This window comes from Cenococcum geophilum (genome assembly GCF_001692895.1).
Source record: "Cenococcum geophilum 1.58 unplaced genomic scaffold K441scaffold_30, whole genome shotgun sequence".
Taxonomy (NCBI): Eukaryota; Fungi; Ascomycota; class Dothideomycetes; order Gloniales; family Gloniaceae; genus Cenococcum; species Cenococcum geophilum.
In genome coordinates, this window is record NW_027137588.1 from 870,582 (window position 1) to 942,670 (window position 72,089).

The 72,089-nt window shown below is 36.5% G+C and overlaps 4 protein-coding genes across 4 annotated transcripts; 3 read left to right on the forward strand and 1 right to left on the reverse strand.

Moving 5' to 3' along the window:
• Nucleotides 1–10,794: 10,794 nt before the first annotated feature.
• K441DRAFT_678664 (uncharacterized protein) lies at nucleotides 10,795–14,127 on the forward strand (the record flags this gene model as incomplete). Its single annotated transcript, XM_067651177.1, has 5 exons — nucleotides 10,795–11,145; nucleotides 11,191–13,716; nucleotides 13,765–13,866; nucleotides 13,917–13,997; nucleotides 14,059–14,127. 5 exons carry the CDS (start codon nucleotides 10,795–10,797, stop codon nucleotides 14,125–14,127), a joined length of 3,129 nt encoding a protein of 1,042 aa, XP_067502338.1.
• Nucleotides 14,128–18,912: 4,785 nt separating this feature from the next.
• Nucleotides 18,913–20,583, reverse strand: K441DRAFT_662470 (uncharacterized protein). The gene is made up of 5 exons (XM_067649047.1): nucleotides 20,386–20,583; nucleotides 20,121–20,267; nucleotides 19,977–20,071; nucleotides 19,567–19,718; nucleotides 18,913–19,510 (listed from the first exon to the last, which is right to left on the reverse strand). Exons 2-5 carry the CDS (start codon nucleotides 20,224–20,226, stop codon nucleotides 19,243–19,245), a joined length of 621 nt encoding a protein of 206 aa, XP_067502339.1. The 5' UTR covers nucleotides 20,227–20,267; nucleotides 20,386–20,583; the 3' UTR covers nucleotides 18,913–19,242.
• Nucleotides 20,584–20,999: 416 nt separating this feature from the next.
• Nucleotides 21,000–22,167, forward strand: K441DRAFT_662472 (PX-domain-containing protein). Its single transcript, XM_067649048.1, has 5 exons — nucleotides 21,000–21,485; nucleotides 21,563–21,588; nucleotides 21,640–21,734; nucleotides 21,800–21,857; nucleotides 21,920–22,167. The coding sequence occupies exons 1-5, from the start codon at nucleotides 21,162–21,164 to the stop codon at nucleotides 21,981–21,983; spliced, it is 567 nt and encodes a 188-aa protein (XP_067502340.1). The 5' UTR covers nucleotides 21,000–21,161; the 3' UTR covers nucleotides 21,984–22,167.
• A 484-nt stretch (nucleotides 22,168–22,651) lies between these two features.
• K441DRAFT_639331 (uncharacterized protein) lies at nucleotides 22,652–24,666 on the forward strand. The gene is made up of 2 exons (XM_067646574.1): nucleotides 22,652–23,299; nucleotides 23,353–24,666. The coding sequence occupies exons 1-2, from the start codon at nucleotides 22,726–22,728 to the stop codon at nucleotides 24,324–24,326; spliced, it is 1,548 nt and encodes a 515-aa protein (XP_067502341.1). The 5' UTR covers nucleotides 22,652–22,725; the 3' UTR covers nucleotides 24,327–24,666.
• The last annotated feature ends 47,423 nt before the right edge of the window (nucleotides 24,667–72,089 follow it).

Here is a 72,089-nt window from a genome sequence, read left to right on the forward strand (position 1 = left end):
TATAGGAAATAAGGTTATTTTATAAGGGATTATAAAGATAGTTAGAATTACTATATAATAAAGAGAACTAGATTAATAATAGAGGATATATATATATAGAGGAATAATAGTATACTGCGAGGAATAAAAGAATGTTTAATTAGAAGTTTTACGTTTTATTATAATAATGCATACTAAATTTATAAAGACGCTAAGTATAGTATAAGCTATTAGCTATAGGAGCTAAAATCTTTAAAGTATAGGGGAACTAATAAACTAGTTTATAGATCGGATATTAAGAATAATAAATTTAATATAGGCGAAATATTTTATAACAATAAGGTAATAAAGGCAGCTTACTAAGAGTATATAGACCTTAAAGATATTATATAAGAGGTAGAGGATAATTCCATTATAAAATAGGGAATATTAGTAGGGATTAAGACCCTACTAGACACAATATCTATCGCTTTATAAGACGTAAGAGAAGTAAGATAGTAAATTACTTTAGTACTTAATAAAGGCAGGAAGCTAAAGGCTTAAGATTCTTAAAATAAGATAAAAGACGACTAAGATTCTTAAGACGAGATAAGGTATACCTAAGGACCTATAATAGATAGCAACTAATAGAGTAGGGTAATAGCTTAGTTTAAGAATATATAAATAAGCTTAGGATAGAGTTTCCTATAGGTATAAAACTCTTAAAACAAAATAAGTAAGATTTAAAACTCTTAAGATAAGATAAGAATACCTAAGCCTAGTTAGACTAAGGTAGGAGTAAAGCTTAAGTTAAATGTAAGCTTAGGATTAAAAATCCTATAAAACTAAGATTTTAAGATATAAATAAGGACTATTAATAAGATTAAGAAGTAAGAAGACTTTAAAGATCTACTTATAAGGCGAAAACTAAAAGAAACTATAGAAGAATTTAGAGTAAGAATTATTATAGAGTAAGAATAGAAACTAGATAAGAGATTTAGTATACTAGGACGTATTAAGGATAAAGCGCCTATATAAAGAATTACTAATAGGCTTAGGGTAGGCATACTAAGAGCTAAGTAGCTTATTAAACTAGAAAATAAAGAGGATTTAGAAGTTTTAACTAGATTTAAGGAACGATATATTAAAGGCTATTATAATATAGTAATAAAAGATACTTCCTTATAGACGAGCTATATACACTCTAATAGTTATACTAAAAGTGATATAGATAAAGGCATAATAACAAGTAGGAAGATTTCTATATATAGTTAGATAAGAAAGTTATCTAGAACCACCCTATTATGGAAAAGGCGATAAGTTATATTAAAGGAGCCTTAATTATAATATTAAAGAATCTAAAGGAATAATTAGAGGACTAGAGAAGTAAAAGGCGTATTTTAGTACCTATAAATAAAGTTATAACGTTTAGATTAATATAATAAAGGTTTAAACTTAAGGATAAAGACAAGTTAAGAGTTAACCTAAAGTATTAAATATATTATACGTTAGTATAGATTATATATATAGATAATACGTATAATATATATAGAGTATTAAAAGATAAGTACTAAAAATACCCTATAAGAATATATTGGATAGTAGAAAAATAGAAGTATTAGAATACTAAGTATATATATAGCTAGCATCTAATAGAAGCCTAGGAGTTAGGTAACTTAATACTTTAGCTAAAAAAAATTCCTTATAAAAGAATGCCTAAATAGATAATAGTAATAGGAATGCCTAGAGAATATATATCTATAGTATATTAAAAATAAAAAGCGAATTAAGTATTAGCTAAAAGTGGACCAAGTATAACTAGGATTAAGTAGTTAATAGTTAAGAAAAGTAGAGGCCTATAAAACTAAAGGGAACTAATAGTAGAGCCTTAAACCCTTAAAGGAATTTAAGGACGGTACCTAAATTTATAAGTAAAATAGTAAAATTAATAGTTTAAAGTATTAATAGATAGTAAAGTAATAAGGAACTATATTTTACTAATAGTAGTTAAAAGAATAGGATTACTATATAGGAAGAAGGAGTATTCTTACCTATTAGTAATAATTTTAGGAGATTCGATAGCCTACGGCGAAGGCATTATTAATCTTAAAATAGGACCTATTTAGTTAACTATTAAAGGGAAATAGATTAAGATGTCTTTTAATATACTACTATTAGGAAATAATAAGGTAGTAATAGGGATACCTTAGTTATAGGAATATAATCTAAAGATCGATTAGGTTATAGGTTAAGTTATTATTAAAGATACTTAATAACGTAAGATATAATAATAAGCTAAGTTAGTATAGTACTAAGTAGGAGCAACCTATAAAGAAATAGAGAAAGGACTAAGTTATATACTAAAGAAATACTATAAGTATAGTAAGAAATTATAGTCACCGAAGAGTAAAAAGCTATTAGAGTATATAGTATAGGACTATAAAATAGAGTTAGAACTAGAAATAAGTCTAAGGTTCTTTCTAATCTATAAGCTTACTAAAGAAGAAGGTAGAGTATTAAAAGAGTTTATCTAAGAAAACTTATAAAAGGGATATATTAGACTATTATAGTTATTAATAGGTTATCTAGTATTATTTATACTAAAGAAGAATAGTAAACTAAGACTATGTATTAACTATAAATAGTTAAATAGTATTACTAGAAAGGATAAGTATCCTTTACCCTTAATTAGTAAGATTTAAAATAGAATAGGTAACGCGTAAATCTTTATAAAGATAGATCTAAAATAGGCATACTATTAGATTAGGATTAAGGAAGGTAATAAATAAAAAGTAGCCTTTAGGTTAAAGGAGGGACTATATAAACTATTAGTTATATAATTTAGGCTTATAAATATACTAGTAATATTCTAAAAGCGTATTAATAATATATTAGGAGAGTACTTAGATAAATTTATTATAGTATACCTTAATAATATTATTATCTACTTAATAACTAAGGAAGAATATAGGGAATATATTAAATAGGTTTTAAAGAGACTATAAGAGGAATAAATGCTAGTAGTAATTAAAAAATGTAAATTCTTTACCAAGAAGACTAATTTTGTTAGATTTATTATTAAACTAGGCTAACTTAGTATAGATCTAAAGAAGATTAAGGCTATAGTAAATTAGTAAGAACTAGAGAATGTTATATAGTTAAGATTATTTTTAGGGTTTTATAATTACTGCAGAAGGTTTATAGCGTAGTAGTTAAAGGATATTAAACTATTTACGTAANTAATAAAGAAAGAAGAACTATAGGTATAGGGAAAGAAATAGTAAGAATTATTTAAAAAAGTTAAAGAGTTATTTACCTAAGAGCTAGTTTTTAAAATCTATTAACTAGGACTAAAGATAGTTATAGAAATAGATATATTAGACTATATACTAGGGGCGTGCTTTATATAAAAATATTAAAATAAATAATACCTAATAGTATACTATAGTTAGAAGATAACACTACTAAAGTTAAACTATAATATCTATAATAAAGAGTTATTAGGAATAGTTATAGTACTAAAGAAATAAAGAGTATTCTTATAAGGTATAGAAAAACTATTTATAGTTAAAACAAATTATAAAAACCTAATAGGATTTTTAATAATAAAGGAACTTAACTAAAGATAGGTTAGATAGGTAAAGATACTTATAGAATACTATTTTAAGATTTAGTATACTAAGGGTATAGATAATATATAAGCAGATACTTTAAGTTAAAAAAACTAAACTATAAAATAATAAAAAGCTATTAGGGGCTTTACTGTAAAAAGATATAGATGGATTAATTAGGTATAATTACCTAAAAATTATAGTAACCTAGGAGGATAATAAACTAAAAAGAGTTTATAAGATACTAGAGAGCTTTTAGGTATAAAGAATCCTTAAAGTATAGCTAAAAAAGCAGTTAGAACACTTAGAGGAGGAAATATTATATAAATATAAAAAGATAAAGTATATCCTAAGAAGTATAGTGGAGTATTTTATAGAAGATTTCTATAAGGGAATAACTTAAGGATATAATAGAGCTAAAGGCTTAGTATTAAAACTCTAAAAGAAGTATATTATTAATAGAATTTAGGGCTTAGCGCGGAAAGTTATAAAGGAATATCTAGACTACTAAAGAAATAAACTAATAAGGTATAAGCCGTATAAAAGGCTATAACCTATTAAAATACTAGAGAGACTATAGGAGGTTATATTATAGGACTTTATTATAAAGTTATTAAAGTTAAGAGATCTTATTACTAGATAAGATTATAACGCGATTTTAGTAATAGTAGACAAGCTTATAAAGTGGGGATACTTCTTAGCGTATATAAAAGAAATATTGATAAAAGATATTGCTAGAATCTATATTAAGGAAGTATTTATAAAATGTAGAGCACTAAGTAAGATTATATTGGATAGAGATTTAAGATTTATAGTAGTATTTTAGGAGGTATTTTTAGCGGAATAAGGAGTTAGAGCAGTAACTTTTACTATATATTATCCGCAGACAAATAGTTAAACAGAAAGATTAAATTAGACACTAGAGTAGTATTTAGGGTACTATATTAATTACATATAGAATAATTAAGTATTGTTATTACTAGTTATATAGTTTATATATAATATAATACTATAGGAAGGAATAGGTATATTACTATTTAAGGCAAATTATAGATATAAGCTAAGAATATTATTATTACTATAATAAGTAAAGAAAACTAGTAGTATAGCTAAAGAGAGAATAAAGATATTAATAAATCGTTATATAGACCTTATAGAATTAGTAAAGGGAGTATAAGAAAGAATAAAAAAGTACTATAATATTAAAAGATCTAAGGGACTAGATCTTAAGGAGGGAGATAAAGTATGGCTACTATATAAAAATTTTAAGAGTTAATAACTAAGTAAGAAGTTAGACTACGTTAGACTAGGACCTTTTAAAATTATATAAAGGATTTTACCAGTTATGTTTAAGTTAGACTTATTAGCTAAGATAAAGATCTACCCTATATAGTATATCGCGATGTTAAAACCAGTATATAGGAGTATTAAGCTACTAGCCTACAAAGCAGACATATATAAAGGATAAGAAGAAGATAAATAGTAAGTTTTAAAGATTATTAGTTATAAAGACATTAATAATAAAATATAGTATAAAGTAAAGTAGATAGGCTATAGTAAGATTACCTAGGAACTACTAGAGAACTTAAAAAACGCTATAAGAAAGGTAGAGGAGTATTAAAAGAAATTAGATTAGGTAATAATAGTAAAGAAAGATTACTAAAAAATAAGTCACCTAAGGGGGACCTAAAAAGAGTAGTTGCTAAACTACTTAGATCTATTTCTCTCTTAGCTAAAAAAGAGTCTGTTTTCTTATTACTAAGTTCCTATAGACCTTATTTTATAAGTTTCTACTCCTTAAAATAGACCTTTTTAAAATAGATTAACCGAGCGGACGCTATAAGATAAGACTTAAGGGCCTATTGCTAAGCATTAGCAGCCTCTTATTTAGCGTCTTAAGAACGGTATAACTCCGCCAAAGTAATAGACAGTTTATTATCTAGCTATATAGTAGCAGATTAAATATAAAACCCTAAAATAAATTAATTAGGGAACTAGACGACTATTTAGAATAATAGGTCGCGTATATTTAGTATTAGAGATAGAGCGAACGTTATAGGACAAACAAATATTTGCTTTAGTACACTCTAAGCAAAAAAACGGTTGTTAAGAAGATGGGTTTGCTAATATAACGTAAACTAACCTTTCTTTCGAGTAACGAGAACACGGAGATAGTATAATCTCACTAAGAGATAGTATTGTAGCAATAGTGCGAGTATAATAAGCAGTTAAAGATAAAGGAATTGCTTTAGGTATAATAAGTAATAATATTAACTAAATTAATTAAATAGATATTATACCTTTAGTAAATAACCTAAAGATGTTTAGGATCTTTAAGGATAAAGATAAAAAGAAGGGAGATAGTATTATAGACGCTTTAAGTATAATATTATAACTACTTAGAGAGGAGTTAGAAGAAGCTAGTTAGTTAATTTAAATATAGTTTAAAATAGAGCTAATAGAACTATATAACGAGGAATAGTAATTAAGGTTATATAATATAATATATATAATCTATAGGATCTGTAAAATCCGTAATAGAGTAAATAGAGTATACGTATACTATGTATAAAGAGGATTTTATAGGAGTACAGTTATATATTTAAGGACTTTTAGTCCCTACCTAGATAGTTCCTTCCTTATAGTGATTTTTAGAACACAATTAAAGTTAATTTATTAGGTAACCACTCTACCAATTAATATTACGTTATTAACTTTAATTTACATCACTTATATACCTAGCCTAATAATGAGCCTACCGTAGTACCTGCTATAAGGTTCCGTTATACACTATACTAAAGAAATAGAGGCCTGTCTTCCTAGCGGTCTTTAAAGCTATCTTCTAACTCCGCATCTAATATAACCTTGTTAATACTCTCCTCCTATAAAGTAAACCTTTAATAGGCCCTAGGGGAGAGTAAACGATCCCTTATAGGTGCTAGCGGATAGTGGTTAATCTAATAGTTGGAGGATCCGCAGCGTACACATTTACCTAAGATTCGCCACTCTTCTCTTCTAGTGGGGGAAGTTGATTAAGCTTGCCGAGAGGAGGAGGTTGTAAGGGTATAAATGTTAACTGCTAAGAGATCTATCTAATCCTTGTTTGAACTTTAATAGGGGGGTAGTTAGCTAGCTCCGTACGAGCCCTAGCGGCGAGAAAGTTACTAAACTATTAAGAGAAAAGCTGGGTAGGTAGTTGGTAGGTTAAGCTAATATAAGAGGGCTTTACAAAGGGCTGAAGATAGCCCTAATTAGAAGGTAATAATCTTATTTATATCTGCCCAACTTTAACCCTTTACCTTATATAGCAGGCGCTTAAACTTGGCTATATAGCCTAGGAGAGGTTAGTCTCCCTACTTAATTGTTTAAAGAGCGTCCTTTGCTTCTTGCATTATATTAGGGTTATCGTTAATCCTTTCTAGCTAATCTAGAATTGTCTAATAGTCCTAGCTCTTCTGCGTCTTTGCGTATAACAACTAAGGAAGAACCATTACTTGTACTAAGGATTTAAGATTGCCGTATACGTAGTAAAACTGTGCTATACTGTCCCTAATAGCTTCTCCGTCTACTTAAAGCTTTGCCTTAATTTCTAGTAACCAGACCTTAAACTTATATTGCTTATTATTAAACTTTATAGGATCTAGGAGCCGTGGCTTCTTATATAGGGTAAGAAGGGTAGAGGTAGAGTAAAGTTAAAGTAGCTCTGCGCGTAGTTGCTAGTTCTTAACCTATGGCTAATTAATATCGTTCTGCAGACGGTTAAATATTAGTTAAAGGTTGGCCTATACAGCGCTGAGGACCTACTGTAGTTGAGGGTCTATGGTAAAGGTAAAGAAAAAGAAAATTGATAAAAGGTTAGAGGAGGGCGGTTCTAATAAGGGGCCTACAAGGTAAGCTATAGGGTGTCGAATTGGAGAATTAATAAACTAATAAGTCTATAAGGGGTGCCTATACAGCTGTAGGGCTTTAATGAGGGTGCCTTAAGCGATGATTCGATAACAATAAATAATAACTATAAATTAATAAACTATAAGCCTAAGCCTTTATATAGAATGGGGAGCTTAATATAATGTTATGAACTTAGTTAATTAAGGTATGAGTATGGTATAACACGCATGCAACCTGTATAATTGGATTGTTTTATAATGAGGATATTAAGCTAAGGAGCAGAAGGTGGAGGAGAGGACGTCTATATATGTGCGCTAAGTCCTTAAGCAAGCCCTTAACTAGATCCGTTACGGGTGTTATAACACCAAAAGGGTTCTAGTTAGGTCCCTAATTAGACGTATTAGTATATTTCTCTAGCATTTCTAACTTAAGAGGAGATCTTAAAGTTACCTCTAGCGCTTAATTTTCTAATTAGCTTAGGTAGGGCTAGAGGGGTTCTAGTTACTTTTTAATAGTATTATAACTATTATAGAGGGTGTCCGCATTTTCTTTAGTAGTAATTATAGGTATATAAGAGTCTTTAAACTCCTAGCGTATCTAGGTATTAGGGCTCGTTTAGCTATCTTATCTAGATGTTTATATTATTATAATCTCTTACTATTAAAGGGACCTTTCTACCTTAATATAATGGCTTTCTATAAGGTATTTATGGAGTTTCTGTTTAGGTCGTTATGAGATTTTTAAGGGAGGATAATAGGTATAAATAAAAATGTAAATAAATAATCTGGTTCTTAAGCTAGCTACCCTTCTAAATAGAGTAGAAAAGATTTAAATATAAGGAGACTTTATAGACAGGGGGCTATAAGGCATAATTATAGGAATAGAATAGATTGGTAAGAGAGATAAATCCTTAAGGAGGTAAGGCCTTTAGGATTATAGAGACTATATACTATAGGTATATGCCTCTAGTATATAACCGGCGACTATCTAAGGGGCGTCTAGGGGTTATCCTAAGGGTAACCTAAGGTGTCCGCAATAATATCCCTTATACTTATATACATCCACCTATTTCTACTAACTTAGTAATTAAAAGCCGATTATAAAACCATAAGTTGCCGCAATTTATAGTAATCTAATGGTAATCTACCGTATTCTGCTATATTCTGCTAAGTTTTACTAAATCCTACTAAGTTCTACTAGAACTATTATTTAAATCCTATTTTACTCCATATATATATTAACTAAGCAACTAGGTAAATAATATATACCCTTTCTTCCTATTTTCTTTCCTCCTTTTCTTATATAACGTCTTAATTTTATTATACAGTTTATATATATAGCTTAATAATATCTACTTTGCTATATATTATCGCCGCTTATACTTACTCCGTAACACTAGGGAGCCTCCTAATAGGTTCTTAATAGAAAGCTAAGTATAAGTGTTTTTAAGCTCCTAGTGGCCCTAATAGGAGCTATTAAAAGCCTATTAGTACTATTAGGAGGTATAAACAATTTGCTAATATAGTATCTCTAATTAGCCAATGTTACGTTTGCTTAAAGGAGTTAAAATTATTATATATAGTATAGATACTATTAAAAGTGGACATTAATTAGAGGTAAGTCTTTAATAACATTAGCATTAATATATCTGCCGCTAATATTATAACCTTCTATAAAGTGTTTAGCTAATTTTATCTACTAGTAGTTAAGCGTCTTATATTTATTAATAAGCCCTAGTTTATAAATTAGTAATAGAATTTAACGCTTTACATCTATACCTTAAAGATAAAGACTAAAAAGCTAAGTAAAATAGTTAATAGAGCTTTAAGCGCGGCCTAATAAAAGATTAGATATAAGAAGAATAGCCCACCCTAAGTATATATTTCGTAATTTATTACTTCTTAATTATGCCAATAATCCTTCTATTAGTTAGTAGAGTAGAGGTATATATTAGCTAATTGCTTTATAGTCCTATAAGAGTTAAACGTCTTTAAACTCTAGATCTAACTTCTATAGGCTAAAAATAACCGTCTTCTGCTAAAGATTACAACGCTTTTTATAAAGGATATTTGCGACCGTATTAACTAGTTCTAAATAGATATCTATTATCTCTATAATCGTATTACGGATTTCTTTATTCTCTAAAAGGGTAGTAATAAGCTGCTTTACCTTCTTCTTTTTTACCTTCTTTTTTTACGCCTTATCCTTTATTAGCACTAAGCTATAGCTTTACTAAAGAAAGGTCACTAAAGGACTAATACTACTCCCTTAAATGCTCTAAAATAACTTTAACCTTCTCTTCCTTTATTACTAGGCACGATATCCGCTTAGCGGATACTCCAGTTTACTTTTAAATAGGCGTCCGCTAGTTAACTGGTATTATATTTATAGTAGAGGCGGGCAATTTAATTATTAATATATTACCGGTTTAGTGGCGCCCTCTACTTAATATCGCGGGGGCCAATAAAATAGATATATTTATTAATTATAGAGCTGCTTTTATAGATAAATTTAACGGTATGTTTAAGATAATAGCTGTTATAGAAGTAGAGATTAATTTCGTTAAAAAAGGCAACTGCTCTATATATAATATAAGTCGGACCGCCTAATAAACCCTACGAAAGTACCTTAGACCATAGAATCAACTTTTTGACAAAAAAGGTTAGCGATATCCGCTTGCGGATATACGTTCTATCGTCTGAGCCTGCTGAGGTAACCCGAAACACGGACCTTATGGAGTGAAAACCACTAATCCCGAAAAGGAAGGGTGATCTACTCTCGCGCGGTCCTCCGTACGTGAAAACATATACGTTATCACAAGCGCTTTCATCCAGATATTAAGACATACTACCCGAATAGTTCATACGTTACAACCAACCAGAGCGCGCAACGGTAACACGTGTGACGCTTCAAACCTCGGGCTTTGTAGTTCTGAAGATAGACGAATCGACGGTTTTCAAAGATTGAAAAGTACTCCAAGAAACAATAAATTATCCGCATGCAGCCGCACTTAGTTTAGCACGTTATGCTGTACGGAAACGAGGGAGTTGAATGGTTGACTTTACGATTCAGCCTTGCCACATTTAAATCCAGTCTCTTATCGCAATGTCAGCCTTGCAGCAAATTACACGAATGAGCGTCAAAATAAATTAGCCTTGGGGTGCTTGAAAGTCGTGAAGCTATCTGCAGGTGGGGTAGAAGGCCCTTGCAACACTTTCTCCATTCTGATCGTCCCCTCTCATATTTTGCTGTACACCTCTCTGCTGACGCTCTGGAGAGGTACAAGTCGGTAATTTTCTTGACCTAACAGATCTGGGGTTACCCAATACTGCCAGTCATGACATCCAGTCATCGCTCCACCTCAAATTCAGACACATTATCCGTCCGTAGTCATGGTAGCTCAAGTCGAGGCTCAACACGTCTGATCGTGGTTTTGCCTGATGCTGCTTTGACGGACTCCTATGAGATAGGCGTACCGGTCCCCGAGTCAATGACCATATCCGAACTTCAAAGGGAAGCTTTGCGGCGAGCTCGTGTTCTAGGTCTCACCATACACAGAGGCGATTTCAATCTCCGCCTCGACTCGCAGAACGGCCCCATCGCCTTCCCAGAAGATGTAGTTTTTGACGTCGTGGATACAGGGTTTGCAGCCAAAGTGTGGCTTGTTCCCACAGCGGCCGCTTCAAAGGTATTGCTCCACTTGAGCTTGGTAGTTCGCGAGCTGATTTGGTAGTCATTAAAACACCAGGCAAAGGAGGTTTATATCCGTTGGATCACCCCTGCTCGTGCTTTGGACTTTTCCACCCTATCGTCTATTCCTCCTGACCTCAGTCCGATTAGCCGTGAAACCGCAATCTCTGAGCTAAAAGGTATCGCTATCGATCGTATCTACGATGGTCCGTCGTCCAATGAAGCACCCCTACTATCCAAATACCAAGTGCAACTATTTCTCACGGAATGCCCGTTATGTATGACAAATGAGACAGATATCCGCATTGGTGATCTTCTATGTGATACAGAAGGAAGTCTACAGCATCCTTTGGATATCTATATCGTTCCTATCTCAGGCAAGCCGTCTGACGCGGACAGCCCTGAGACGCTGTGGGCCTTTGAGTCTACTAAACGCGGGACTGCGGCATTTTTGACTTGCCTGAAGCTTGCTATTAACCAAGCCAGAAAAGTCACTTCAGATGCACCAAAAAGACGCCTTTTGAAGACATATTTCAGGGTCACACATTTTACACCCGCGCTCACGGCTCTATACACACTTCTTGAGGAGAATAAGCTGGAACCCGATTCCGTTGCTATCCTCGCGACTTGCTTTCGTGAACTTGCTCTTAGGATGGTTCCCAGCGAGCTTTTCGGTCACAGTGTCAAGGCCGTACTCGAAGGTTCAAGACAGATTTTTGCCTGGCTAGATTCGGAGCTTCGTGAGACTCCTGGAGAGATTGACGACCCCGAGGCAGCGCTTGTCCGCTCGGTTGAGTTCAAAGAAATAACGGATGATCAAATCCTCAACGAATATCGAGTTGGTAAGCGGTGTGACATCGTAGAATTCAAGGCATCAGGCGATCCAATGCGTACGGGATCCTCTTCCGAACCACGCAAGATTAGACAGGTAAAAGTCTGGACTGCCGCAAATTGCAAGCAGAATGTACGGCTATTAGCATTGGCAATGTGGGGCCACTATGACCCTTGTGGAGACTTTTATGTGGATTTCCGAGATAATATAGAAAACCCTTTCGACAAAAGGCGAATTCCACTTACGTCACCAAAAGAATTCCCACGTCTATTAGCAGAAGCAAACTCCCATCCGCACCTTCGGATGGCAAGTCCAGAAGACCTGAAAGACCGCCCCACGGCAATCACACTCTCTACGGAAGGCTATGTCTCAGTTTTTGACAAAAACGAAGATTACTACCAAAAAGATGTTCGTCCTACTATCTGGAATGCCGTCTCAGGTACAAAAATGCTCGACTCGGGCTTTATCAAAACCCTAGAAACCGCGTTGGGGGCCATTATCAAACAACGCAAGGTAGAGGGCACATGGGCCTTGGACGACTGGCAGTACATGGCAAAATCTCAGCCAGTCTATGTGACCCCTCATGAGGCGATCGTGATATGCTTCGATTTGAGCTCTTCTATGGCTGAAAGTCTCGGCCATGAATGGGTAGGTGCGCCGAACAATCTCGACAAACTTTCAGAAACTAAACAGGTCTTTCAAAATGTCATTGCTAGAATGGTCGGTTACCATCTGCTCATCAACCACATTGGCGTTATTACATTTTCTAATAGAAACCTTGTTACCGTTACTACAGAACTAACTCAGCTATCTAACCTACCCCAGGATTTCAAGGACATGATGGGCGATAAGAAAGCTAGAGGCTGGACCGCGTTATGGGATGCTGTCGATAAGGCTAAAGACATGTTACTCGCATTTAAGCAAAAACACCCCATTTCAAAATTGCGCATCATAGTCTTAACGGACGGCGAAGACAACCAGTCTCAGAAGAATCCTGCTGACCTCTGCAGAGAGTTGTACGATGCGGAAATTGTGCTTGATTCTCTTGCAGTCGGCTCTGGAAAAACATCTGATCTATTCAAGATATCAAAGCATACAGGTGGATATGCCTTCAAACCAACATCCCGAATGCTCTTGTATCAAATTTTCCTGCTGGAACCATTCCTCGACATTTCTGTAAGGCCTGATATAGAGAGGGTACCTCTTGAAAATTACAACACTTCCTCCCCGAAGGAACCGGACATGAAGACCACATATGATTTCCCGCATTGTCGCCCGCATCCCTTGGAGAAGGGCAGCTTCATCTCTCTCAGCGACTGCGGGCGATTCTTTCCCTCCAGATCCATGTCACAGAATCAAACAAGGACATCTTCTCTCGCTCAACGGCTTGCCCCGAGAGCACGTCCTCCTGCTGATTGCCTGCCCAGGAAAACGGTTCATCCTCGTATTTTACCACAATCCGATACACTCTCCGTCACCTCGGACAGATCAACGGTGTCATCAGGAAGGGTTCTCATGAAAGAGATTGATTTCATTATTTTGAATCAAGAGTCCTACTTCGACGTCTATGTCAACGAGATTGATATGTCATTCTGGAAGGTGGTCATGGCCGGTCCAGTGGGATCACCATACGATAAGGGCAACTTTGTGCTCTCAGTACATCTAACAGAAACGTTTCCGCAAACACCGCCGTTGGTTCGGTTTTTGACTCCGGTTCTTCATCCGAATATTACAAAGGTTAGTTCTTGCCAGAATTTAATAATCGGTCATGCTAACACTGTATAGCACGGACGGGTCTGTCATGCAATCTTTACCAAGAATTGGGAAACATCATATCATGTTCACACTGTCTTACGGTACATGTACGAACTTTTGAAAGACCCCGAGGTAAGTACATTAACTGAAATTTTGATGAATTCGTATAGTAATCTCATTAGCCGGGTGATGCTATTGACGAGCTGGCAACTACAAAATTTTGGACCGATCAGGCAACCGCAGATGCGGAAATCCGTAAATATGTCAGTCCATTCATGTCACAGATTGCTAGATCCCTTACTAACTGCACATAATGTTCCACAGGTTGAGAAGTTTGCAATACAAACCCGAGACGCTCTGAAATCAGGCATACTTAAGCAGGCATCGCAGTAAGCCTTTCAAGTCTCCCAACAACCTCGGACTTGAATTAAATTGCTTGGCGCTTCAAAACCATCAAATTGAATTAACTCGAGCTAGTTCCGGAAGACTTAAAAAGCTTAAGCTGTTAAGATAATATATATAGTCCCTATAAAAAGTATTAGCGTAGTATAGCAACTAAAGGTCATCTAAATCGCCTAAATCTTGCCCGTAGAGCCTTCGCATAAACTTCTCTAATAGCACCACCGGCTATAAGAGGAAATCCATAATATATAATATTATTAGCGTAGTATTAAGGCTTTAGTAGTAGGGTTAAGTCGTTATCTACTATCTACTAGTCCCTTATTTACTACTTAAGCTATTCTATATCTACGTACTAACCTAAGCAGCTTATATTAATAACGGCGTTCTTATGCTATTACCTTAAATATTAAGTAGTACTATTTATATTAACTTTATACCTTACTCTATTTGGCCACATTATATTTCTAGTATTATTAAATACTTATTCTAGCTTATCACTTATTATTAGTATATTAAATTAATTAATTAATCGCGAAGTATAAGAAGCATAAATAATTAATATAAAGAGCTTACTAGTATAAAATTAGGTTTAAGACAATCCTTTTCCCTATATAGATTATTCTTTATCTAATCCTCGTACTTGTTAAAAGTCTTACCTTTATTAGAGTCGTCGCTAAAGCCGTCATTTAGAAAGGCTCTTAAGCCCTCCTCCTTATACTATTAGCGCTTAACTAGCTGAGTATTATAGAGTAAGTATAAGCGATAATAATATATAGCGAAGTAGATATTATTAAGCTATATATATAAACTGCATAATAAAGTCAAGACGTTATATAGGAAAGAAAGTAGGAAATAGAAGAAAGGAGTATATATTATTTACTTAGTTAATAGGTAAATAGGTATCGTACTTTTTATTTATTTATTTATATCCGCTGTATTATACTACGTACAATACTACGCTGCAGCCTCTAGGCTATAGCGCTATAGTTTTATGTATATATATCCTTTCTAGGCAGCTTAATATATACTAGTAGCTATATACTAGTAGTTTATAAACCTCTAAGCTAAGGGCTTACCGCTTCCTAGTAGAATACTAGGTTGTTAACAACTATTAAGTAGTAAGAAAACAATAGAAAGAACTATAAGAAACCCTAACGCCTATCTCTATCCTTTTGCTCTTTATTATCTATCTACTAGAAACCTAGTAGGAGTTACCTCCTTTTAAGGATCTTACTACTTTTAGCCACTTCCTAGTAGCAATTTCTGTCTTATCTAAAAATAGAAAAAACGCTTCTCTTCCTTTTTATATATAAAATAACTTCTTTAGAAAGAGAAAAGAGCCTAGTTTTCTTTGTATTTCTCTTCTTTCTCCCTAGTATAGATAACAGTCTAATAGTAGGTACTTAGGAGTTTATATAGCACTATATTCCTTAAAGCACCTACCTTTTTTTTTTCCCTCCCTATTATTTTAAGGAAGGGTTTAAAATGGCCTTTTCCTAGTTTTAGCTGGAAGAAAGCTGTTTGTAGCCTTTTAGGATATCTCTCCTTAGGGCTTTAAGAGAAAAGGAATTGCTTTCTTTATAGATTCTAAAATAGTATTTTCCTTTATTTTTATTCCATTGCTAGTTATTTCCCCACTATTCTAGTATCTTTTTTCTTGTTACTCTCCCTATATAGGATAAAGAAGTATATAAAGATTATATTTTTCTTTTAGAAAGGCCCTTTTTAGCTAATTTATCTATTATTTTATTTCTATGGATTTTTAGGTAGCTAGAAACCTAATAGAAGTTAATAAAGATATTCTTACTAGCTAAATAGGAACAGCTTTACATAATTTTAAAAACTAGTTCTTGTCCTCCTATAAGAGAATTAAGTTATAATCTTTTAATAGCTGCCTGGCTATCTATAAAGATATAAACCTATTTCTCTTCTAGTCTTTATTACTTTAGGTATTCTAATACTCTATAGACTGCATAAATCTCTATGTTTATAATTTTTACATAGGGTCCTAGATTCTAGCTTATTGCGTATTTAATCCTATTTCCCTCTCCTATTTTATATACGGCTACTATATTTAATTTATTGTCTTTAGAGCCATCTATATAGTATATATCTACTAGGTCTTACTTTAGGGATTCTTATAGATTTTTTATTAGTCTTAAATATTCTTATACGGCCTCTTCCTTACTACCTCTAGAGATAGAAGAAAATACAGAAATAGGAGAAGACTACGGTTTTTGCTAATTTAGAGAGATTCTCTCTATTTTCTAGTTTTAAATTAGCTGCTAAACCCTAGAGACTAGGGATTATAGCTATATCTCTAGCTGTAAGAGGTGTCTTATAGTAGAGTTTTTAGGGCTAGAATTAGAGCTAGAACTAGCTGCTAGTTCATCCCTATCTTTGTTATTTTCTTTTATATAGACCTTCTTAATTACGTGGTTTTCTTTAAACTTTAGGATTTTTAATACGTAGCTATTATAAAGCCTTTTAAATCTGATTCTAGTGGGAAGAATAGGGGCTTTAATTTATATAGCTTAAATAGGGAATCCTTTAAACGCTCCTAGAATTAGTTTTAGGGCCTTATTTATAAAGATTAGTATCTAGCTAGTAAGTAGTCTCTAGATTAATTTTTCTGCTAGCATTATATTCTAGAGTCTGCTATAGTAGTAACGCGAGCTATATAAAGCTGCTGTAGGGCTTATAGGGATAGACCTCTTTATATATTGCCTAGTCTTCTAATTAAATAGAAGGCTACTTTTGACTTAGAGATTTTTATATCTATATATTGTTTAAAAGTAAGCTTAGAGTCTAGAAATACCCCTAATTACCTAACTAGGGGTTTAGGGGATATTGCTACATCTACTAGCTTTAGCCCTTCTTCTATAGTAGTTTATTTACTATAAAAGTATATAAACTCCGTTTTATTAATATCGAAACTAATAACAGCCTCTTTAGCTTTAGATATTAGCTGTTATGCTATTCCCTCTAGCTTTTTACAATTAGATTTCGCTAAATTTAAGGTAATTGTAATTGCAAAGTCGTCTATATAGCTAAGGGAATAGGCTCTATCTATCTCTAGGCTGTAGATATTACGGATATATAGTAAAAACAAGTAGGAGATATGGGCGAGCCCTATAGTATCCCTGTTTCTATTCCTACTTTTTCTTATATTTGCCTATTAAAGGAAAGCTGTAGCTTTTTTTTTTAACTAAGGAAGGTAGCTACCCATTATATAAACGCTATAGGTAGTCCTGGTTCCTTACAGATAGATAAAAGCTCCTATGGAAGACAATCCAGACAGTCATCCATATCCCTCCGAGGAAGCGAACAATTATCCAACTCTACAGCTCACCCGAAGCAACGAAAAGTATGCTAATGAAGGCCGGCCGAGGTTCAAAAACGAGATCACAATCTGGAAGCGTAGCATGGCGGACCGAGCACTTGCTGGAAAAACGGGCCGTTCTGGAACAGCTCATGCTAGCTTTCTTCCAGTCACTCCTCGGGTCTAGACGGTAAGACGCGAAGCCGAACGCAGGAACGAGACGGAGATAAAAAGCAGAATGAGCATCTCGCTGTTCAATCTCCTCCCTGGCATCTTGATCGAAACAGGAGCCGATGCCGAATCATCTCGCCCGGACCTGACCCTCTGCCGCACGGGTTCGACATCTCAATTTAGGCTCAGTTCTGTAAAAGCTCTCTGAGGAGCTCGCACCCCTCCTTCGACGATGTAATAACATAACGGCAATTGCCCTTTCATATTCATTGAAAACGAGCTGAATGTGGATCCTGTGCGTTAAAGAAAAAGGGTGGGCTATTGATGCACAGTTTTCGCTACATTTTGTATCCTTTCAACTGCTTGCTTTGGCGGTGCTTGGGTCGTTTGCGAAGCAAAATGATTTGATGCCCGGAATTGAAGTACGGAGCAGCTCTATTACGCGGTTGTTAGCTTTTGTGAATATTCCACCCTTCTTGCCACTAGAAGAGCTAGAGCCCGATAGATGCCAATGCCGAAGAATATATCATCGCTTGTTGCTCTATTCGGATCTGCATCTGCTAATTATGATCGATGGGTCATATTTCGTGTGGCTGCTAATATACAATTACGAACATTGTGACGATGTGTCTTGCATTTTGCCGTGTTGGGTTGTAGGACTGATGCCTAAATCCGACTTCCAACAGCCATAATTGCAGTTGACCACACCCCAAAAGGCTATTATAGTGGCCAAATGCAGGAAAACGATGCGGTCGAGTGTCGCACATTCTCCCTAAGCCGCAAACAGTTACTACGGTATCAGGGTTATATTTTGTGGGTGGGTCGCAAGCAGCTAGGGGGCCCCACAATTAATTACACCAATTAACTACCCGGTCTCTATGTAATTAATATACGTTTATTTACACATCTTCGGCTAAATCTCTTTAATATTTACTAACAATCATTAATTACAAAGCCACTTTTGGCCCCTGCATGCACCTACACCACCCTGACGCATCCGGTTGAAAGCGCGTGTTGATCTTAGCGATAAAACGACAGAGTTTATACCTTTTGAAGTAATATGCACGGCCATTTTAACGTATTTTTAACTCTTTTTTAGGTATAAATATACGCATTTTGATTAGCGTGATCAACACACGCTTTCAACCGGATGCGCCAGGGTGGGGTATGTACCCGCCCCACCCACAAAATATGACCCTGATACCGTAGTACATATCGTACACAAGTCACACATAACTGGTCACAGCATCACGTTAAAGGCACAGACTCGTGAAAAAAAAAAAACTTTTAGGGTGTGAAACACCTCATGCAACCCCATTACTCCTATCATATTATTTTATATAACCTTAAATAATGCCGAGGTGGACCCCCACCACCTCTTCCTTGTCAAATTATCTGAGATTTGAATCACAAACATGCAGATCACGGCGGAACTGAAGTTAAGACGGGAGCGCTCGAGGGAAGATCACGACGCTATGCGCCGAAGAAAGAGAAGCCTGCCACGTGAGGGAAGAATGCAATGGTCGGCAGAAATAGACATTAAGGATCCAGCAGCGGGCATGGCGCCGTCAAGTTTACCGCTCGTTAAATGTGGAAGAAGTATGATCAGGCGCTTATAGAACCATGGCGAAACCGGCGAAAAGACCTGCGAAGACGACGGCTAGGCTGTAGCTCTGGCCGAGGTTCATAGCAGTGGTGGCAGCTCCCTTATTGCCACCAGCCGCTGTGGTTGTTGCAGCGGCTCCTCCGAAGCCAGTATAGGCAGCAGTGCCAGTGGCGCTGGCACTGTTGGCAGAGCCTGAGCCGGTAGGGCCCATGGTAGAGGTGATGGTAGAGCTGTTTTGGCGGGTGGGGCTTTGAGCTCCGCAAGGGTGGTTTGCTCTGCACGTATAGTCAGATATGAGAGCGTGACGCTAAAATGTGGGACAGATACTCACCGGCAGTCATTCGAGCAGGCATTGTCTTGCCCGCAGTCAGCGACACACTGATTGCCCCACTCCTGGCAGATAAAAAAAGGAAGAGTTTCAGAGTATTCAGTTTCGTTGGGTGAGCCACCGCTGGCACAGACGCAACTGTAGGTCAATGTTTTCTAAAGATATTCAAAGTCAGTTGAGTCTCCAGAGCTTGCCTAAGACTGGCTTTGCATAGCCAATTGAGGAAGGGGAAGGTTCGGGAATGGATGGCAGGGGTCTACGGAGACATCCTTGCTAGTCCCCTATTTTCAATTGGGTTGTTCGGTGGTGTTGAAATCCATCGTGAAGTCCAATCTCGAAAACGAAGCTATCGAGGAGCTTCATATTCCATCCAATCCATTCAATTGTGCATTAAAGAACTCAGGCTGGCTTACCGGGTCGCAAGTGTTCGACGATGTGGTGGCAGAGTTGCCAGGCATCTGAAGACAGAGCAGAGGACATTGCCTAGTTTGCGAACTACACCATGTCTCTGGAAACTGTTAGTGCCACGTCGGTAGATTGAGAGTGCAGGAACGTACGTCTCAAGGATAGAGATACTGAATTCGGGTCTATGCTGTACTGCTCCTGGGAGAAGGTCAAGCCGGCAAAGGCGAGAGTAAAGCTGAGTAGGAATGTAGAGTGCATTTTGGAATGATCTGGAAATATGAATAGAGTATTACAGAGTACTGGAAGTATAAGAAGGGATAGTTAGCTAGGCAACTTCTTAAGGAGAAGGTGGGAGAAGAAACGTTGGGGCCGATGCGAGTTGGTTGGCTGGGGAATCGGTGGGGATGTCAGGCTAACCTTTTGGCCGAAACGTATTGACGGAAGGTCTCGGCGAGAAGCGTAAAAGTGACGGGAGTATTACAATCGAATACAAGTACGGCTACTCAAACAAAAGTATCGTGCAGAAGAACAGGACGAGTTGTATGTGAATATACCAAGCGAGTGTGGGCGTGAGGGAGTAAAAGAGGCTGGGAACAGCAGCTTGTTTAAAGGGAGGCCAGCGGAAGGCATGCCCAAGCATAGCCAGATCTGTTGCGCTTCCCAACCTCAGCAGCGCCCCCCTTGCTTGACTCGATTTGCCCAGCCATGGCCTTTCTCCGCACTAGGATGCAGGCGATGTGGAAATAGACAACGCCACGGCTGCGAAGAGTGCTTGCTTTTACGATCGTTGGGGCCGTCCGGTGGTCATAGTAGTCTTATATGGCTCGGCTCGCCAGCACCCCCCAGCAATCAGCCTCAAGGAGCTCGCCATCCTTGACGACTTCGGCCGGCTCGAAACGAATTGGCGAATGATTCGTTTCGAACGCCGTCCATGCACCCGCGATATTTTCAAGGGTCCGCTGAGAAATTGCCTGATGGCGATAAGCGTGCCGCTGAAAATGCCCCGAAAGTGTGCGACCCCTCTGGAGCTTGTCCACCACCACTGCTGCATGCCACCGTCTGATCCACAGCAGTCCGACAAAACACTCTGCGCCAGCCGCTGCGCATCCCCTTCAAACCCCTCTATTTGATAGCCATATCAGTCCTCCCGCATTTTCACTGTGCCGTCCGGCTAGACGGGACACACTAAATGGATGGAGTCTGCGGACTCTGAGACACGCTGCAACGGGAGTTCCTTCGCTCATGGCAAACCCGCCACCTCCACCACCACCGAGGACTTGCCAGTCCCGCCCTACTGGCAGCGACACCAGAGGAACGACTCTAGCTTGAGCTACGCTTCCGTGGACAATATCAGGCATACGCCCATCACTCTTGAGGACCACACAGACGAAGGATCCGAGCAATGCAAAGCCTTATGGGCGAAACATGTCACTATTGATGATTACGTTATTGTCAGTGGGAATGCACCAGCCGTAGGAGCTTACGTCGTCTGGAACTGCACTGTCGAAACCCTAGACGTGAGTGATCTGGCTCTACGCAGACCTGTACTCTTTGCATATGAAACTTAAGCTCCCCACATACTAATAAATCCTAGGGAGGTCCCATGAAGATTATGAAAAGGTAGCAAGATGTTATCTACGGACCTGCCTTGACCATACTCATGTGTACTAGGTACTCAGAATTTGATGAGTTACGAAGGAAGCTTGAACGAACGTTTCCGCACGCGGGAGTGGCAATGCCGCCATTGCCCCCGAAAAGTGTCATCTGTACGAGAACACCCTCTGAAAAGCACCCCACGTTCCACTCCCGGACTTATCTGACTATTGAATAGCACGTTTTCGACCGAGGTTTCTGGAACGACGGAAAGCTGGCCTTGCCTACTTTTTGAAGTACGTGCGCCGTTGTCTTTTGCCATCACACTAACAATATTTATCCATCTGACTATTTATAGCTGCGTCTTGCTGAACCCAGAGTTTTCTGGATCTCCCGTTCTTAAGGAATTCTTGTTCTCATAAATGCTTCATCCCATCAGCACATATTTATCCAGTTAATCCATAATGTCTTATCCAATCCTAGGTGCCCTCTTTCTCAACTCATCATCAGATGTGAGCGTCTTCAAAGCCGATATGATGGGCCATTATCGTTGGTACCAGTTCCGCGTGAAACATTACGATACGGCCCCCGTCCTATTCTAGCCAGACTCTGATAACCGTGTACTCTCAAGGGTCTCTTCGGAGGATCTTGTCCCATATGCTTCTCCTCATACGATCTGAAAGTTGGTCTAGCAGCTTTATTCAACCATGCTAGCCCTGGCTGTCGGCCACTTTCCAGCATTTACGAAGAGGCCAATCATCCTCTAACTTTAGATTTAGGTGTTTTTATTTTGTTTTTGTGGCGGAGCAGGGGGAACTGGAGGGGACTCGGTACATTGAAGAACACTTCTGGGGCGCTACAATGACACCATGGTCATTGTGCACCTGTCCCGTACCACTTCGCCATTGACTTCCTAAAGGCCAAATAAACAGGCGGCAGGTTGAAAGCAGATAAATAGAAATTGTTCCATTGTGATGCAGTGCGAGGCCCTCCCAAGAGCTTCCCTTCACCTCTGTTCGCCTACAGAGACGCCCGAACCCAGACGGCAAGCCCCTAAGAAGCGTTCCCTCGCCCCAAAAGCCCTAGATGCCAAACCACACCCCCCAATTGCAGGATCCAAGCGCGAGTACCAAAGGAAGATGAGCTTTTTCACCCACACATATCATGGTCAACGTGTCCAGGTCGACGTTGCGATCGTCCAGTGGGCGCTTCGCTGCTGGCAGTCATCCTAAATCTCCCGCGACCGAAGAGCCCCAGAACAACGCCCTCACAAACAATAAGGTGCCAACGCGACGCTCCACACAAAACAAAACACTTCTAGCTCTTACAGACGAAAAAACCGTCAAAAACTCTGCGCCAAAGATCGCGCAGGTGCTGATTCCACCGCGTACCAATTCGAGGAAGAGGCCAGCCACCGCCCTCGACAGCAAGAAGCCTGGCGAGCGATCGAGACCTCCGACGAAAGTCACAGTAACACAACCCCATGGAGGATTGCTCCAAACCACCAACGGCGTCCAGACTATCCTTGGACTTCGCGACGACGACGTGCCCTCTGGCGTCTCGACGCCCAAAACCAATGGCGCGGACAACAATCTCACTGTGCCCTCCGTGGGGGCGCAAGGCAACCAGGACAAGAGGACACTGAGATCGCAAGACGGAGGATCACGTCTCAAGAGCGATCTCTCAATATATTTCCCTAACTACGATGACGTTATCGCGGATGCTCCAAAGCAGCCTGGTAAAGCGCTTGTCGCTTCCATTTTGTTTGAACAAGAACGCTGACAGCTGTAGAATTCCTCGATCTCGACACTCCTATCTACATCCTCGACGAGCCGCTAAAAGTACCGAAGTCTCAGGCTGTCCCTGCGTCCCCATCTTCTAGATTATCTGCCAGCCCGAATAGATCTCGCAAACCAAACACACTCTCATCTCCAAACGGCGTCAATAATTCCACAACACCCCAGAGATCGTCCTCCGCATTGTTTCAGGTCGTTGACTTCTCTTCAATAAATCGTCATACAACTCACAATGACAATTCACCCGATCCACTCTCGGATTCTGTGTACTTCGCCTCACATCGGCGCGCGGAGCGGAAGGAGAAGCAGCTCCGAAACATTGAGAAGGAACGCGCCATGCATGAAAAAGTGCAGCTCGAGCGACTCCTTGATGGCCTTCAGGGTCCGGATTGGTTGCGAGTGATGGGCATAACTGGCGTGACCGATGGCGAAAAGAAAGACTGGGAGCCTAAGAGAGATTACTTCGTCAGCGAAGTCCGGGCGCTTGTAGACAAATTCAGGATATGGAAGGAGGAGGAGAAACGATTGAAGATGGAGCGTGAGGCGGCATTGCTCGCCCGCGAAGAAGAGGAAGCCGAAGGAGACGAAGAGGATGAAGCTGATATGTCTCCTAGCGATATCGATGCATGGGCTGCTCGCCAACTACAGCAAGAGGTAAACTCCGCTTCCTCGTCTGCTCCCAAACCACGATCCCGACGTCGTCCGATTTCTGTCCTACCTCCACCGCTACCGGAGCCACTCAAACCTTTCACATCTTTTTACTCCAAACCTCATATGCGTGAAGCAGCACTTGGGAAGAACCGTCATGGAAGAAATGTCACTGCGTTTGGCCAGCCAATTCCAGAGTTCGAGGAGCGTGAGTTCACACTCCCTGGCGAGTATCTCACTCCCGATGCTCTTCGAGCACACGCCAGGAAGCGCAGAAGACTCAAAAGAGAGAGCGGGGTCGATAAAAACACAAAGAGTTAATAGGGTAGATTAATATCCATTGCTCACGGGTTCCCGGAGTTTTTTGGTCTTGAGAAGCGTTATTTTTTTTTTTAGGCCGAAAGCTCAAGCATTATGTGGACAAAACAAACGGCGTCTTGGAGTGTGTTGGCACTTTACCTGTGTCTTCAAGTGTTCCTCCAATTTTGAACACTTTTATCCGTTCTGCATGCTTCGCTTCTTTGTATTAGATTATGGATTCTACCTTTGAGCCACCGGCTCGTGAAATGTATAAATAGAGACGATCCCGAGCCCTCAGGCCGGATACTTTCGTTGTGACAGCAAATGTAAGACTATGAAGCCAGTTAAAAGGTACTCGGGCATTTCGAAGACGTCTTCAAGTCCTTGTACTGCTCTAACAGCCTTCTCGATTGTCTAGTTACAATTGTCGGTGTTTCTTTATAGCTTGTAAGCAACACTTCAGCTCCTCAATAGCGATCTCCTGCCTCTGCGCTAATATTGCTCTCTTCTATAAGCTCTCTTGTTCGCATGCAGACTTCAACTCGCAGGCATACTATATAGCCGCTTCCTCGCTGACCCTCTGGGCCTACACAACCCGCTTAATTTCCTTAATAACCTTAAGCTATAGGGAGTACCATTAGAGCTCGTTCTACCGGCTGGCCGCCATCTACTGCCCTATTTGGAATCCAGCGCTACCCTAGAAGGATTACCTCTAAGCCCTTTAGTCCACTCGCTCCAAAGGGCCCGTACGGATTTCACTGTATGGCCTATACAATATACGGGCGGCTGCTTAGATCCGGGCCCTTGCTGTGGCTGTGGCTATAGCTGCGGCGGCGGTAGTAAAGGAGAAGCTGTAGTGTTTGCCTAGACTAACGCGTACCGGCTTAATTCCGGGATAGATAGAGGCGCCGGTGGGCGTGCCGTTAGTAGGTATGCTGTTAGACGCGGATATACAGATGCCAAAGGGACCTTAAGCCGAAAGGTAAGGCTACTGAATGTAAGCAATTAAAGCTGCGAAGACTGCACCCACTAGGACTTGACGATATAGTTAAATAACGCCTATAGCTCGCGTGCTCTCTAGTTATTCTAGGCGTCTATAGTCTTTAGGCAGTCCGTAATAGCCGGTATAGCCTAGTAAAGTATTAATAGCTAGCTAGGGCCTTCTTCCTCCTACTATAGATAGGCTTTAACCTTCTATATAAAGGGTAAATAGGCCTTATACTAGAAAACAGGGTGGTTCTATATAGGGCTGTTTAGGAATACCTTACGGAGGACTATTAAGTCCTATAGAATAACCTCCTAGAGGTAGAACAGGAGGTTTATAGCGCCTATAGCCGCGAGGTTGTTAATCTAGCTAACCTAAGGGCTAAACCAACCCTTTTAGATATTTAGCTCTAACTAGATTATTAATAGTAGTATATTAAGGGGGGGTAACGCTTGCCCTATAAATCTTAAAGTAGCCTATCTATAGTAAATAGCTAGCTATTATCTGTATAAACTCCTATAGCAACGAGTTTAAATAGTAGCCAACTATCTATTTTTAGTTCTACCTATTAGAATATTTAATCTAGTCCCTACTAACCCCTTTTAGCTCTACTATCCTAGCGCTAGCGCTTTGCCTAATATAAGGGTTCAAAGAGGCCTTAGAGTAGATTTAAAGGAATAATATATATTCTATCTAAATCTAAAAGTATAGCTTTTATAAGAACAAGAGGTTATATAAAGAAGAGAAAGGAATAATAAGAGAATCTTATAATTAAATAGTTAAGGGTCTTAGTAGTTAATATATACGTATATACGCACGCGGTTTTTAATAAACTTTAGTAAAATTTAATTCATCTTAACAGAACTTAGTAGAAGTTAATTAAGCTAATAGAATTCGACAGAATTTAGTTAAAGCGTTAAAATTTATCCGTTAAGCGTTTTACTAAGACATTTCTACTATAACTAGGCTAGTCCTATTATAGCACCCCCCCCCCCCTTTAGCTAAAGGTCTAAAATAATTTAATTTTAGTCGAAGCTTCTTACTTATTATGTATTTGCCAGGCCTAGATAGGATTCTAAATAAGGCCTTAAAGACCTGTGGACTACTTATAGCACCCTAGCTTATAGATATAGCTAGAGCATGCTTTGCTATAGGCTACTACCCACGACTTGGAAGATCTATGACGACGGTTGTCTTATAAAAAGAAGGTAAAGCAGATTACTTAATCCCAGGAAGCTACCGCCCTATTGCCTTAGAAAACACCCTTAGCAAGATCTTAGAAAAGGTAATAGCGGACCACATAGCAGACACGGCTAAGGAACACGCCCTACTACTACAGAGCTAAATGGGGGCAAGAAAGAACCGCTTAACACTATCAGCACTTACGCTACTCGCTGCCACTATTAAATCTACATGGGCGATGCGAAGGGACTTCGTAGTATTAATGCTCAGCCTAGACATTAGTGGCGCCTACAACAACGTACCCTACGAGCGTCTCCTATATATCCTTAGGGTAAAAGGCTTCCTAGAATGGATTGTATAATTTATCTAAGGGTTTATAGGTTAGAAAGAAACATTATTAGTCTTTAGCAGATACTAGAGCCCCCCTATTATAGTTGCAATAGGAATACCACAAGGATTACCCCTCTCGCCTATACTCTTCCTTTTCTTTATAAGTAACCTGCTTAACTTCTTTAAAAAAGGGGCGACCTAGGGAATAGGCTTTGTTAATAACACAAACCTAATTATATACGGGCTATTAGCCGCAAAGATTTGTAGAATGCTAAAGAAAGCTTATAACACCTATATAGAATAGGTAAGACAATATAGAGTTTAATTCTTACCAGAGAAATACTAGCTAATCTATTTTATAAGAAAACGCAACTAATTTACAGATCTCTAGCATATAATCTATATCTAAGGCTTTAGGGGTTAACTAGTTTAGGGCCTAAGGGTATTAGGAGTATGGGTAGATAGTAAGCTTTAGTGGAGCGTATATGCGGCGTAAGCGGCCCATAAGGGCTAAGTATAGTACATCACATTATCTAGAATCGTTAATTCTATATAGGGCCTATGCTTCTAGAGGTCACGCTTACTATATATAGCAGTTATCCGGCTAACTATAACGTATAGGTCCAGTATTTAGGCCATTAGAGAATCTGAGAAAGGCCCCCCTAAGTCGCTCCTTAAACTACTCTAAAAGGTCTAAACAGCCTACCTTTAGAGTATAATAGGCGGATATAAGCAAACGGCTACAGCACTGCTTAAGAAGAAAGCCAATATTCCCCCCCTATAACTATATATTAAAGCCACTGTAATATAAAGGGCCTAAAATAAACGCAACTTTAATATTATAAAGTATATTAAGATACGCCTAAATAAACTATAGAGGGACCTTAGGGCGCCCTATAGGAGAATAAACTAATAACCCTAAAGTAGGGAAGATATATTAGAGAAATAGGTAAAAAAAGCAGAAGAAGAATAGTGCTGCTTTAGGGCCTAGGCCTATATAGAGGAAAAAGGGAGACGCGTAAGAGGCTAGTAAAGATAATAGTAAGAGAGAGAAAGGAGCTAAAGCAGGGCATAAAAAAACGCTAGGAAACTATCTACCGTAATATAATACTGGTTAGACCAATGCTGAAAAGGTATATAGGAGTTAAAGGTATAAAGGCTAACTAAGGTAAGAGGAACCTAAGCTATAGCATAGTTAACGCTATAGGGGGTAAATACTCTAGGGCTCTAAGAAGGCCTAACGAAGGCAGAAAATATAATAGCGATACTCTTAAGAATAGGAATAATAGGACTAAAAGACTGGCTCTACCGGGTGGGTGTCCTAGTAGGTAGCCTAAGATATAAATGTGGCTGGCTAAGATAGACACCAAAATATATAATACTGTTATGCCCCTTACGCACTAACTAAGAAGTAATGCTTTTAGTAGCTAGTATAAAGAACTATAATACACTGCTCTTAATATAAAAAGGCCTTAAGGCGGTTACCTAGTAGCTTATTAGCTAAAATATACTAAACTAGTTCCGGGTTATAAGGGAAATAGTAATAAAGGGTAGGGGGGTAAGTAACGGACGCCCCCTAATAACTCTATAGTAGTAAAGTAAAGTTTATAATACTAGCGCGTTTATAGGCTTATTACAGCAGCAGTGGTTCCTAAGGAGGTTAAAAAGTAAGGTAGTAGGAGCACCACAGGTAACTCGTAGGCGCCTCGTAGGCGCCTTATAGGCAAGTCCTAAAAGGCAGGGAGATGGATCACGGGGTTTTCTTAAATGGAGTTTTCTCCCTATATGTATATAAGGAGTAGTCCGCGTGGGCCCAATAGGGATCCGAATCGGACGTTAAGCAATGAATTATTATTATTATTATGTATTTGCGTTAGGTAGCAATATAAAGTTTTACCGGTTCTAATTATAGAATAAACTAATTAGATAACTTTAACTAGCAGCTAAAGTTCCTTAATATCTTATATATTATATAACTGTATTATAGGCGTTATAATATATTTTAAGTTCTTTTTAATTTTAAGCTTTTTGCTATTATTTTTCGTATATTTATATTAGGTAGCAATTATTTACCTTTATATTGCGTTTATTTAGCTAAAGTAGGCTATAAAGGATAGTCCTTATAGAATTCTTTTACTAGGGAAGGCGCGTTAGTCTTAATCTATTTATAGGTTTCCTAGGTTTATATTTTATATCCTATCTACTTAATAAGATGTTTAAATAATTTAGATCATGTTTCTATTATATATTATTAATTAAGTTAATAAAGTAAGAACCGTTACCATTATTAACAATTATAGGAGGTATTAGCGGCACTTTGCGCAGTATAGGTTTGTCTTTTAAAGGTTATAGTAGGCTTATATAAAACGCTAGGTATATTTTTATTTTAGTTCGTAGTTTAAATCTAAGTTAAGGGTTTTATCTATAGATCGCGTAGAATAGCATTACGCCTGTTAATTTGTTTATTATATTATTTGCAACAAACTTAGCTAAAGGCAGCTACTTTTTCTAGTTATCCTATAGGTAGAAGCAGTGTATTTATAGGTATTATTCTATAATCGCGTTTATAGTTTCAGTTTAGCTATCTATCTTTAGGTATAATATAGTTAAAAGTCATGTTTGTATATCTAATTATTTATATAGGGCTTACTGAAAGTCTAAAATAAACTAGCTTCCTTAGTTGGATATTATTAAATTAAAAGACTATATAGCTTAAAGACATACTTAATAAAATATTTAGCTACTAATATTATATTAATTAAATCCATAGGAATTATATATCGCATTTTTATAAGATAGTTAATAACTACTATAATATTTATAATCCTATTACTGCTAGGCAAGTTACCTATAAAGTTAATTAAGATATCTCGCTATTTCTATATTAGAATTAGCGATAGTTAAAGTACTTATTATTTCTTTATATAAGAATGTTACGGAGTAAGTATAAGCAATAATAATATATAGCAAAGTAGATATTATTAAGTTATATATATAAACTGTATAATAAGATTAAAACGTTATATAAGAAAAGAAGGTAGGAAAACAGGAAGAAAGGGTATATATCGTAGACTTAGTTACTTAGTTAATATATACTCGGAATAAAATAGGATTTAGATAGTAGTCCTAGTAGAACTTGGCAGGATTTAGTAAAACTTAGTAGAACTTAGTAGAATATAGCAGAATATGGCAGATTGCTATTAGATTGCCGTTAGATTGCCTTAGATTACTATTAGATTACCGTCTTATAGTCAGTCTTTGGTTACTAAGTTGGTAGAAATAGCAGTGTGTCTAAAAGTTAGTTACGCTGTTAGCTTCGCTGCCAAGAGGCTAATAATATAAGCAGTTAGCGAGCTTATAGAGTTATAACAGTCAGTTAGCTATAAAACTGCAGCTAGCTGGCAGCTCGCTGTCTTAGCGATAAGATTTAGTAGTAAGTTAAAGCTTTTATTAGAAGTTAAGGATATTTAGACCTTTAGCTAAGACCTAGTTAAGCTTACTAGGAAATATAAATACTAGGTTATTAATAAGCGGTTACTATTAGGTAAAGCTCCTATATTGCTAATATAAAAGTATAAAGTAATCCTTTTTTAATACGATCTTTTAGGTAAAAAGAGGCTCTAGCTTAAAGACTACGCGCTTTACTTATAATTAGTAGTAATAATTATATTAATAGCTATATAAAATTAAAGTATGTATAATTACAGCACCTATCGTACTAACCGCGTGCTTACGCGTTCGGTACGCCGAGTACGCGTTTACGCGTTTAGTGCACCAACCACCCACTTACGCGTCTGGTGCACTTCTAAAGCACTAACTAATTAGGGGGGAGGCGCATCAGTATATAGACTACGTAGTCTGCTTTATATAATCGATAGTCACTATTATCCAAAAGAGCATACGATACTATATGTATTTCGTGCCCCTGGATCTAACTTACTTATGCTATTAAATTAGTATAAACACTAATTAGTAAGCGCGCACAGATTAGCAATTACTCGACACCTCCCCCCAAGCGATACTTAACAGCAACCACCCGTTTAGACTCCTAGTACGACCTGCTAGAAGGTCGGAAGTCGGGGATTACGGACTATTACCAACTCTATATACTTATTTAAGTCTTAGTACGGTTTACTAGAAGTATAATAGACGTGAATACAGACCTGTATAGAACCCCTACCCTTAAACCTTAAACCCCTATTCCTACTATACCTCCCCCAACCTCTCTTAGACCCCTTACAGAGACCCCTTACCCTTTTACAAACCACTACGGACCTATTAATTACCTCTACGGACCGTTATAAGACCTTACGAAAACCCCCTACCCTTCTACAAACCGTTACGGACATTAACTGCCTTTACGGACCACTACAAGACCTCTTCCACCCACTACGTATTACACTACACTATATAGTATAGCAGACCTAAGGAAGCAAGTTAATAAAGGCTAGGAAAAGTAGAGGTAGGGAGCCGACCTCACGTCTATACCTAACGTTAATAACTATATTAAATTTAAAGTTCTTAAATATAAATATTTTAAGCTTATAAACGTCAATCTATAAGAGTAATACTAGGAAGACTTCGCGGACTTTATGGAAGCTATCTTTAAAGTATATAACCCTACTACTATTTATAACCTACGGACCCTCTTATATAACTAAGGTGTATAGGTTAAAAGGAATAAACGAGTTACTGTTATATAGTCCTTATATAATATAATATACAAGAAGAACTAAATAGAATAGACTAAAGAGGAAATCCTAGACCAGTTCCAAGAAACTAAGGAACTCTTTACTTCTTCTAAACTTAATATAATCGCTAGCCTTATATCTAACTTACTTAACCAAATTCGTTCTATAAACCTAAGCGATTTTAGAATTAATCTTACGGGCTAAAGTATACCTAGTACTCAAGCTATGGACCGCAATACCCCTATAACCCAAATTACGGACCGTAATACCCCCGCAAATTAAATTACGGACTAAACCCCTTCTGTTATTTAAGTTACAGATCTATAAGCTATATATCCGTAAACCATATATCCGTAAGCCACAGATCTATAAGTTATAGATCCGCAACCTACTTAAATAAAGACCTATGGTAAGGAGCTAGCTAACCTGGCTAAGCTTTATACCAACGAGTCTAAATACAGCGGTAAAAACGACAATTTTAACTTTAAACTAACTATCTTTACGGACCTCTACTAGAAGGCTAATATTCCTAAATAGGAGTTTAGCCAAGCCTACTCTACCATGCTGCGCGGCCTAGCACTTAACTATTACTACACTAACCTTAAAAGCAACCCCCTTAGTGTTCCCTTTAATAAACTATATAAAGCTATACGTAATTACTTTAAAGGGCCGGAATATAGGCGTAATATCCTTACCTAATGGAATGCGATTAAGCTACGGACTGTAATTAATAAGAATCCCAAAAAGTCAATCGCAGAGTGCCTGCAAATCCTCATTAAGGACCTCCGGCATCTACAGCATGGCCTTAATATTAAGCTTTAAATAGATGACTTTCTGCACAATAAACTTATTACGGCTTGCTAGGAAGTAGAGCCCTATAAATACGCCTATTATAAGCCTACAGACACCTTAGCTGGCCTTATTAATAACCTACGCTCCTCTATTATAACGTATAAAGTCTTAAACCCACTAGGCAGCACTTAAGCCTTTACTACGGATATTCAATATCCGTAAATAGACTTAGACGTCTACTTTACGGACCGCCGTTACCGCTAGCAGCACCCGTACCGACTAAGTCCCACTCGTAACCCCTATAGCAACTCCCGTACAAAAGCATACCCCTATAGATAAATAAGCCAGAAATGCTTCATATATAGCAAGGAAGGATGTTAGTCTATAAGGCATACCTAGGAAGAACATAATAGGTCTAAGAAGAGATTTAATAAACGGATTAGCTAGTTTATCTTAGAATATAAAGGAGAGGAAGAAGAGGAGCCCCCTAATAAGTCAATAGAAGCCCTTATAATTGACTTTAACCTAGACAACTAGGAATAGGAGACCTTAAAGACGTTCCTAACTACTTTCGGACCTTTTACGGACAGCTAAGCCTTTAATATTACAACCGTATTAGCCGACTGCTTATTTATACACTTAATTGCACCCGAAAACTAATCTATAAGTATACCCGCCAGACCCGTTACGGACGTTACGGACCATAAATAGGACCTATTTGCATATATCACCACAGAACGCTATACCTCTAAAGAATTCTACGGTATTATAATCGATATAAGTGCCTTAAAGAAGTCCACTATAGGCTATAGACAATACCTTATATATAGGACTACCACAAATAACAATACGGACATTAATATTACGCAAACTGGGGCCGTAAACGTCTAATTCGGCATCTGCCCAACCGCATTAATTAGATTAGTTAAAGTTAAGACTTTAATTGGCCTAATTAACTTCCACGTAGTAAAAGCGGACACCCCCTTCCTACTCTGTCTTGTAGACATAGATAGGTTATAGGTGTACTATAACAATATTATAGACACCTTAATTGGCCCCGCAACTACCCTAGGAAGTAAGTATATTACCCTACCAATTACATAACAATTTAGACACCCGTTCCTTATATAGGGAGAGACTTTACGGACCTATATTTAGGAATCTTTTAACTATAACCTATGCTACCTTACCAGTACAGAGATCCACCGTCTGCACCGCTGTTTCGGCCACCTATTAGCTAAAAAGCTATATAGAGTCCTTAAACGCTCTAGATATAACAACGTTAATAGGAAAGCAGTTAATTACCTAACTAAATACTGCTCCTTTTACCAGAAATACGGACGTTCCCCAGGCCGATTTAAGTTCACCCTTTATAAGGATCTTAACTTTAACCACTTAGTATACGTAGACATTATGTACATTAACGGCAGCCCAGTACTATATATAATTAATAAGGCAACCCGCTATTAAGCCGCCCATTAGTTGCAAAATATATCCACAAAATACACTTAGGATATTTTACGGACCTACTAAATCGACACATACGTCGGACCTCCGCAGTATATCACCTACAACGCTAGTAGGAACTTTATCAGCAAGGAATTCTAGCAGTATGCTATAACTATAGCTATATTAACAAAAGCTATTCTAGTTAAGGCGCACTAGTCCATTAGGCTTATTAAGCAAGCTTACCTAGCTCTATAGAGAGCTTACTAGATTATTACGGACGAGTATAAGGATATCTAAAAGGAACTAGCTTTATAGATAGCCGTAAAAGCTATTAATAATACCGCTGGCCCTAACAGACTAGTACCTACCCTCTTAGTTTACGGAGCCTACCTAAGGATAAGTAACCTAGGCCCTCTTACCCCGTCTATTACGGAACGAGCAGCTGCAATATAGAAGGCGATAGCCGAGATAGTCAAGCTATAGGCCAAATAAACTGTTAATAACGCCCTATACTACCGCAACGGACCTAATACAACCTTAGTATATAACCTCCCGCTTAACTCTAAAGTCCTTATATAGCGTGAAAGCGGTAGCTAGAATAGACCCTATTGTCTACTAGCCGTAGAAAACGAGATATGCTGCATACAGCTTCCTAGCGGGCTAACTAGCTTTAGAAGCACATCTGTAAAACCCTACTTTTAGCCCAAAAACACCCATAACGTTAAACCGGACGAACTAGAAGCACCTGTCAAACTAGACGAACCGGAAGCACCTGCTAAATTAGATGAACTAGAAGCACCCTTACCTACCCTAGAAGTCCCCTAGAAACCCACTAAACCTACTAAACCTACCGTAAAGCGTAGTTAAGGACGCCCCTAAAAGCACCCTATAACTAAGAATACCGTAATAGAAAATTACCTAACCTCTACAGGTATATCCGCAAGGCAATCTCTGCCTATAAATATATTAGTTCTAGTATAAGAAACCCCTTTTACGGACTTATAACGCAAAGAGATTAACGGACTACTTAAAAAGGGCGTCTTTGCGGTTATAATGGAGAAAGATGTTCCGCAAGGCGTCCGTATATTTAACTTACGCTTTATTAACGAAATTAAGCACCCTAGTACTAATAAAGCCTTTAAGAAATTAAGGCTTATTATACAAGCTTACAACAACTAGGGAAAGGGTTTAGTCCTTACGTAATCGCCTATAATTTAATAAGTTAGTTAACAGATTATACTTACACTTACGCCTAGATTATAGTAAATTAAACCTATAGCCCTTTACTTACGGGATATCTCGTAAGCCTATATGTAGTCTAACACCTACCTAAGTAGAGACATCTTTATATAACTACCCCGTAAGCTTAACCTATAACTAGGAACAATTTTACGGGTTATAAAACCTCTTTATAGAGTACCGGAAGCTAAAAACCACTAGTTTAAGATATACCACCAGCACTACGTTAGTAAACTTAAAATGGAACAGTTAACCTATAACCCCTACCTCCTATACAGCCTATTAAACGGCCTTAGTATTATTGGACTTTAAACAGATAATACCCTATTTCTAGTAGACCAGACCTTTACAAACGTTAAAGAAACTAAACTATAAAAGGCCAAGTTCTTGGCAAAGCTGTAAGAGCAGTTAACTAAGTAAAATCCAATTAAGTTTAATAGAGGCCTAATTATACAAAAGGGCAACCTAATTAAGCTAACCTAGGAACGCCAAGCTTAAAACTTAAAGCTTATTATAGTAAAGCCTACAGACCTTACTAGTTCCCGCAGAGAGACCCGTAAAACCATAAATATAAAGGACTAATACGCTGCAGAGCGTGCAAGAGGCGCCTATATTGCCACAGTCTGCTAACCCAAATCTGCCTATAACTTGTCCTTTGCGGCCCAGGTAGTAAATCCGCAAGAAGAAAATATTAAGCAGCTTAATAAGCGCATTTAGTAGCAAATTAACAATGCAGTAAGGGGACTTACTTTTGTACCACTAGACCTAAGTTTCCTTAGCTTACTAGCATTTACAGACGCCTCCTTTACTAATAATAAAGACCTATTATTACAAATCGGCTTTATAATTATACTTACGGACCGCAATTAGGACGCAAATATACTATACTAGTCTTTAATTAAGTGCAAACAAGTAACCTATAGTGTACTAGCTTCTAAACTATATGCACTAGCTTATAAATTTAATATAGCAGCCGCAATTAAATTAACGGTCTAGAAGATTCTATAACTAGAGTAGTTACCCCTAGTTTTATACACCGATTTAAAGTCCCTTTACAACTGCCTAGTTAAACTAGGTATAATATAAGAGAAGAGGCTCATAGTCGACCTAATGTGCTTACGTTAGGCCTATAAACAATGTAAGATTACGGAGGTTAAATAGATTAGCAGCGAAGATAACCTAGCAGACGCTATAACTAAGGCAAAGCCGTGTTAAGCTCTTAAAACCCTAATTAACACAAATAAGCTTAACCTAAAGGTTATAAAATGGGTAGAGCGAGACTAACAGAGCATTTATGGTTCAGCTACGGCCCGTCGGAAGACTGTATAGTGCATTCACGGCCCGTCAAAAGGCCGTATAGTTCATTTTACGGACCGTAAGCAGGACTTACGGCCAGCTTAGAGCACCATTTAGAAGGCAACCCAGAAGGCACCTTAGGAGGGATTTTCTATGTATTTTCTTATATGTTTTATGGTTCTATTAAGACAATTACGGAGGCTATATATAAGTGGTTTCATTTTCCAAGTACCGCCAGTATATAATTACAGCACCTATCGTACTAACCGCGTGCTTACGCGTTCGGTACGCCAAGTACGCGTTTACGCGTTTGGTGTACTAACCACCCGCTTACGCGTCTAGTGCACTTCTAAAGCACTGACTAATTAGGGGGGAGGCGTATTAGTATATAGACTACGTAGTCTACTTTATATAATCGACAGTTACTATCATCCAAAAGAGTATACGATACTATATATATTTCGTGCCCCTAGATCTAACTCACTCGTGCTATTAAATTAATACGAACAAAGTATAACCTTATTATTAACACTAAAAGTTATAGTAGTTATAAACGCTAGCCGTTTTAAACAGCTAGCTGTATATAGGTCTATATTAATTAAATAATTCTATAAGATATTACCTTCCGTTAAGCTATAAGTCCTTTTATACGCACTCTATTAATATTTAACCGTCTTTAGATCTAGGACTATATTATAAAGGCGCCTATATTACTAAGCAATTAGATTAAAACTATATTTAAATAACAATGTATTAATAATAAAGACCTCCTTCTTACTATACTTAATAAAATTAATATTATCTATAATATCTAGATATCTATAAATAGAATATTATTACTTAGTATTGTAGCTTATTTTATTAATAAATGTAAAAGGCTTTAATTAGTACTTTTAGGCCTTTTATAACTATAAGGATTATACTTTACTAAAAATATATTAATGGCCCTAGTACTAATAATTTAAAAGTATTAATTTAATTATAAGCTTAGCCTCTTAATAGCTAATAATACTAGTAATAATAATAAGCTCTATAACTACCTTTTATAAAGCCTCTTAGTAGCTAAAAAGGAGTAGCTTAAGTGCGTTAGCTATATTATTAACCTTAAGCTTAAAGAAAGTCCGTTAATATTAGCTATAATCTATTATAGGATGCGTTTACTAATAAAAATTAGTAGTAACTAGAGTAGCTTATTAAAATCTTAAAGCCTTTTATATGAGCTACTAAGCGTATAAAAGGCAACACTAATATTCCTAGTAGTAACGACTTATATAACGCTTCATGGAAGTTAATTACTAATATAAAGCCTTAAAAATAAGTATAACATCTTCTTTAAATTAGGCGTTAATATAGCTATTAATAAATATTAATAAATATTAATAAATATTTTAATAAAATAAAGGCTAAGAGCCCTTACTATTTTACTATAGTAATCCTTTATCTATTTTTTAAACGCGCCTACTTTTACTAAGTAAAAATAGTAACTCTAGTAATAGAAGTACGCCAGGCGGTATATAGAGACTTTATTTAATAGCTATATTAATAAGTAAGTAAATAAGGAAGATAAGGAACTAGTTAAGCAATAATGTAAAAAGGCTTCTTATAAATCTAATAATAATTTAAATAATAAATATACAGTTCTTAGTTATATATAGGAGTTTTACTTCCTTAAAGTATAATTAAAAGCGTATTAAGCTTACTAATAAGCTTAACCGCTACTATAATATAGGCTTTAAGTCTATTAAGATTAATTTTAATAATAATAATAAGCGGAATATTATTATTTCTAATCCTCTTAACTAATAGCTTAAAATTAGTTAAATTCTTTATCTAATACTTACTAAAATTACTCTTAATATATTCTCTATACTAGTAATAAACTCTCTATATATAACCGACCCTTTAATTAAGATAAAAAAATTATTATTAATAAGTATAGTAGATTATTAGCCAATATAATTAAAATAGATTAATATTAGAAGTAGCAGTTAATTAAAGGCCTTTTATTAAGTAGTTTGATTAACTATATTCACTCTAGTAGAGCTTTAACTATACCCTAGTTAATAAGTTTAAATATTAATCTTATTAGCTATAAGCTAACTATAAAGGTAAAAAGGCTAGCTTAGTAAAATATATTTAATAGAGCTTTATATTTAATTAAATTTAATATTAAAATAGAGCCTTTAGAGCCTTTACTACCAACAATTTTACCTATTTTTTTTAAGCTTTTATAGGTATATAGGATAAATTTAGCTATATTTAAATACTATATTAGGTAAATTAGGGTCAAATTTTAATTAAGTAATATTAATATTTATATATAGAGAGGTATTGCTAAAATCCGCAATAAAATCCTATAAAATCTATACTACTTTCCTAATTGGGACAGCTAGCTGGCAGCTTTACAGTCAGCGTACGTTATCCGACAGCGAGCGGACAGCGAGCGATCCAATTGACGCAGTCAGTCAGCTATTTTTCTCAAGATCGCAGCTAAGCTGACTGTTGGACACACTGAGAAATAGGTAGACGTGTATAAGGTATTACGAGGATGTCCTATAACAGTACCCCCCTTTAAACTTAAGCTTCTGCAAGGTAGGGCTATAGTAGTTCTAAGTAGTGTTTATAAAAGTCTTCTGCGGCTTATATAAGTCCTATAGAGTTAATAGGTTCCCATAAGGATTTAGTAAAGCGTCTCTATTTTATAAGGTATATATATTAGCGTTTCCTTTTATTATACTTAATGTCGTTAATTCTTTCAATAAAGTACTCGTTTTTACTATCCACTTTAACTAGTAGGGGAGGGTCCTATATCTATCTGGGTAGGGCGTCTAATATAGGGGCAGTAGGGTAAAGGACTAACGTATAGAATATGGGGTGGATTTTAACCGTATTAGGGAGACCTTTATAGTCTCTAAGACAGAATTATTTGCTATAAACTTGGTAAATACAAGCTAGTTAATCTAGTTATCTTATAAATATGACGTATATATCCGAATATACTATTCCATTATAGCATTTATATATTCTATTTAACTGTCCGTTTCTAAGTAATATATAGTAAATAATAGTGCTTTAATATAGAGTTGGGTAGTTAGTTCTTTTTAAAATATAGAGATAAACTGGCTACCTTTATTAGAGATAATCGTTTTAGGGAGTCTGTAGAGCTTATATATATTATCTAGGAATAGTTAAGCAACGGTAGGTGTTAATATATTAGGGCAGGCGATTAAGTATCTTATCTTAGATAGTTGGTCTATAACTACTATAATATTTATATAGCCTTTACTTACGGGGAGATTAATAATAAGGTTAATTAAGATGTCCTTCTATCTTCGGTCTAGGATAGGTAGCAGCTTTAAAAGGCCGTTATACGTCTTATGTAAAGCTTTAGCTTATTGGCAGATATAGTAGCTAGAGACGTACCTTTATATTATATTATATATATCCAACTAATAATACTCTCGTTAGATTAGATCTAAGGTTTTCCCTTAGCCTAGGTAGCTAGCTACTAGTAAATTGTATACGTGTTTAAAGAGCTTAAGCTTAAGTTTGTTATAGTTATATATAATTAGATGGTTTTAGTAGTATAAGCAGTCTTTATAAGCTTTGTATTTACTTAAAGAAATCCTCTTAAAGCATCTAATACTATCTTATATTAGCTTAAGTGTCTCTTAAATAAACTTATTATTTAGGTATTTATTAGTTATAATCTATTTAATTAATTAATTAGTTATTTTAATAACGTATACCGTAATATCTTTAGTAGGAGGGTTAAATAGTTTAGGGTAAAGTAGGGTCTAATTTCAGTAAATGCGCGCTTTTTTTTTTAGTACTAGTATATTTTACAAGCGTTAGGTTAAGGCATTAGGCTTTTAGCCTTAAACGCCTAGGCGGTATATAATTAAGAATTAGAAATAGAATAAGTATTCTAACTAGCGGGCCTAATAGTGGCTTAGCTGTTTTATAGTTATAAAGTATAATAGGTTCTTATAGTTGCTAAAAACCTCAATTAGAAATCTAGCGCCTTTTAGTTTAGGTTGCTATTATTTAAAATATCTAATAATAGCTAATAATTCCTTATCGTAGATCTTATAGTTATATTTAGCTAGGCTTAGTTATTTTAAGAAGTATGCTATAGGGTATAATACTCCATTCTCGTTATATTAAGATAAGATACCTCTAATAACATAGTTAGGTAAGTCGGCTTCTATAATACTTATCCGGTTTAGGTTAAAGTATTAAAGTATAGGCGCAGTAGTAAATATAACCTTTAGATAGGTAAAGGCCCTTTTATATTCCTTATTAAAGATAAAGGCTTTATTCTTTTAGGCTAAAGCTAAAAGGGGTAAAACTAAAGCGGAGAAGTTATTAATAAACTGTTAGTAGAAGCTGGTAAATTCTATAAAGGCTCTTACGTCCTTAACGTTCTTAGGTTCTTACTAGTTTATAATTACTTTAACCTTCTTTAGGTCTATTTATATACTATTTATAGAAATAAGAAGTCTAAGGTATAAAACTTCTATTTTATAGAACTTGTATTTATTTATATCTAATTATAGATTAGCTCTATATAGGGTTTATAGGGTAAAGTTAATATATTCCCAATATTTGGTTAGGTTATTACTATATATTAAGATATTGTTAATATAAGTAGTATAGAAGATATCTAGGTAGGGATATAGAGTATTATTTATATAATATTAAAACAAGCTTAGAGCGTTTATAAGGCTAAAGGGTGTTATTAAGTACTTAAATAATCTATACTAAGTATAAAAAGTAGTAAGCTATTTATCTCCTTTAGTAATATAAAGGCGGTTAAATATAGAAATAATATTAAGCTTTATATAATAGCGAGCCTTACTTAATTAGTTTAACGTCTCTTATATTAACCGGATTGAATATTAGTTCTTAATAGTAATAGTATTAAGAGTTTAGTAGTCTATATAAAAGCGTAGACCGCCACTAGGTTTTTTAATAAAGATTACTAGTATAGCTATAGGTAAGGGGCCTACTCTAATAAATCCTTTACTTAGGTTCTTGTCTAGATACTTTTATAGCACTTAGAGTTTATTTTAGGACATTTTATATAGGAGTCTAAACCTAGGCTGCTTTTATTCTTTAAGTATAATCTTATAGTTATACAATCGGTATTTTAGTAGCTTATTAGCTTTCTTTTATAAAAATACCTCTAGGCGTTTATAGTACTCTACTAGTACTTTTATAGCAGGGTTAGTATACTTCTTTAGTACTAAGGCTTTCTTAATATTAGCTATAGTAATAGCAAAGATTATATATTTAGGTTTCTTAGCGGGTTACGCTAGCGGGATAGCTCTAATTGTAACGGCGCTATCGCACGTTACCTGCCAAATTCTGCCATATTCTGCCGACCTGCGATTAGCCCGCCTAAAGCTAGCGCCTTAGCGGCTCACCCTATATATTTGTTTACATCGGTCCTAGCGACCCCTTTTCCTTCTCTTTAGCTTAGTATCTTAGTAATACAGCATTCGTTCAAGCTTTGGTTCAGAGGCATTTATTTAAGCCGTAACATTATACTAAGCTCTCCCTACCTTGCCTGGGAAGGCCTTAATAATATCCCACCCTAAAGAAACTTCGTCTGCAACGACGCATTGATATGCTATACTTAGACACTAAAACAACTCTACATTGCCTGGGAAGGCCTAGATAATATCCCACCTTATAAGCTAGAAAGGACTAGACCTATACCCCTAGAATTAAAACTAAAGCGTATAATACCAATAAACCTTAGGAAACTAATGATGGTACCTAAAGTAAGCTTATCTAAGAGAGCTGCCTCTACCTAAGAGGAACCTGAGATCTAATTAGGATCAGAAATTGAAGATAATAATAATGTCGTAGACATACGCGAGCAGATTCGCGCCCTCGCAGCCAGCTAGGAAGCTAATTGTCTTAAAGTAAGAAATATACAAGAGACCCTATAAGAGATCCTAGAAAGCCTTACGGCCCTATAAAATAGCCTAGCTTCCCCTTCTTAAAGCCCTAGTTAACCTGTTTACTCTACTAAATGTAATATACTAGGGAGTACGGATATAATGACGAAGCAATTAAAGTCCGTTAAGCTTCCTAACCCCCTACCACTATTTAACGGGATAGACCCTACCTTTAAGAATTAGAGGATTTAAGTACAAGGAAAGCTCCGTATTAACTATAACTATTTTCTTTCTAAAGAAGCTAAAATGCTCTACCTCTTTAGTTGAACTATTAGGGACGCTTAACGGCACCTTTAAGCTAAGTTTAAGGACGACTCCTCTATCCAATTTATATCTGTTAATAAGATAATACGGCACCTAGTAGCTATCTATATTAACCTAAATAAAGTATAGGATACCCGTTATAACTATAATTACCTAATAATAAAACCGAACTAACCCTTTGCCGAATTTTAGACTTAATTCCTATACCTTACAGGAGAAGGCTAGGTTCCCCTTAAGAACTACCGATTAGACCTATATAATAAGCTAACAATCCAGCTATAAGAAAAGATCGCTATAACCTTAGATAACCTACTAACCTATAAAAGACTCGCAGCTTATTGCCTATTATTAGACTTAGAACTAAAGCGGATTAATACCCGCCCTAATTAGCAGAAGCGACTCTATAATAATCGGAACTTACTAGCTATACCTATAGGAGCTAGAGTAGGAAGATAAGTTACGACTGCTCTTATACTAAAGGCGGTTATAGCTATATACTGACAAGCCTTACCCAACCAGCTACATACTACGCCATTAACTAGTATTTACTGTAATACTCTAATTAACCCTACCTTGGCTATGTGCTTTAACTATAATAAGCAAGGTTACTTTACCTTATCCTGCCCGGAGCTAAAGAATATAGGCGATATTAAGGAGATAGAGGAAGGAGAAACGTCCAATAAGTTGGGAAAAGAAGAACCCTAGGGAAAGACTCCCCCCTAGGGTACCCTATTGATCTCGAAGAGATTAATTTTAGTTAGTTAATAGGTAGAAAGTATTTTATAGTTCTATATATAGTATCTTAAAATGGATATAGAGTTAATATAACCGCCCTTATTAACACTAGAGTAAATAGCTTTACCTTTATAAATACTGCCTATATAAATAATGTTGCTAAGTTTCTAAATACAGAAGCTATCTAACTAGAGAAGCCTATTTAGGTAAAGGGCTATAACGGCTAAGCCGGTTAGCCTATTACCCACGTCTTAAAGTTGCATATTGCTCTTAACGGATGACGCTAATACGGCATCCCCTTTTGCATCCTAGACCTAGGGTCCCACGATATAATCCTTAGACGAAAATAGATATCCTATTTTAATATTTAGTTAAACGTGTAAAAAAGACGGTTTATTTAGCCGGAGGATAGACTAAGGTTACCCTCCTTTGTTAGGGAGATCTAAACTGACCGCAAGACACTAGCTGTAAGGGCTAACCCTACCTACTAGTAGAATATCTAGGCCTATGACCTAGCCTTTACCTAAGAGGACGCCCGCTATAAAGCTAGAAAGAACTCCGTACTAATAAAGATACTCTCCTAAAGCGCTACGTTTAAAGAGGACTCTACGTACGGAAGTAGGACAGATAATAACGTAGATAACGTCCAAATTATATAGATCTAACTGTTATGGAAAAGAACGTATTAATAGGATATAAGGGATAACCTTTAAAAGATACAACAGGAGCTAAAAGGAGTAATGATGATGCTAGTACCCTAGAAGTCCCTAAAGTTACATACGCCCCTATTATTAGTTAACCCCCCTACCGTAGATATTACCGTAATTAGTGCTATAGTATTCCACTTTAATATATACCGGAAGGATAATGAGGTCTTTATAATAAGCCTATATAAGATTAACCAAATTATTAATAATAGAGAGGAAAGGCTAGATAAGGAAACCAATAAGGAACTAGTTAAACGCCTCCTTTTTACTATTTATATAGGCTACAAGGATATATTCTTAAAGGCGGCCTTAAATAAGTTACCCCCCTACTAGATATATAATTATAAGATTTAATTAGAGGCCTATAACTTGCTAGGCTATAGCCCCCTCTACTATTAATTAATAGATAAGCTAAAAGTAATAAAGTAGTACTTAATTAATAACCTGGATAAAGGGTTTATTAAGCTAAGTTAAGCCCCTTTTACTTCCCCTATTCTATTTATAAAAAAGCCTAATAGAGGCCTTTATTTTTATATTAACTATTAAAAGCTAAACGCTATTACTTAAAAGGACCGGTATTTTATTCCTTTAATTAATAAGACCCTTATATATCTAAGCTAGGTAAAGATCTTTACTAAACTTAATATCCGCTAAGCTTTTTACTAAATTAGGATAGACCCTACATCTAAAGATTTAATAATATTCTGTACCCGCTATGGTTCCTATAAATATAAAGTTCTTCCTTTTAGACTAATAAATGGACTGGCTATATACTAAAGGTATATAAATAACGTTCTTTTTAATTACCTTAACGAATTCTATACGGCATACCTAGACGACATTCTTATATACTTAGACGATAAACTTAAGCATTAAGTTTATATTAAGAAGGTCCTAAAGAGACTATAGAACGCGGGCTTATAAGTTAATATTAAGAAATGCGAGTTTAGGGTAAAACGTATAAAATACCTTGGGTTTATCGTAACTATAGAAGGAATTAAGGTTAACCCTAAGAAGGTAGAGGCAATCTGTAACTAGAAGCCCCCTTATATAGTAAAAGGAATCTAGTCCTTCCTTAGTTTTTATAATTTCTACCGCCGGTTTATCTATAACTATGGAATTGTGGTAAAACCTTTTGTATAACTAACTAAGAAGGACACGCCTTTTATCTTTAATAATAGCTACATAGAGGCCTTTAAAGAGGTAAAGGATTGGCTTATCTCTTCCCTAATTCTTTATCACTATAACCTAAACCTTAAATTAATGCTAGAAATAAACGCCTCTAATAGGGTCGTAGCGGGAATTTTATTACAGTTATATCTAGACGGCAAATAGTACCCTATAGCTTTCTTCTTAAAGATAATAAACCCGGCTAAGTATAACTATAAAGTACATAATAAAAAAATGCTAGCTATTATTTAATTACTCTCCTAATAGCGCGTAGAGCTTAAAGGTACGAACTCCTAAATTAAGATATATACAGATTATAAAGCCCTAGAGTACTTTATAACTATAAAGCAGCTTATAGGGTAATAAGCCTAGTAGGCTAAAATACTCTCCTAATTCTTCTTTATAATTATATATTATTCTAGCAAGTAAAACTCTAAGGCTAATGCCTTAACCTAAAGAGAATAAGATATAGGACCCTAGGATAAGCTAAAGACCTAATATTGGACGCGTGCCCTCCTTTATTTAGAATAGCTTGACCCGTGGATCCTTAAGGAGCTAGACTCCTAATAAAACGAGCTAGCACTAATAGAGGAGTCCTTAGATAAGCTAATAGGGCTAATTAACTGCCTCCTAACTATAAACTGCACGGCTGACGCCTTAAGGGCCCTTTATAAATAAGCTATAAAAGGAAACCCCAATTTTAAGATGGAGGAAGGATTGCTCCTATACTAGGAGCGGCTTATAGTCCCTAACGTCAATAATCTACGGACTAAACTAATCCGCGAAGCTTATTGCTAAGTTTCTATAGCATACCCTAGCAAGAATAAGACCTATAAAATTATTAACTGCCGCTACTACTAGCTAAGAATAGTTACGGATATTAATTAATATATACGGAACTATAAAGACTGCTAGAGAGCTATAATCCCATGGGATAAGACCCCAGGACTACTTAAGCTATTCCTAATACTAGAGCGCCCTTAGTAGTATATCTCTATAGACTTCTATAAACTACCTAGGGACCGTAACGGATATGATATAGTTATAGTTATAGTTAACTGCTTTAGTAAACGCCCGTTCTTAATTCTATATTATAAAAACATTAATGCTAAAGAGGCAGCCTAGCTATATATTTATTACATCTACCAAATCTACGGACTACTAGATACTATTATGTCTAATTATAGGCTATAGTTTATATCAGCCTTTTAGAATAAATTTACCCGGATCCTAAGCATTAAGCTAAAGCTTTCTACGGCTTATTACCTCTAGATAGACGGTTAGATAGAGATTGTAAATTAGTACCTAGACTAAAGGCTTAGGCCCTTTGTTAACTATTTCTAGGACAACTAGTCTAAACTACTACCCTTAATAGATTACGCGCAAGCAACCCTACCCTATAACTCTATAGGGTTTGCCCTAATTTAGCTAGAAATGGGATACTTACCCCGCATAAGCTTTGACTAGAAAAGGCTAGAAGAACCCTAGACTATATAAGAGAAGCTATCCTATATTAAGGCCTAATAGTACGCCAAATGATTAGAGAAGGCTTAGATGGTAGCCCGCGAGAACCTAGAAAAAGCTTAGAGGTCAATAGAATAGCAGGCGAATAAACACCGTTAAGAGCCCGATTTTGCCCCTAGCGATATAGTCTAGGTTATAATAAGGAATTAGAGGACCGAACGACCTAGCTATAAGCTAGACTACTAGATAGTAGGACCGTATAAGGTTTTTAAGAAAATAGGCAACTTGTATAAGATAAAGCTCCTAGACTTAATTAGGGTTTACCCTATCTTCTCGCCAGATAAGTTATGGAAAGCTGTAAATAACCCATTGCCTAGATAAAAGAACAAGCCTCCCCTACTAGTTTAAGTAAACGGTGACAACGAATGGGAGGTTAATAAAATACTGGCCTGCAAGATAGTACGGGGAGCGCTAAAATACTATATCTAATGGAAGGGCTATAATCCTAACCCAACCTAGTACCCTATATGGAACTTTATAGGCTGCCCTTAGAAGCTTAAAGAATTCCATAATTAATACCCTAATACGCCTAGACCCCTAAAGTACCTAGACGAATGGATGGAATACTAGTATAATAAAGATGATAAGTTACCGGAAGAATATAGGGACAAAAACGCCCCAAAGCCCTAATACAGCTGTCTGCCAAATTCTGCTATATTCTGCCAAATTCTGCCAGTACCGTAAAATTTCAGATGTCTAGGAACTTTAACCGCCGGTTGAAGTTGTTTAATTAGTTAGATCCGTGCTAAGACTTTTAGCGGCTACTCTTTCTGGCCTAGTGCTTCCACTTAGCCGCCCCCTATACTTACTAATATTAATAAAATATATATAAAATATAAAATATATTATTTTTATTAATAATATTAAATTTATAAAAATTATACTTTTATATATGCTTAGTAATCTTATAGTTAGCACTTAGTAGCTAAATATTAAGACTTAATTATAAGTGCCGCATTTAGTACCTAAATACTAATACTTAATTATAAATGCCACATTTAGCTGCTAAATGCTAGGAAATACTAGAAAATGCTAAAATAGTAAAAAAGCAAAATTAAATACTGGTAAATTTTTTCCTAATATAATAGTTATTAGCAACCTAGTATTTTACTAAAAAGCTATAAATCCCTAATTTAGGGATTTATAAACTACTAGGATATAGCTACTAGTATATATTAAGCTGCCTAGAAAGGATTAATATATATAGAACTATAGCGCTATAGCCTAAAGGCTGCATGCGTAGTATTATACGTAGTATAATACAATAAAAAAACAAAAAAACCCTCTTCTTCTTCTTCTTGGCTTAGTATCTTTATAATACAGCATCTGTTTAAGCTTTATCTTAAAGGCAATTGTTTAAGCCGTTATATTTAACGGTGTTTAATAGTTTCTTATATCTAGGAAGAAGCCTAGTTAGCTACAAACTATAGGCTATATCCTAATAAGCTAAATAAAACACTAATATTCTCTTCCGGATATGCTATTAGCGTAAGCCTTTATCTACCTTAATACTACCTAAGACTTAATGTATTGATCTATAGCCGTAATAATTATATTCTTTCGTTTTAAGTCTTCTAACCCAATATCCTCTAGTCCTTTTAGTACGTTAAATCGATAGTACTGTCCCGTATTATCTAGCCTTAATTTATTACGGGAGAATCGCTCTACTGTCTTTTCCGTCTCTATGGCAATTGCTAGAAGACTCTAGCTAATACCAATTAAATTATCCTTAAACGGCGTAAGCGACGGAACGCCAGTCCTAATTAACATCTTATCTTTAAGCGAGCTAGACAGCTATATGTCTTAAGCCTTACGGAGGTCGCTAACATCTAAATTTACACCTTCCTAATTAGGAAAATTGACTTACCGCACTCTGACCGCCCTAAAATAGAACCGGCAGAATTTATCTATAGCTTTAACTCTTTTATTACACCAACACCAACGCTACTAAAATCGTATAATCGTATAAATGATAGTCTATAGCTCCTCTAAAGCTTTAATATTGTTAAACTAATATGGTTTTCTATTAGATCGCGACTAGGGCCTAAGCCCTAGCTATAAAGGCTATAAGAGCTACCTTAAATTAAATTAAAAATATTACTAAAATTAAATATCGAGCCCTTTAGTATTTGTTCCAAAAAGCCATTAATCGCGGCTGGAATCCTACTATAAATCCTCTTATAATTAACGGTTACGTTATTAAAACTTCTTATCCTAGCAGAAAAACCAAATATATACGCGAATTTAAGCAGCGAATCCTTAAGGTCACCTCTAATTAATATAGTAGAGAGAAGTCCTGCGCCTATATTACTACCAAATGCGGCTACTCTATTTAAACAGTCTGGCGAGTTCTTTAACGTTATAAATATCGTAAGACTAAGCCTATATAAAAGCCCGGCCATATACCAGCTATAAAGGAAGCTCGCTATTAGTTCGCTTTACGGTATCAAAATTAAATAATTAAGGATTAGAAGGCCGTTATATAGAGTAATAAAATAGGCGTTATTCTAGGCTATAAAAGAGGTAGATATAAGCTCTAGCGTTTAGCTAAAGAAAAAGTTAATAAATAGTCTATTCGACCTCGCTAGTAAAAAGCCTCTAAGTTTATATTCTAGGGCTGCTTCTTATATAATTAGAAGGGTCCTTACTATATCCAGAAGAAGGAGACTAAAGTAGAAAAGAAGGCAGTAAAGAAGGACCTTTAGAAAATTAATAACGCAATTAAGCCAGAGCTTCGTTAGGCGTGGGCGCTTACTACTAGCATAAGTTAACTAGGCCTTAAAAATAAGCTAGGAAGGAAGCCATCGTTCCGCCTTACTAAGGACATAGGTGCTTTTTAGCGTAATAGCAAGGAGGCATTAATTGGTACCGCTATCTTATAAATATCATTCTTCTAAAACTAATTCTATTCGCAATTAAGTGCTAAATTTATCGCCTAGATATAATTGTATAAGAGGATAAAGCTATACCTTATATGTTAAAGCACTAGCAGATCTACTTTAACGCGGTAAATATTTAGCAATTACTCTAGCTTAGTAATTTACCTAATTAAAATATAATTAAGCCCTGCTGGAATTATATAAAGCGAGTTACTATATAGAAGGGAGTACTATAAACTCGCGTAAAAGCTAAATAAGCATAGCGGAAGGCGTAGGAGGAGCTTAAGCAGTAGCGAATTTAAGCTTAAATAGAGCGAATTCCACGTTATATATAAGAGGTTATCCGCTATAAAGGAGGCAACGAATATTATAAGGGAGCAGCTAATTGTACCCGAGACTGGAAGGCGTTAAAAAGGTAGAATCGTTATTGTTGTTAAGTTATTACTTATATACGGCAGTAGGTGCTTATTAAGCTAAATAGGCTTAATTAGAATAAGCAGACGCTTTTAAATTCTTAGCCGCTAAAGCTTCCACCGCTTATATAGATGGGTCCTTATCTACTGCACAAACTTGTTAACTTAGAGCCTTTGCAAGACGATTAAGATTTAAAGATTTAGCGACGACGTCAACCTAAATGGGCACTACTTAAACCGCCTACTAGCTTAAAGACTTCCTCCCATAAGGCTCCTCTTAAGGCTCTGCCACCCGTTAATCCTCCTCCTCCTTTTACTCCTTAATTAATCTAAAATCGGCCGAATACAAAGGGAAGAAACTCGACGAAGCCGATGTTTAAAGTCAGCTTTATAGAGCCTTAAACTAAGTAGTAGTAGCAGCGGCAGTAGCAGCAGCAGCAGGCTTTAAATGGGTATAACGATTAACACTATAAGGCAGTGGATATTTAATGGGTTATAATTAACTAATCTATAAAGTGGGCAAAGAAGGATTAAGGTGGAAGCCCTATGGAAGGCTCTGCTAGAAGCTCTAGAGGCTCTATAGATAGCTCTGCGGAAGGCTCTATAGGTAGCTCTATAGTAGGCTCTGCTAGTAGCTCTGCCGGAAGCTCTACTAAAAGCTCTAAAGGCTCTATATAAGGCTCTGCTGGCAATCTACGCCAAATAGAGCCTCCTATAGAGCGTCCTTTAGAATGTATTTAATACTAAGACTCTATATAAAAGCTTGCCAAGAAGGCAGAATTAAGGCCTTAAATCGAGGGCACAGAGGACTCCGCTTAAGGCCATGTTTGATAACTTTTTTTAACCAGGTCGACTCTACCAGGTAAGCTCTCTAAAAAAGCCACCTAGGGCTACCTAGAGCCACCTAGCCGCGAACGGGCCACCGATATCGATATCTACCTAGTGGATACGGTCTGTTTGACGTCCTAGGTGGATTTTAGGCAGATTAGACGTCTTAGTAGCTGAAAAGGAGGTTTTACCTAGCTAGGTAGAGGCGTTCACGTTAGCCGCGATTACGCTCCCAAATCTAGTATAGTAGCGTGGTTAATTAGCAATATAAGCCACCTGGGCTGTCTACTTAGGCGAATTCTACCTAGACCTGCTATTTTAAAGGGGGGGTTCTAGTGGGACGCTGACACCTAACATAACCTAGTTAATCGATTTTACCATCCTTTGTAATATTTTTAACCTATTCTCCCCATTATGTAATATAATTTAATGTTAACTATAAAGCCTTATATATTAGCTATAGTATTAATAGGTATTCTAGCGATAATATCGCTGCTTTATATGCTTATTAAGTGTATAAAGAATCTTTTAGCATTAAATAGTAGGCGCTAGTAGCTTATTAATCCTCTTTGCGGTAAGGTAAGAATAATAGAGCTATTATACGGTCCTCTACAGGCGCTTAAAATGTTAACACGCCTTAATTAATAAATGTTTAAATTGCTCCTTAATTGGCTTGTTAATGGCTACAAATTATATATATAGGAAGGTATATTAACGGAGCAGAAGCTAATAATATTTATAGCTAGAAGTGGGGGTGGGTTAACTAGAAGGTTCGTAGCGTGGGAGTTTTAGCACTTAACGTCTACAGTAAGCCTATTAGTAGGTGATATTTAGTAATAAGACGCTATAACTAACCTCTATTAGCGCCTTCTATAAGGTTCTTAATGCTCTATATAAGCTGCATAAGGATATTATTAAGCTACTACCCAATTAAACTCCTAAATAGGTATAATCCGATATCAGTTCCTAAAGCTTAGCAACTAGTATAGCGTAATAGGAAAGGCTAAATCTTATAAAATGTATTTACGGCGTACGATTTTAATATAAACTTTGTGTTAATTATACCAGGATAGGAAGGCTCTGCATACAATAGTTGTGTATTCGCTTTTATAAAGGATAGTGGTTTTTATATACCTCTAGGTCGCTATTACCTAGCAAATACTAACTACGCTGCGGATAATCCTATAGTGCTTATTCTATATTAGAAGGTATAATACTATCTAAAGGAATAGGTAAAGGTAAATAAGAGGCTAAAGGATAAAAAGGAACTGTTTAACTTACGCCACGCTTCTTTAAGGAATATAATTAAATGAGTATTTAGTGTCTTAAAGGCCCGCTTCCCTATACTTAATAACGGCCGTAAGGGCTATAGTTTAAAGACTTAAATTAAGATTATATAGGCGTTAACGGCAATATATAACTTTATAAATATAAACGGCTAGGACCTAAATAAAAAGGACTCTAGCTATATAAGTAAGGAAGATATAAACACTAACGAATTCGTAATTCTATATAGAATAGATAAGCGCGGAATAAGTTAGTAGTAGGAGGATATAGCGGAGGTAATACGGAAGCAGTATTTAGAGATTCTAGATATAAGAGGCGTTAATATTTAGTAAGAAAGCAATATAAATAAAGGTGTAAGTTTTTAAAAGCAGTAAGCTATAGAAATAATTAATTTGTAGATAGAGCATCTAGAGTAGTAAAATAACGTGCAATACTACTTATAAAAAAGTTGTAATAAATAATTTTATTATAGCTTAATTATATTACTAGCTTTCTTATCTAATTAAGCCAATTTCCTAACTTAATTAAGCCTCTAATTCACTATTAACCTCTACTACTTTATTAACTAATACTAGCTGCTTAATATACATAGACTTTAGCCGTATATTAACTATTAGTTAATCTATATACCCATTTTAAGCGTCGCCGCTAAGAGAATTAAAGATATAGGTCCTACTTTTTACTTTAAACGCTTTTAGAACAAGCTGCTAATTAGCGGTAGTAAGGTGCCTAAAGTCCTTAATAAAGCTATATATAGCCCTCTCTATTAGCGGGCTTTTTAACGCTAATAGCGTCGTCTCTAAAGCACTAAAAGCCGCCGTTGCTTTACTAATACTCTCACTTAAAGCCTCCGGCCCTTTTACCATCTTTAATAAATGGCTTTAATTAGCAGCTTTAGCTGCGTTCTTTGTTAACTGCCGTACTATATTAAGGTCCTTTGCTTTCTAAGTATTTTAAGGCTTCTTTTCTGTAGCTAGTAATAGTAACTAGCCTACCGGAGATAACGCTATACTAAGTACTAATAGGGAATATAAGGGTGTTAAAAGCTTAGATAAGAAAGTAGGTAAGGGAGTAACACTCTAGCCTTCTATTAGTGCACTAGATAGACTCCGTTTAATTATTTAAAGTAGAGTATTTAAATACTTAGTGTCCTTATTTTCCTTTTTATGCTCTACGTCTGTATTAGACAAGTTAATATTATCGTCTTCCTAATTATTTTAAGCCGAACTCTTATTAAGCGCGTTATTAGTTAACGCGGCGTGTTCGCTACTAGCTATCTTACCCTTAAGAAGCTCCTTTAGCTATTTAAAATAAGGTAAATACTTCTTCCTAAAAGGTCTCCTTTTAATATGCTAATAAAAATAGCCGTCTATTACTCTAGATTTATTAGTATATAGAAGACTAGTAATCTTATATACCCCTTAGCCAGAATACGCCTTTATATAAGCCTCCTATTTACGCTAGCACGTCTTTTAGTAATTATACTTATTTATTAGCTGCTTTACAGTAAGAACCTAGCCTAATTTTAAGCTAATAAAGCTAATAGCGTCGGCATAGTTAGTAGCTTTAAAGGTAGCCCTATTCATTTCCTTACCCTAGGTTATTAGTAACCTTAGGAAGTCTAAAAAGGCTTTATTTAAGGCTAGAAGCCATAAAAATTAAGCCTACTTATTAATAACTTCGCCTTCCTATATAGTCTTCTTCTTTTAAGTCCTTTTAGCAGCTAGCTTACCAGTGTCCTAATCCTTATCTTGCTTATTAGCCGTAAGAATTATTACTAGCATTATCCTCCTTGGCCGCTTCCTTAAAGAGGTTGTCGCAGATATTAATATAATAGGCGCTAGTGCGGGTTTAGTGGAGGTAGTAGCTGCTTTAAAGGACCTTATACTAGATATATTTAGTAGAGGGGTGCTAGTAGAGGTATAGGTAGAGGCAGTAACGTCGGCAGTATCGGCAGGGCTGCCCTCTATGGGCGTATCGTCGTCGGCCATCAAAAGCAGTAAGTAGATATTACGAATTGGTTAATATATTGATGAGGCTCTAACTGTTCGTTCTATATAGGCCTTTTCTATGTCCTGTGCGGATTATATAACCATTATCCTTACCGCCCTTTCTGTCTGGCGACGGCTCCTTTTTGGCGAATTGCCTACCGAACGAACGCCTCCTACTAGGTGGGCACCCCCCCTACTTTGGCGTCTAGAAGAGGCGCTTACACCTGCAGATTGCGCCTAGGTGGGCCGTAAAAGTATCGACCTGGCTGCGCCCACCTATCGTCGGCGAAAGCGCCGCTTAAACAAGAAGAGGAGCCGGCCAAGGATAAGGTTCCCAAGGGTACCAATATATGGATAGGAATGCAACTATAAGGTCTGCAGTCTCAGGAATCTAACGCTCTGGCATAGATAATGCAGGGCGGAGGGTAATTATGCGGTATCGGATGCTGTTGCTTTTGTGGACAAACCAACTCGCATTTAGCGGTGATGGAATAACGATCTTTATTATAAGTTTTTTATAAGCTAACAATAATAGATCCCCACTCTAATGCTCTTTATAAGATTTAGTGTCGTCCTTCTAGAAATTCGTTTCTAAGAGCCTATACTTAATATTCTTTAAAGATACATCGGAGGAAAACTACTCCCAAAGATTAGATCTAAAGTCGTCAAAGTATGGGTTTTGGCAGCTTATAATGCTGAGTTGGGATTTAAGTATAACGGCCGAGTTGAGAAGATAGTTAAGACGTGGGATGTCTCTTTAACACTTAGGCCGTTCTGGTATACCTGTATTTCTGTATCAGACCCACTTTAATTTCTTAACCTCAATTGTCACATTTTCTCAACTCTTTTCATTTTTCTAACTGGGAACAAGCTACCTATTAACATCTTCCCGCATCAATAGTTCGCATAATAAGTTAAGATATATTTTATAGGCGATATAAAGCTAGCGATATGAGCAAGTTATCTTAAAGAACATTTTCCTATTATTATATATCATCTTACTGTCAATTATCATCGACATTTACTCGGTCGCAGATAGCAATTCGCGGGCAGAAAGTCGGCAATACGACGGTCTATTTACAGAAGAATCTATCGCTAGAACGGTCCGGAGAGTCGCGTGCTGGCGTAATTGTGGTAGAAGTTAGAGTACTAACCAAAGCCGACTATACGCGTTTACTTTAGACTGGAATACAAAAATCCCGCGGAGGCTAGGCGTCTAAATTTTACGAGGCATGTAAAGAGTCAAAACTTAAATTTATGCCTTATGAGTCACTCATAGACTGCAAGTTATACTACTCTAACATAAATGATTCTACCCAATCATTATAGTCGCTACCAATATCTTTAACAGCACCTCCAATACTTGGTCACAGAGTATGTCTAACATCCATAATTGTTATATATCACCCTAACATAAACAGAGCAACAGTTTTTTCTAGGCAAGAGTGAGAAACAGATAACGCATTTGATGTCTATCCTTTACGTACTTACGATGAAGCTGATGCTGCTGCCGCCGCCGCCGCAGAGCCTCCAGAAGAAGCTGCTGCTGCCGCTGCTGACGCCGAGCCCCTATAAGACGAGGCCGATGCCGATGCCGATGCTGATGAGCTTCCCTAACCCATTTTGAGTTGTTTGATTTTAAAGGTCTGGCAAAGCTTAAGAAGAGAACAATATAGGATGCAATGACCTATAGCGATGACAATGTTTGTAACTCTAATGCACAATTATTTATAGGCCTAAGCGATAAATTCGTTTTGGCCTTGAGCAAATTTCTATAGCGCTATATTTAGTATGCTTAACTTAAAGCTGTATAGCTAGGACAAAGTAAAGATTAAGGATTGTTTCACACTGCAATCGGTACGCTCTAGGGTCCGTCTGATTTTTTATATTGCGGCATTCCTCCACAATGATAAGATAGACTGTTGCGCCTCCTACATAAATAAAGCCTCCAAAGTCTTTCCGATTTTCAATTGATCGGCTTCTTTATCTCAGCCTGGTGCCCCCGAGAACGTGGTCTTATGCAATTGGCTATTCTTTAGATGATATTCAAGCAGGGCGTCGATACTCCGCAGCAGGGCTTAGACAGTGGGACATGCACGACTTCCGTATCCGGCAAATATGATATCAGTTCAGCATTGCGAAGTTTACCGGTCACCAAATTTATGCAAGTTAGGGGATGACCTTGTCCCTATTAACGTACAGTGACGAAATTTAAAGCTACCCAGGCATTCTCTCCGTTCCATTAGCCATTCATAGCCCAAATACTTTATCCTCCTACAGTCGTTTTACGTAGAGGCTTTAATTATAAACAAGAAAGTAAGGTCTATTCCTTAACCCGCTAAAATTCGTCCACGCATTATAGAAAAGAATTAGCTAATTAAATCAACGCAATCGACTGTACCCGTTATTTAGATTTGGTGTTCTGCACGGACCACTTACTCCATAGACGCTAGCGAGTTAACGGATAACTCGTGTCCAATTAAGGTCTTACCACTTTATCTTCCAAATCCTTAGAAACGTTTTTCTATAAACAATCCTACCTTCTCTAATTCTCAAATTAAGTAACACCATTATGCCCACCGCTTACTCATCTTCGAGCTCCTCAACATAAAACAGTTCCCATACCGTTCACACGTTAACATTAGGCAATAATGCCTCTGCGTCCGCCATATCCTTAGATGGCCAGGGCAATACGTGAATGTAGACGTCGCATAGCACGGGCGAAGCTAGAGCGCAGGAGCGACATACTTGGTTTCGACACGCGGGATCCGGTAATTAAGGAGATGCAAGGGCGAACGCCGGAGCGGGTCCGTGGGAGCGGGCCTTCGGTATAAGAGATAAAGAGGAACAGGCTACCAGTAAAGCTGGGAGGAGTTCCGTAAGAGTGACAAGTGGCTCAAGTGGTGCGGGGTCAAGTAGCTCTGGCGGTTTAGACTCAAGAAGCTTTGGTGGTGCAACGGCGAGCGCAGGAAGTAGGGGGGCTTTTGCGTTTGCTAATTGAATATTCATAGAATGTGGTGTGGTAAGATGCTCAGGTTTCTAAGTGATCTAAGGTAGGATGAAACAATATATATGCTCAGACTGTTGGTTGATTTATAGAGAACTATTAATTCCTACCGTTGCTGTTTCCTTATCTATACTGTCTTGAGGTAGTGGATTGAGCTGTTGTTGATGTTCACGATTCCCTCTTTAATTATCATATTTTAATTTAAGCCTATAGTCTAATTAGACTTACTTTTAGATAAAAGCTTGCCTTTAATGCTTCTCATCCACTCATCACCCTCCTAAAGTTTAATTCTCTTTGCAGTGCAGAATCTTATTATATCCTAGGCTGTAGCCTAATTAGATTTACCCTTTTACAAAAGCTTACCTTTGATTCCTTTAATCCACTTATTGTTATCTTTAAGTTTAATTCTCTTTACTAGTTAAGGTCTTAAGTCCTGGGATATAATAATCTTCGGAAGGCTCTTATTGGAACGCATTCTCATTAATATAATTGTCTATACTTAAAGGCGAGTAGCTGCTCTTTAAGACACTCTTCGACTGTACTCTTTCTAACTAATTCTTTGAGTTTTTCAAGCCAGCCTCCGTGCTAATATTGCTCTGGTTCGATGACGATAAATATGGTTCTATATTAGATTAAGTAGCGGCTCTACTATACTATCCCTTAACCCGCTGCTTTAGGCGCAGTATTATCAATAAGGCCTGGCCAATAGGAGGCTCTTATTTAAATCTCCATAATAAGAACTACACACGGTATAAGGCCATTTAAATTGCTCTATATAGCTATATAGACCTAGTCCTTAGAGTTAAGCCGTGCTAGATATTTACTTTAATAAGGCCCCTTTATATAGAACGGAATCCTACAGACTATACAACTAAACTGCGTCCTTAGCGGCCTTATACGGCGCTTCTAGCCACGACTATTCTCTCTTGCCTTCCTTATGGCGTTAATAGATAGATCTATAAGTGCTTTTCGTTGCCCTCGGTGTGGTATAGCTATAGGGCGCCTTCCTGCTGCGTAGGCGGCGCAGCTAGGCTGGTTCTCAAATATTCTTTCAAGTCTATGCTCCTTTACCGGCTACTATACTATATCTATTACTCCTTTTATATTTACTAAGGCTAGCTACTTATAAATGCGAATAGAGGAGTAAAGGAGGGTATCTCGTAGGTTACGGCGGAATTAAGTATATAAATTTATACCTAGTGTTTGCATGCCTACTATTCTATAGGTAGAGAGCTAGTAATAGTTACTAACTATTATATCTAATAGGAAAGAGAATAGAGGCTTTTACGTTTTCTTATAAGTCCTTTCTGTGTTATAATAAGACCTTAATTAGTTGGCAACGTTAACGCTGCATATAAATACTAGCGTCTATATATTGCTTGGCAGCATCTACCTTAGTAACGCACAATGCTGAGACCTCCTGCAATATTCGCGAATATCGAACGCAGTCACTACGTGGCTAATTCGCTTTCAATATCGCTAAACTTATTAATATTTATTATATATTTATCATCCATTTATTTAAGAATTATTTTATAACGCTATTACCGCTTATAACTAACTAGGAGATTCGTACGCGTGTATAATCCCAATAAGTAAACCTACCTAGATAACCTACCTTAACTACACCATCGTCTACAACTGCTATACCCTCCTCCACTAGTTCTATAATGCCGTCCGAGGCTAATATACGCGCCACTGCCGTAGAAGAGCGCGAAATTGCTAAAGAGTAAAGGGAATAAGCCCGAGATAAAAGGGAAATTTAGAAGTATAAGGAAGAGCACAAAGCCTACCTAGTGGAGGAGGCTTGCTAGTATAAATACCACCTAGCTTAAATGGCTTAATTATAGTTAGGCTTGGCTGCTTCGGCCTTATAGGCTACTATAATAGCTGCTATAGCTAATGTCCTTAGTAAGCCTCTCCCTTCTAGTATAAAGTTACTTAAACTCCGCCTTTCTGGCGTTATAAAAAGGGATTACCTAGACATTTTTAAGGGTACCTTTGATCTAGTAAACCTCGCCCGTCTTTAAGTCTATACTGCTTAAATTAAAATCGCTAATAAGATATAGATTAAAAATAGTACTCTAGTTATAAGGAAGGTAAAGGTAGATAAGAAGCTATTTATAGATAAAGGCGTCTAGTTTAAAGGTTTTACTAACTACGTGGTTATTACTAGCACCCTCTATATATGCCCATTAGACCTTATCGCTAGTATACTTCTCTAAATAAATATAATTTATACCTTATTAACCTAGTATATTTAGGTAGATTATATACTTAACTTAACACTTAACTATTATACCTTTATAATAACTAATAGCTAACTAGAGCCCGCTAATTGGCAAATACTAGCCTAGTATACAGCGCTATACCTTACAATATCTAGTACTATTAGCTTTGCCGCCTTAAAGAGACCCAGGTTAGATACCTCCTATACCTCTAATACCTGCTATAGGTTTAATAGTAGAGGCTATAATAATATAGCTTATAAATACCTGTATAAGTGCTTAAAGTGTAGTAAAGATTATACTGTATTATCTAAAGCTTGCGCCTAGGAATAGCAAGGCAAACCTTATAAAGTAGGGTTTAGCCTAATAATAATACTAACTTTAATTATATGCCTAGGACCTAGGCCTAATACGTTATTATTATTCTCTACCTTTATAGAGGCAAAGGCTCTCTACTACTCTCTATCGCCCCTAAGGATCTTAGCGTGGCACTCCCTTCTATCTAACTACCTGGGTAATTTACCAGCCACCTTAGTAGGTATCCTAACCTATAGCTATAAGATAGGAGCTAAGTTTATCTCTACCCTAAGATCTTATAAAAACCATAACTCCTCTTAAGATAACGCCGACCTTATCTCTAAGAAGATAATATTAGACCTTAAAAAAGGACATATTAGAATCGCAATAGGGCCTATTATAGTCTTACCTCTTAGCCTAGTACTAAAATCGGATAGAGTATACCGCTAAATTCACGATCTCTTCTTTCTACTAGCATCTTTAGTTAATAACGCAATCCTAAAAGAATATAGAGCACTAGTATATACTACAGTTACTGCTATTTAAGCCTATGTTATTTCTACAGGTTATAGATATCTGCTGCTTAAAAGAGATATCAAAGACGCGTTTTATATAGTCCCCCTATCTTATAGGGCAAGAACATTAATAGGCTTCTCCTAGAAAGGTATTACCTACTAGAAATACTGCCTATCCTTTAGTCTTTAAACTGCGCTGCTTATATTTAACCTCTTCGCGGAAGGCCTATACTAGATACTCTATTTATAACTGCCTTATAAGGTAGAACACTACCTAAATAACTTTATCTTTATTCTTACTAACCCGAATAACTTAGTGGCTATTACCTAGACTTATATCTCTATTACTAACTCCCTAGGTATCCCTTAAAATAGCTCTAAAGATATAGTAGGAACTATTATTAAAGTTTTGGAATATATTATTAACACCATATAAATATAAACGCAATTATTACTACAGAAATAATTATGTGCTATTAAGAAAGTCATTACCGCACTCTAATACGGCTTATTATTGTTCCTTTAAGCCTAGTAGCTTACAGGCTACCTTATATAGTACGCCCATATAATTAGACTTAGTTAATCTTACTTTAAATCCCTTTAGATCTTTATTACTACTTAACTAAAGACTCTAGTAAATAAGTATAAACCTAGGCGATTCAGCACTAAGTTATAAAGTAACTTATATATCTGGCTTAACCTACTTACTACGAGTAATAGGGTATTATTCTTTAATAACGTTAAGCGTACCTATATTTATCTCTTTACTAACACCTCTACCTAATTTAGGTTTAGCGGCTTTTACTTTTTTAAGGAACTTAAATATAAGGATAACTAGTAGTGGTATACAGCCAATCTCTCTTAATCTTAGGCGTTTAGTATATTACTTAAGCCCAGTTAATAAGTAGACTATATTAATCCAAAAGAGATACATACTATTGCTTATGTATTTAATTTATAGTCTACTAACTAGTAGTATAGCGCGCTATCTATCATAGTGCTGTAATGAAGTAGACTAAATAACTACGTTGTGGTATAAAGAGGAGAAGAGGGTGGAAATGGGGTATTGTATATAAATAGTAGGGCCGGCTGCTAAGGTACTAGTGGTGGACTAGCCAATAGTAGGAAATAGTATGAGATAGTATAAAACAGTATACGTTAGGTCAGTGCTGTAATAGTACTTCTCTCCCCTAGATGGTTTGGTCCTTAAACTAAATAGATAACTCTAAAATAGGCAGCGTTTAGGGTCGCCTGTTTTTTACCATAAAGATATTAGTTCCGCTTACCGCCCTTAACTAAGCTAATAGTGATTTTCTATGCCGGGTATAAAAAATCTTAATTGGTTAGTTTAGTAAGTAAGGTCGGTAGAACTCTATACTGCTACCCAAATTAATCTATATGGCGTTTTTTAGCAAGAATCTGGCTAATTAGATAACTTTAACCGCTAGTTAAAGTTTTATAATATCTTAACCACCATAAATTTTAATACGGTAGTCGGCCACGACCTTAGCGTAACTTTTCCTTATTTTATGCCCAGTCTGGGGGTCTTAGCTTCTTAGGGTGTTGCTTAAAAAAGCGCTATACAGCCTATTTATAACCCTTTAGGTTTTCTTCTAGCTACTAGGTTATATTCTTATAATATTTCCATTTAATCTTATAAGTTAGGCCTTAGGGGTCTTTATTATATATATTAAGGATTTTCTTAAACTCCTATTTGTTTTCTATATTACTATTATTATCTCTCTCTACTACTCGTCCTTGTATATTGCGGCGTTCTATAGTATTAATATTTACTTAGCCTAGGATTTCTTTAGTAGCCTAGAGGCGGACCTTGGATATATAGAAGGATTTATTTACTCGGATGTGGTCTGGGAGGTCTACTATAACTGCCCCTTAGTATACTATAAGTACGGGATATAGGCCGTCCTATTTATTGTCCTATTTCTTTTTAGGTCTATTTATTTTTATATTTTCTAAGCTAACTATAACTATATCGCCTTCGTAGAATAACGCGCTCTTATCCCTATAGGTATTAGTATTATCTTTATAGCGTTACTATGAAATTTGGGCTAGGGCCTTAAGCTATATTAATATTTGCTTAAAGCGGTTGGCTACAGAGTCTGCGCGGAAGAACTCCTTCTTTACTTGTGCTAATAGTATTAGTAAGTAGGGGCTAGTAGGCTTAATTCCAAGGCAAGGGTTAAAGCTATAGTTTATAAAAAATAGGGAGATGCCTATGCTCTCGTTAACTTAGTTATTTATAGCAAACTTAGTAAGCGGTAGGTAGTTAACCTAGTTGTCCTATATAAAGCTAATAAAAGCACAGAGGTACTTATTTATAGCAGCGTTAATAATTTTAGTTTAGCCGTCTATTTCTAGGTGCTAGGCTAAGCTTAGTTTTAGGGTTATCTTAAGGCGTTTACTTAGTCGTTGCTAGAAGTTGCTGATAAATTATATACCGTAATTGGAGATAATTATACTTAGTGCACCGTAAAGCTTATATACGTTATTAATAAAGCCGTTAACTAGCTCCTCTATTAAGAGTCCTATTACTAGAATAAGGTGTTATATTTTAGTTAGGCGGTTTATAATAATAAGGATATATTTATATGCTTTACCGTAGTATTAGCATACCGGCAGCGTTGTAATATAGTTAATTAAAATATTGGTTTATAGGCAAGTGGGTAGTTCTAGTAGCTTTAGGAAATTAGGCGGGGTAGAATAGGGGGTTTTAGTACGAAAGTATAGGGCATAGTTTTTAATAAAGGTAGCCGTAAATTAGGAGATTCCTAGCCACCAGTATATTTGGTTTAAGAGGTTAAGGGTTTTAACCCGGCTAGGGTAACTAGTAGGGCCGCTACTATAAGAGCGATAAATAACTTCTAGGTGGAGGTCTAGGGTATTAGGGATAAAGAGGCGTTAGTGAAAGTAGATCTGTCTATTAATAATACTATATTCTAACTTATTATAATAGAGTAATTTCCTAATCTTCTTTAGCTAACGGCGAGCTTTCTAATTATGTAGGGCTGCTACTATATCTCTTATAAGTTTATTCTCCTAGTATTCTAACTAGATTAACTTATCTAGTAACTTTTTAGCTATTTTGGGGTCTAAAGCGGCTATAAACTCTACATTATTAGAGTTATAGGACTTGTATAGCAATTCTTCTAAAATTATAGGGTTAATTTTCTGGGGCGGTATAATGACTTAGGCTCGGTAGTGGAGGCGTTTATTATTAGTGTCCTTAGGCCTTATTCCTAGTAGCCGGCTTAGGGTATTAGGGAGCGTGGCTTTGCTGCTAGGTCTATATATAATTATAAAGTTAAACTATAAAAGGAACTCTGCCTACTAAACTTAGCGTTAATTTAGCTACTTAGTAGTTATAAATATCTGGAGGTTTTTATAGTTAGTAATAATTTTAAACGGCTCCTTAGTCCCTTATAGCTTAGGACGCTATTCCTCTAAAGCCTTAATAATAGCTAAGAGTTCTTTATTGTAGATCTTGTAGTTATACTCTAGCGTAAAGTGCTTTACGGAGAAAAATGTAACCAGTCTTAATTTACCATTGTCATTGTACTAGGAAAGGACTCCGCTAGAAGCCTAATTTAATACATCTATCTCTGCTACTATCTTCTTTATATAGTTATAGTATACTAGTACTAGTGCTGAGGTAAAGGCTCCCTTAAGGGCCTTAAATAATTTAGCTTATTTTAGTCCCTATAGCCATCTAATATCCTTCTTTAGGAGTTTTGTTATAGGTGTAGCGATAGTAAAGTAGCCTTAGATAAATTATTGGTAGAAGTTCGCGAAGCTAAGAAATTGTTATAGTTCTTTAATTAATATTGGGTTCTTCTATTTCTATAAGGCCTGTACCTTCTTAGGGTCTATAGTTATGCTATTAGTTAAAATAATTAAGCCGAGGTATTTTATTTTAGTAGAGTAGAACTCGGACTTATTAATATTAATCTAAAGTCCAGCATTACTAAGTCTTCGGATAATTTCATTTATATACTTAGTATGCTTAGTACGTGTTTTAGAAAAGATAAGGACGTTATTAAGGTAGGCAGTATAGTAGTTATTAAGGGTATTATATAAAATATAATTAATATAGTTTTAGAACGTGGCGGGTGCGTTATAGAGGCTAAATGGTATAACTAGTATTTTATAGAGTCCGAACCGGGTAATAAATGCTATAAGCCACTTATAGCCCTCCGCAATCTAGATTCGGTTAAACGCAGCGATTATATTAAGTTTAGTAAAGTACTTAGTACTATAAAGTGCGTTAAGTATCTTACGGATTAGTAGTAGTGGGTACTAATTCTTAATAGTAACTATATTTAGGCCTCGGTAGTCGTAATAGATTTATATACCGCTACCGGGCTTAGTAGTAAGGAGGAGTGGTACGGTAGCTAGTAAGGTTAATTTACGGATAAAACCCTTATCTAGCATCTTATTAATTTACTTTTTTATACACCTAAGTTTAACAGATAAGAGTAGTCTGTTTTTATAGTATAGGGCCTAATTTCTGGGGATAATCTTAATTTTATAGTCCTATGGTTAGTAAGGGGGCAGCTTATCTACATTCTTAGGGAGAAAGTGCTTAATATATTCGCGGAACTCCTTTAGTAAGCGTTATAAAATATCTTCTTAGGTTAATCCTGGTTTATTTTTTAGGAATTTTTTAATATTAGTGTTGACTATTTTCCGGCGTAGAGACTTAGGCTTAGTTTTTAGGTTTGTTTTAAGGAAATTATAAAAATAAGGGGGTAGCGCTTTACGGGCTTCTTCTATTATATAGTCACCCTCTACTAGCTAACGGAAAGACTTTTCTAACAGGTTTAGTACTTCTATTAGGCCTATAGGCAGCTCTTTAAGTAGCTATTAGTATTCTTCTTATTTAACTAGTTCTACTAGCTCCGCTATATAAATCCTTATTACCTTTACGCCTTTTTGTTTATAGAACTAGGTAAAATTAACGGCATAAGTGCATCTAATATTGTCCAGTTTAGGGCGTGTTTGGTTCTCTGGTGCTACGGCTAGGCTAGCACGGCTTAGTTAGCCCTAGGGGGCGAAAACGCGGCGGCGGCCCTATATAGTATACGTGGGAGACGGATATAAGATTAGGCGTTACGGGGGGGAGGTTTTAATTACTCTGGTTTTAGTTTTAGCTATAACGCCTTTAGCTATTATACGCGCGGTTATATATACGTATAGCAAATGACTTAGAGTTAGGTATCTTATTAGCTGGCCTAGGTTAAGCGGGTGTATATAAGGGACTTATAGTTCTGGCGGTGTTTATATTCTTAGGGGCAAGGCGGTATTTTTTAGGGGTAGGGTGGTGGTCTAGTCTTCCAGAATCTCTGTTTTGTTTACTATATATATTAGCTCACTAATATTAGGTACCTCTTTTACTATTAGCTAATAGTATCTAAGCGTTGGCCGTGCAATACGTCCGTATAGTGCTACTTAGTTATAATTAGGGATGTGCTATAGGAGACAGTTATAGGTATAGTAATTGGAGTTAAACTTAAGCCCTAGAACGGGGAAGTTTATGCTTAGGTTATGCTTTTTAAGCCAGGGCATTCTAAGAATTACTAGTGTTAAGGGTAATAACTTTATAATATAGAAAAGCATAGATTCTATATAGTGGCCGATTATTATTTTTGCTATAAAGTAATAGGTAATAAAGCTGGATTGGAGTCCGTTAGTAAGGCGGAGTGGTTTTAGGACTAAGAGTCTTTTTATTATAATATTATGCTTCTTTATAAGCGAGTCTTCGTCTATAAACGCTAGTGCTGTACTACCACTATTAATAAGGCTTACTGTTTCGATAAGAACTTCTAAAAGTAGGTTACGCAGTAAGGAGAGGTAAGTCTAAATAAGGATAGAATTTTTATTATTATTTACTATTTTAAGATTAAATAGCAGCTAGCTTAGAATAAGGTTTAACTAATCTAATAGTATAGATCTAATCCTTTTATCCTTCTCCCCGTATAGTTCTAACCCTTAGAGGTAACTTAGTCTAAGGGTTAGCCTTTTAATAGCTGCGTTATAGGGCTTGGCTAGTAGCTGTGGTCTTAGCTAGTATATCCTAACGTATTAGTCTCTAACGGTGTATATATGCTAGGGGGTACTTCACCAATAACATGGCCGGTCTTACGGTTGGTAGTAATACGGAGTACTTATCTATAGTTTACGTACGGGACCATTAGCTAGGGCTGCGTTAGGGAAGGGAATTATAGGAGTGGGTTTCTATATCTGAACCCACGTCCTCGTCCGCGGTTACCGCCTTAATTACTATCCCCTCTATTAAAGAATCCGCTGCGGCTAGAGGGGGGTTAGCGTAGTGGTATTAAAAGGGGATTTAGGTTTTACTAGGGGTTATAAGCATCTTTTTAGTAGCTAGGTTGGCTACACGTTATATAAAGTCTATTATTTATATAATATCTTTAAACGTTATTAGGGAGGCTATTACTACTACTATCGAACTTAACGGCGTCTAGGTCTATTAGGTTATTCTATAGTAATATAGGTTAATAGCCGCTAGCGGCACTTAGCTTAGCGGTGTTTAACTTAGTATAGTAAATATAGTTCTATAGGTTATAAGCGAACACATCTATCTGCTTACTCCAGCCTTTATAGTTAGTATCGCCGATCTTACGGCTAAGGGTAAGGGCTAGGTCCTTTATCTTAGAGGAAATATTCTTCTTAAGCAAATCCACTTTTTATTCCTTAGTTTTATTTACTTTAATTATTAACTTATTAAGCTCTGCTTTCTAGGACTAGTAGTTATACTTACCTTAGCTTAAGGTATCCAACTTATTTTTAGCCGCTTAGGTTATATCTATAGTCTTATAGTGTCCTCTTATATATATAAACATAGACTCTTAGTTAGAAAAGGTCCATTTACTTAGGTCGTTCGGGTATATACATAGCGTATTAAGGCCATGTTTAATATAGTTATAAGCCTTATCTATTAGTATGTCTAATATATAGAGGATTTTGTTTATTAGGGTCTTAAAGCACTTTATATCCCTTTAGAAAACGCCTTAGATTTTTATTTCCTATATTTTAAATTTTTCTTACTTTTTAATTAGTGATCCCTTGCTATTAAATGGGGTTAAATTTTTTGCTTTACGCTTTTTTCTACGGGGCTTAGTTAAGAGAGGGGAGCTAGTAGTAGGGTTCTTGTTAGTAATAGTCTTAGTAAGTATAGTAATCTAGGAGCTTAAGTTTTGTATAGTCTTAGTGTATATAAGGGCTTACTATTCATATTACTTAATATATAGTTTAAGTGTCTTAAGGGAGTTAATTCTATATTAAGCTTTTTTAAGTTAGGACTTTATAGCTTAGCCTTTGCTATAGACGGCTTAAAGGCCGTTCTTAATACTGGTTAAGAAAGCTGCATATATAGAGAGTTGCTGAAAGGTTCCTGCCATATTAAGGTCCTTTAGGTATTTAGGACTGTTCCTAATCACCCAGGCGATATTAGTATAGGAGGTGTTAAGGAGGCGGGCGAGCGCTTCGCGAGGGTTCGTCGGCGGGACGTCGTCTATATTATAGTCGCCTATTCTAGAGGATCTGGGTAAGGTAATCGGAATCTTATAAGGCTAACTATGATACTAAGGTTGCTAAGACTGTACTAAGGTTATGCTAAGACTGTGCTGAGATTGTCTAGGACTATAGTATGGTGTTATCGGTTGCGCTAGGTCGCGATTATACTGGGAAAATAAAGATAGTAGACTGGGAAAAATAAAGATCGCGATAGGGTGTAATTAGAGATACCATAAACTGTTACAGTGCTGCAATAAAGTAGACTAAATAACTACGTTATGGTATAAAGAGGAGAAGAGGGTAAAAATAGGGTATTGTATATAAATAGTAGGGCCGGCTGCTAAGGTACTAGTGGTGGACTAGCTAATAGTAGGAAATAGTACGAGATAGTATAAAACAGTATACGTTAGGTTAGTGCCATAACACTATCTATTTACACTAATAGTATAGTAGTTTACTAGGGTATTAAAAAAACTATTATCTATAGCGTAGCAAATAAATCGCTCCGTAAGATTATACTAGCTACTATAGCTTACGATATTATAATATCCGCGAAGTAAATCCTAGGTAATTTAAATAGCTTAGCTAATACACTATCTTAATTCTAGGCCGCGGCTATCTATTAATTCTACCCACACTAAACCCTTAATTTATTACTATTAAAGCTAATAAGTTTTTAATAGGTGCTGTAAACCTAATAGACTACTTATAACCGCCTATAAACTTTAAAGATAATATTAACGCGCTATCTAACCTCTACACGCTCCTTCTCTAAAACAGCCTTATACCAGCAACCTATAGGAACTATTTCTTAGTAGTTAACAGCTAGGAGTTATACTGCGCACTTAAAGAAGTCTCCCCTTACCTAACTAAGCTGCGTAAACTAGGCGAATAGATTGCCTACTACGTATTTGGTACCTCCTAGCTATAAATAGGCAGGCTTAAGGCCAAAACCTTATAAGCCTATATTTCCGCAATTCGCTTACGCCATGTAGATTACGGCATCTTAATTATAGCATTTAAGGATCCTATAGTACACTAATTACTCACCAAAGTAGCCGCTATCTCTCCCTTAGTAAAAAAGGATAAGTAACCTATTACTAGGGATATTCTAGCCTAGGTAGTAATACACGGCCCATCGCTACTAGATATTAATACTAATGCCGCATTTACCCTTACATTTGCTAGATTTTTATAAATAGGTAAGATTACGTATATTACGGCGGAGCTTAAGAACCAAACAACCTTCCTAGCAAAAAAGGCCACTTAACATAATATCACTTTTACGCCTAGTAGGATAACATTCCGCCTTAAATAGAGTAAAGCCAACAAGTAATACTAGGGCGTTAACGTCGCTATCGCGGCGATAAGCAGCCTATTATACCCAGTCGCTACTATAATAAAGCTATTTAATAGGGACCCTTAACCCCTTAACTCTCCCTTATTTAGTCTTAATAGTAAACCCTTTACCTCTTTAGGGGTTTATAAGATCCTTTCCTCCTATCTAGTAGCTACTAGAATTAACCTAAGTAGTTACTTAAACTATTCCTTCCGCTAGGGCGCTGTCCAGTTTACTAAAGATTTAGGGTATTTACATTAGCAAATTCAGCAGCTAGGTTAGTAGTTATTAAAAGCCTTTTGCCTATATATTAGGACTAAAACCACTAACCTCTATCGCCTCAACTCTTACTTTTAGCGTAGTGTACCGCTTTTAGCGTAAGGATTATTATATAGTAGGTTAAGATATTAAGAGGGCCGTTAAGGCGCTAGTAGTAAGCGAGTTAATAGCAATTTTCTATACCGGGCATAGAAAATCCTAATTGGTTGGCTTATAACTTAGGGTTGGCAGAATATAGCAGAATATAACAATATAGTAGAACTTGGCAGAATGCGATAATATAGCAGAATTTGGCAGAATGCGATAATATGGCAGAATTTGGCAGAATGTAATAAGGTGACAGAATTTGGCAGAATGCGATAAGGTAGTAGAATTTGGCAGAATATAGCAAAATATGGTAATGTCTTATTAGGCGTAGGAGCTTCGCTTAGGGACATCTGGCCACTTTAGGGCAAATCCTTAGCAGATTTAAGTGCTAGGAACTAGCAAAACTACTAAGAATTAGCCCTAGAGCGACCTTATAGCCCTACGCCTCCCAATTATATAAAAATTAAATATCCCCTTACGTAACTGCGATAGATAGATACTAGCGTCTATATATTACTTAGCAGTATCTACCTTAGTAACGCATAATACTAAGACCTCCTACAATATTCGCGAATATCAAACGCAGTTACTATGTGGCTAATTCGCTTTCCCTACCCGCTATCCCTTATACTTAGTATACATTATATATAGATAGCGCTTTAAAGCAATTCTTTAGTAGGTACTAAGAACTAGTAAAACCACTAAGAGCCAGCCTTAATACGACTACTATAGTTAGATAGTTTTATAGCTATAGGCTTACGGTTAGGGATATCTGGCCGCTTTAGGGCAAATCCTTAGCAGATTTAAGTGCTAGGAACTAGCAAAACTGCTAAAAACTAGCCCTAGAGCGACCTTATAGCCCTACGCCTCCCAATTATACAAAAATTAAATATCCCCTCATATAACTGCGATAGATAGATAGGTTATATTTATTAATAAAGGCCGTTACAAATCGGACTCTGCACCTATACGTGGTGACGGCTACAAACCTAGGTCTTTAAAGTTCAGACCCAGAGCCAACGCAGAGACGTCGCACAATATGCGGGTAAGAGCTGGTGGTCGTTAAAATGTTATAGGGGGTGAAAAGTTTTCACATGGGATGGTGAGATCTCGAAAACCACTACTATGGTTCCCCCTTCAAAATAGACAACTACTGCTCCTAATCCGAGCCCACTTATACAATCCCTTATGGATAGTACAGATTCCGACGTCCCTTAAACCCAAATAGAAAGCATCGACGACCTTACATCGATGGACGAGCGAACGGATCGAGCAGATATTGTTAAAATGTAATGTATATGTTCAATTGCTTAATCCATCTATCTAGGAAAGGCTAGTGGCTATATAGTATAATATCGAGGAGGCTGGCTTTACCAGCCTCCTTACGCCACCAGAAGGCCGATTCTTAACACTCCCGCTTAAACTAATAGTGTAAGAATAGACAGCTCCCGCTTGATCCTTTGTATAAGTTTTATAGATAAATAAATAGTAAAAAGGGACTTCCCCTTTTAGGCCTCATTAAACCTTAAAAACTCTTTATAAGAAAAATAGGGAAAGAGTGCCTAAGGGAGGTCTCATTTATGCCGTGGTACGTAATTGCAGTTACCGCCCTTAATCGAGCCAATAGCGATTTGGCATGGAAAATCCTAATTGGCCCATTTTAATATTCATGCGTTCTTAACCCTAATGCGTTCCTAAAGGCAATAAATTTGTCTTTCAGTAGGGCTTTAGTAAGCCCGTCTACTACCTATTTTTCCATTGGAATGTACTGCAGGTTTATATCCCCTTCGGCCTGTCTTTCTTATACATAGTGGTGTTAAATCGAGATGTGCTTTGTCCTAGAGTGGAATTAGGGGTTCTTAGCTAAGGCTATAGCTCCTTAGTTATCTCCGTAGATTATAATCGCTATAGGCTCTTCTTTTATCTTAAGTAGTTCTAATAGGAGGTTCCTAAGCCAGACGGCTTCCTTAGTAGCCTATATTTCTCCTATATATTCTGCCTTATAGAACAATAGGGCAATAACGGGCTGCCTTTTTAATGACCAGCTAATTGCTCCACTTTTAATATTAAAGACGTACCCTACGGTAGAGCGTCTAGTTATAATATCTCCCGCTTAATCTAAGTTAGTATATCTAACCAGTTCTTCTAAGGAACTAAAGTAGGTTAACTCTAGGTTAATAGTGCCTTAAAGGTATTAGAAGAGGCGTTTTACGGCTTTAATATAAGGTTCTCCTAGGTTGGCCATATAACGGCTATAGGCTAACACCGCGTATATAATGTCTAGTCTGGTTTCTAGTATAGCGTATATTAGTAACCTAATTGCCTTAGCGTACTAATTCTAGTCTGTTTCTATAGCTATAAAGCCTTCCTTAAAGGGTTTTAGTTTATTAGTATTTATAGGGGTTATAACTAGTTTACACTCCCATATATTAAATTCCTGTAGTACTTTTTTAATGTACCCTTTTTGGTGAAGCTAAAGGGAGCGAGTTAGTCGGTTTCTGCGTACTAATATCCCTAGATAGTAGGTGTAAGGCCCTAGGTTAGTTATCTAGAACCTTTTACTAAGGGCGTCTTTAATCTTTTATATTTCGCTTTTATTAGGGCCTACTATTAGTAGGTTATCTACGTAGACTGCTAGGTAGATATAACCTTTAGCGAACACGCTAAGGTTGGATAAGAGAGGTAAAAAGCCTAGACCTTTTAGAAAGAGGGCAAAAGTGTAATACCAAATTCGTGGTAATTGTTTA

Excerpts from the sequence above, each read along its gene's own strand:
- K441DRAFT_662470 (XM_067649047.1), bottom strand. The coding sequence starts at position 20,226 with ATGCACTCTACATTCCTACTCAGCTTTACTCTCGCCTTTGCCGGCTTG. Across the intron at positions 19,719-19,976 it reads CGTCGAACACTTGCGACCCG|AAAACATTGACCTACAGTTG; the intron begins GTAAGCCAGCCT and ends GAATATCTTTAG. Across the intron at positions 19,511-19,566 it reads GCCTGCTCGAATGACTGCCG|AGCAAACCACCCTTGCGGAG; the intron begins GTGAGTATCTGT and ends CTATACGTGCAG.
- K441DRAFT_662472 (XM_067649048.1), top strand. The coding sequence starts at position 21,162 with ATGGAGTCTGCGGACTCTGAGACACGCTGCAACGGGAGTTCCTTCGCT. Across the intron at positions 21,486-21,562 it reads GCACTGTCGAAACCCTAGAC|GGAGGTCCCATGAAGATTAT; the intron begins GTGAGTGATCTG and ends AATAAATCCTAG. Across the intron at positions 21,858-21,919 it reads GGCCTTGCCTACTTTTTGAA|CTGCGTCTTGCTGAACCCAG; the intron begins GTACGTGCGCCG and ends GACTATTTATAG.
- K441DRAFT_639331 (XM_067646574.1), top strand. The coding sequence starts at position 22,726 with ATGGTCAACGTGTCCAGGTCGACGTTGCGATCGTCCAGTGGGCGCTTC. Across the intron at positions 23,300-23,352 it reads GGATGCTCCAAAGCAGCCTG|AATTCCTCGATCTCGACACT; the intron begins GTAAAGCGCTTG and ends TGACAGCTGTAG.